At 43.4% G+C, this 72,089-nt stretch overlaps 1 protein-coding gene across 2 annotated transcripts; it reads left to right on the top strand.

Moving 5' to 3' along the window:
- The first annotated feature begins 14,226 nt into the window (after positions 1-14,226).
- On the top strand, positions 14,227-65,439 carry LOC311226239 (G patch domain-containing protein 2-like). 2 transcript variants are annotated; one of them, XM_084311633.1, is made up of 10 exons: positions 14,227-14,280; positions 15,042-15,731; positions 37,862-37,923; positions 43,402-43,563; positions 44,030-44,109; positions 44,243-44,307; positions 44,439-44,478; positions 46,335-46,426; positions 54,533-54,615; positions 61,885-65,439. In XM_084311633.1, the coding sequence occupies exons 2-10, from the start codon at positions 15,046-15,048 to the stop codon at positions 62,061-62,063; spliced, it is 1,449 nt and encodes a 482-aa protein (XP_084167759.1). In that variant the 5' UTR covers positions 14,227-14,280; positions 15,042-15,045; the 3' UTR covers positions 62,064-65,439. The 2 variants fall into 2 exon arrangements, with proteins under 2 accessions (XP_084167759.1, XP_084167760.1); XM_084311634.1 differs by lacking the exons at positions 46,335-46,426; positions 54,533-54,615.
- Positions 65,440-72,089: the final 6,650 nt, after the last annotated feature.

Below are 72,089 nucleotides of genomic sequence, written 5' to 3'. Positions count from 1 at the left end.
GCTTTCATCAGATCACTCACCACAGTCCCTGGAGCATAACAATTTTAAAGGTAGTTTAAATTAATTTTGAGGGAAATATACAGTATAACCTAATAACCTTACATCTAATTGTTTGTAAAGTGATTGTGTGTTGAGTTCAGAAATCCAGGAGTGAAACGGTATACTAGAAACAACTAATGGTTTCAATAAAGGACAACACCTGAACTAAATAAGGACGTCGCCACTAAAATAAACAAGATTCCTCCAAATAGGACAGAGGAATTGACATTAGCACTGTCAAGTGCACATAAACCATTCATTATCTTCAAAGTGAAGTTTTTCAAACTGAAAGGTTTATGGAAATGTGACTATACTGTATACGGCATTGAGACCAGCATATACTAAAATCATTAAAAGATTAATGTGATGAAGTCACATTTTCTCCCATCCTCAACTCAACCCTAAATTGCATTATTTACAGTATTTTGTAGAAAGTAATGCCATGCAGTCCTTTTTTAATGATCTGAATCCTCCTATATTTCCTGATGAATAGATGGCTAAACTGGATGCTCTCACTGCCCTGCTGAATTGAAAGATGTTTAATTGTTTAAGTTTAAGTCTAATTTCAGTGCCCAAGTCAGTCCAGTCTGGGATAAATGTTATTCCACTTGAGCTGCGCACTGATCTTGTGGAACTTGATGGATTTTGTCATTCCCTAAACTGCTCACTGGGTATTGTAATATACAATAGAGATCAAAAACGTAATCTTGTGACCCTTAATTTATTAAGCGATACACATATCCTATGGAATGATCTAGTTACAGACCTTTGTCAATATTATAGTGATTTCAAACAGTTAGACATCACATGTTTGGTTACACTGACATCAAGCTGGCGTAATATTCTCTGCAACATCATAACAAGGATGTAATTGCAACCAGGCAGTAGAGCGCTGATGTGGACGTTAGTCAAACAGGTACAAATATTTGTTGTGTGGTAAATTCAGAATATTATACTATTATTTTGGAAAAAGAAAGAAGCTCCAACAATGAAGTTATGACTCAGTTATGACTTCACCTTGAGAGAATCCGGTTTATCCTCAATAACAAGTGAAAGAATTCAAGAAAGTTTATCAACCGAATCATAATTGCAGTTTTGAATGGGGGGGGGGGGTGAAGAAAGGTGTGAAGGGTTATGGGATATGGGTTATAGTCTAGATAATGTGTAAAAAATTCTTGTGGGTTTGTATGTAGGATTTTATGTTTTGTTGATATTATGTTTATACCTGAAAAGAAGCATGGCAATACCAAGTTGTGTATTCATAATAAAAACATTTGAAAGATGATCAGAAAAATCTGCTTGTGGTATTGAGCTAATGAATAATCTGCTAATTAATAATCAGTGGAACTAAATAGAAAATTAATGTATCCCTCTCACAATGCATTCCTCTAGCAAGGCACTGAATTTCCCAAGATTATTCATTAACAACATTTGCAAATCAAAATTCCTCACATTGATCTCAGTTCTCCATTTGCTGTGACTTAGCAACACAGTTTATTTTTTGCCCTGGCTGTGTGCAGTGGTCCTAGCCTCTCTAAGGCCATAAGAAAAAGTATGCTACTACCCCCCATATAAACCATTTTCCACAAAGCTAGGACATAGTATTTGATTGAAAAGACAGTTGTCCGAACCCATCCAAACCTGTTTTTTCAAGCTAAAGCTTGCTGGCTAGTAAGACACTGACCAACACCAGCTAGTAACTGCAAACATAACATTACTTTATTACTGTTTATTTGGTGAAAATAAACAAAGCCGACATTATTAACCTATTTGGAGAGGACAGAAACTGCTTGCTGCTGCTCCCATGCCAGAGGCATATTACTGCTTTTACGCCATCCTTACTACACCGTGTCAACATTAAAATGCTACTTTGATACTCTTGCACAGCACCCTGGCTGCATGCACACCTAGAGATGTAGGTAAAAAAAGAAACCCATTTTTAGTGTCATGTAACAGTTATCCTCTAATATCCTTAATACTGCTAATGGCAGCCTTGCACAATGTCTGCTCTAGATGCAAGAAAAAACAGCCTTTCAATGCTGTACGAGCAGATCGGAAATATGTTGGCTTTGAACTGTCAATAATTAACAGGATTTGTACTAGTCCCATATCATGTGTTCTAAATGGCCATGTCACCTGCTCATTTGAGACAAGGCTGTGTTTTGTTACCATGCCTATTTTCCCTATCCCCAGACACTCTCACAGGCTGTCACACAGCACCACAGCATATCATTTGTTGCTCTCTTTATGCTGATTACATCTTATTATATCTTTCAGGCCTCTTCATCTCTGGTCCTTATGAGCTTAATCATTTTTAAGAATTTGGATCGGTTTCAGAATACAAAATCTATTTCCTTTGCCACTTAACCATCAGTACCTTTACCTGGACTATACAGCTACTCTGAATCCTAATGGCTTTGCATGGAAAAGACACCTTCCCTTTATTGGGATGAGCATCTAGTTTTCCTATTATAACTGTATGGCTCTGTGGAATAAGGACCCCCCCCTCAATCTCCCAGTCATGTTCCAACCCCCCTCCCATTCACCTTTTGTCTCTCACCTGATACCATCCCCCCTCCTTTCTAACTCCCCCCTCCAGGCCCCCCTCCAATCCACTATAAATATCTAAGTCTTACTGGATTCTGGGAGCTCTCTGAGGATACGTCCGGCCAGTATCCATTTCGAGTCATCTGCCATAACTCTTAATTTACTTGTACCTGTTTTGGTATAAGAAACCTGTGATTAAGGTGGCTGGGTGGCGTAGCGGAGATTGCGCTTGTCACCAATGCAAGAGACTCCGGTATCGAATCCCAGTCTCACCATTGCCTTCGGCTTGGGCCGGCCTTCGTACTCGCTCATTTGGCAGAGTCAAAGGGTGGAAGTCGATGGGTGGGGATTGGACGTTGTGGACAGTGACCCCTACAGGTCAATTGGGAGATGCCTGCACAGCAGAGACAGGAAGTGGCGAGCGTAGTGTGAGCCTCCCATGCGTTACACCTCGCCAATGAGAGTCCGCGCTGGCAGGCGAAAAAGATGTGACAGGCTGCCTCCTCGTGTGCCGAACCAGTGGGGGGCATAGTCGAGCAACGTTCAAGACAGGGGAGGGGAGAATTGGATACACGAAATTGGGATGGGAGAAAAATTTAAAATAAGGATAAAAAGTGGATAAAAAAAAGAAACCTGTGATTAACCAAATCTATATTTGACTAAGTACATTCATTGATCCGGTTATATTCCTCTACAGCTCACTCCATATTACACTGTAGGCCTATACTGTATGTATCGAGAGGTAGAAAGATAAATGTAATCTCATTATATACACATAATATTGACTGTGTACAGTATATGACATTCTATAAGCCTACTGTGACAGACACACCTGGACTGCACCTTTTCTGTTGGACCAGTAATTACATAATTTTTATTTTTTTCTACTTTTTCTCCCCCCTTTTCCGTATTTTTCTCCCATCCCAATTTAGTCGTTATGCCAATTCCCTTCCTGGTCGTTGCTCGCTTTTGCCCCCTACTGTCGGCCTGGGGAGGGAGCAGACTACCACATGTCTTCCTCCGATACATGTGGAGTCAGCCTGCAGCTGCTTCTTTTTTTTTCCTTTTTTTTTTTATACTTTCTCTTTTTCCCCCTTTCTTTTTCTGTTTTTCTCCCATCCCAATGTTAGTCGTTATGCCAATTCCCAATCCCCTACCTGGTCGTTGCGTGCTCTGCCCCCTACCGTCGGTCTGGGAGGGCGGAGACTATCACATGCTTCCTCCGACACATGTGTAGCCAATCCCCACTTCTTTTCACCTGGCAGCGCGGACTCTCACTGGGGGAGTGTAACGTGTGGAGGACACTACCTCCCCCAGGATCCGACCTTGCTGTGCAGGCGCCCCGACCAATGTGTAGGAGTCGCTGTTTTACAACAACCAGGACCCACCCTCGCTGGGTTTTCCCACCCTCTAACACTGCCAATTGTGTTAGTATGGACGGTCGGCCAACCCGGAAGCACCACAGCTGGATTCGATCCCACTGTCTCTGTGGTGGTGGGCAGACGCTTAGACCGCTGCGCCACCTGGCCGCCCTAGCTGCTTCTTTTCACCTGACAGCGAGGACTCTCACCGGGGGAGTGTAATGCGTGGGAGGATCACACTATCTCCCCCAGATCCCTTCCCTGCTGAGCAGGCGCCCCGATCGACCAGTAGGAGTCGCTGTTTACAACGACCAGGATACATACCCCACCGGCTTCCCACCCGCTAACACTGCCAATTGTGTTAGTAGGGACGACTGACCAAGCCGGAGGTACCGCTGACAGCTGGATTCAATCCCAGAGTCTCTGCGGTGGTAGGCGAGCGCTTAGTCCACTGCGCTACCCAGCCGCACCTAATTACATTATTTTCATATTCCATTTTACAGTATGGTCGACATATTTGTAGATCTGCTGTCCACCTGCAGGTAGCCTATAGACCAGTGTTTACATTTGTTTGCAGATACTTTATGTTTGTTTATGTTTTGGCAAGTCTAGACTGGCTCTAGTACAGCCATCTGGCATGTGCATTTATATCATTATCTCTATCAGGCAGAAGCCTGGGGAGATCATATAATCGGTTGTGTCTGTCTGTCTTTCCATCAGCAACTACAGTACATATATCTCGCAAACTGCAAGGCTAATTGGTCTAGAATTTGTGGTGCACATTCATGACTGCAAGAAGAAGAATCCTATTGAATCCTGATCCGATTTCCACCAAACTCAACAAATATATTTCCCTTACCTTGTAATCAAATCAAATCAAATCAAATTTATTTATAAGGCTCGACAACACACGTTAATGTCCCCATGGGCCGTACAGGTCTTCTTTAAACAAGTCAAGAAGAAAACATAACAATAAATAAGTCAAGAACAGAACAAGAACACCATAAGGTCCAAAAAATTTAAGATAAATGCAAATAAATGAAAGAATGCAAGCACTCCCAGACATATCCCACGCGAAGGTAAGGAAAAACTCACTAAAACCTAACAATAGGGGAAAATGCTCCACAGGCAGTGTGGAGGAGAGAAACCTTAGAAGGGCCATTCAAGGGGGGATCTCCCTTCTTAGATGTCGGTGATAGTAGTGTTGCAGACTAGCAGTTGGTAAGCATGCACTCAAGTGTGTAGTGAAACAATAGTGTGTATTAGTGTAATACTGTGTAATAGTGCGATAGTGTAATTGTGTGATATTGTAATAGTGTGTAATAATGTAATAGTCTGCATTTTAAAATATTGAGAGAGAGAAGAAATGTGTGGCTGCCGTCTGATGGAGATTTTTTCTAGTTAAAATCTAGTTAAATCTATTTTTTTTATATATTATTATTATTATTATTCTGCCGATTTTTGTCCGACTACTCCTCCCAGAGCTTTTGCACCTCACATAAGTGTTTTTTGTTTCAGATATTTTTTTAATGAAAAATAAAAAATATCTGAAACAAAAAAAAGAAAATGACATGTAAAAAAAAAAAAAAAAAAAAAAGAAAAACGGTCGCTATGGTAACGTTGCCATGGTGACGATGTCATTTTCTTTTTTTGGTTTCAGATATATATATATTCATATGGTCGATGGTTGCTATGGTAACGGTCGCTATGGTCACTGTTGCCATGGTGACGGGTACCATAGTGACCGTCACCATGGCGACCATTACCAGAGCGACCGTTTTTTTATAAAGATATTTTTTCCATTTTACATGTTATTTTCTTCTTTTTTTCAGATATTCTTTTAAAATTTTCATATGGTCGATGGTCGCTATGGTAACGGTTACCATGGTGACGGTCGCTATGGTAATGGTGGCTATGGTCACTGTTGTCATGGTAACAGTACAGAGGTTGGTCTTTATTTTCAGATATTCTTTACATTTTACATAATAATATTTTTTTTGTTTCAGATATTTTTTCATATGGTCGATGGTCGCTATGGTAACGGCCACCATGGTAACGGTCACTATGGTAACGGTCGCTATGGTCACTTTTGCCATGGTAACAGTACAGAGGTTGGTCTTTATTAGTGTGGGTGACCTGCATGGCAAAGCCAGTCACACACACTTTTAACCCTTTCACTACCACACTACAGAAGGTTAACCTTTCACTACCACACTACAGACGGTTAATGTTACAAAGGGTCAGATTAAACCGAATATATATATTTACTGCTTGAGATCCCTTGGATAATATTTGTATATCGTTTGATATCCCTTGTATATTCTTTGTATATATACACGGAATATCCCTTTACCTGGGTACAAACCAGACCATAATATTCGTTCTCCTATTGGACAGCGACCCCTAGGCGCCAACGGTCATACCCCCAATGGCGAGTTCAAAGCCACAGCCAAGGCATGTCTCAACATGTCCAGGTTTGCGCAGTAATACGAGACAGAACTGAGGTTGGCACTAGATTATTCACCTTACGTATAAATACGGCGCAGGTGGAAACAGCAGCAGTTCGTTCATTACTAGTAAAGCCTTCACCACGAGTCAACGACCAAGTGAAGTGAGCAACTTTGCGTCTAAATAGAGCACTTATAACATGTGCGAATAGGATAGTAAAAGTGTCAGAGTTTAGTGAAATAACGTCAAGTTCGACCTAGTTAATGTGAAGTATAGTGCACAGGAGAATCTACACCGGCGAATGCAGAGCCTTTTTCGGCTGGATTATATTGCTTTGGTACTGTGGCTGCTGGAGCAGAGAACCGTCTACCCCACTGCTGTGTGGGATCTACCCTGTGAGGAGCACCATCGAGCCCGCCTCTAGGACCACAGAGGCTGGCTGGCTTTCGTCCATGCTGTCGAGCATACTTGGATTGTAGCTGTTGCTTTTGTCTGCCGATCAAGGGAGTAATGTACCGCCTCCCGTAGCTGGAGCTTCTTTATTCCGCGTTGATTCAGACTTTGCTCCCGAACATTCATCTACCCTGCCGGCTTACAACCGGAGGGAACCCCCCTAGTGTCTCCAGCTGACTACGAGTGTGCCTTATGTAATTCTTATGCTACAGGTGGCGTCAGTTATACCCATCTTACTATGCTCATGGACTTACGCTCTTGACCTACTTAAGTGTTATTCGCCTTACAAGCGCAAGTATAATTCTCATTCTGTAACCTACCGTTGCTGCTATAATAATAAATCCCTCCAAATAGAACTTTAGGTGTCATTGTTGTATTCTTGTGTGGGTGTTCACCAGATATACCGTGTACTGTATGGCCAGTAATTAAAGTACATAACTAAGTAGTGGTTTAATAATACCATACTCTCAATACAGTCAGGGAATTGTACCCCTCAGTTACAGTTAACCTTCTGCAGTGTGGTGGTGAAAGGGTTAACCTTCTGTAGTGTGGTTGTGAAAGGGTTAACCCTTTGTCGTGTGGCAGTGAAAAGGTTAACCTTCTGTATTGTCACAGTGAAAGGGTTAACCCTTTGGTAGTGTGGAAGTGAAAGAGTTCAAATCTATATTATTATTATTACGCCGATTTTTGTCCGACTACTCCCAGAGCTTTCGCACCACAGTCCACACACAAGTGTAAGGTATCAAAACGACCGATGGTCCAAGTCGAGTTGCTATAACTTTTTGGATAGATTCACCACAGGGTGAAAATCAACTCTAAATGGGCCATTTTCGTCCATAGGAATGAATAGCGGAATGTTCAAATAGAGTGTAGAAGCTGCATTTATTTGTTTTACCATCACCTTTTGTAAATCGCGACAGTGGTCTCAATTTTGAACATACTAGATATAAGAAATAACACATCAAAACGACGCCATGTCTGTGCCCTCGCTCATAAAAGAAAAATAAATGGAATTGGACATTTCTATCTCAATTTATGGCCATTTCTTTGACAGTCACGCTCCACATACACACTAATGGACTCTCCACTCTAGCTGAAATCTGTGATTTCACCGTTCCTTCGCTTGTCTTCCGATCGCCACACGGACCACAATTGTCGACGGACTTACACATTATCGCACATAACCCTTCATGAACTCCCTGAAGTACTCATATTAAAAAATCTAAGCTTCATCTCTTATCGTTTTGCTTTAATTATTGTGAGAGTGACAGAAGAGCCACCTCATTGAAATGCATGGGAGGATGTTGTGTCAGTTAGGATTTGAATCAATTAAGGCTTGCAGTGTGCAATGTACATAAACATTTTAAAACTTTCACTTAAAGGGACAGGCACATGAATGAGCCTCTTACACTTTTTTTTTGTTTTTGTATCTTTTGAACCGTTTGTCGTAGAGACTTGCGGGTTGCACCATTGTACTCAGTAGGGATGTCCTCTTTCATTGGTCTATGTTTGCCCCCCCCCCCCCCTGTGCTTAAGTCCTGCCCCTTTTGTATCTTTTGAACCGTTTGTCGTAGAGACTCGCGAGAGGGGTCGTCGTACTGGCCGGTGCACAGGCATCACCCACACTTTCACAGATTCCCCTGCAGAATTGTCAAGTTCTACCTTATTATAGTATTTTATAGTTATTTCCCCTGCTGTACTCATTCAAGTCAAGTGTCCAAGTTTTCTAGGTTGATACAACCTGTTTATCTCATACATTTTCATTTTTATATATATATATAACTTTTCTTTTATTTCCTATTTTTGCTTGTTTTTCTTTTCACATCCATCCCATGTGCATATTATAATGTCTTATATATATATAATTTTTTTTTATTAATAAACAGTTGTTCGCAAACAATATTACAGAGAGAATGGTTTGGAGATATGGGGTTTGGATGGGGTGGGTGCGGTGGATGTGGTGGGTGGGGCGGTGGGACGGTGGGGGGATGCTTTTCAATCAAGTCCTCGTGTCATTTGTTGTATCAGAGGCAAAGTCCTACTCAAGCGCTCTCTCGTTCTGGAAGAATCAATCATATTCACCACACACGTCACCGGGCCGTTTGTGCTGACACACCATGGAGGAGGTATCAAAAGAGGAGATAAAGGATCAAATGGCAGCACTCGGGCCGCAGCCCGCCCTGCGCCAAATTGACATGTCAAACCTACCTAGGTGGAGCGAGTTGACATCACAAACCGTGGCAACGATGCACTTGAAACAATGTACAGGAGAGTCTCCAGGTACACAGAGCAACAAACAGGCCCTCGCAATCGTTTGATTTGCTTTGACAGCAAAACAATGCTCGTGAGGATCCAGAACCAGCTTTTCCAGATAATTTTGCTAATAGCCTTAGTCATCTGGGGCCAGAACACCAGAGCTGTTGAATCCTAATGAGAGAACTCAGGCTTGGCTTTCTGTCAGTTGATCCCACTTCGGTCCTGAATTGCCGTTGGAATAGTTAAGACTTCAGACTTTAGACAGACTTAATCACAATTTCTTTTTAAATGGCTGGAAATTGCCTGGATGACCTCCTTTGATTAGAAAGGAGTTATTTTTTTTAACAACATCTTAGTTTGACTAGATAGTAGCATATGCAGTGGAGACACACAAGACATAAATAGAAAGGGTATAATGTGATAAAGCAGCAATTTGGGGGTATGTGACATGAAAAAGTCTGGGAAGAAATATACATTTACATTTTGTCATTTAGCTGACGCTTATCCAAAGCGACTAAACGTTTTATATAAAGTTTGTGCGCTGGATTCAAACCCTAAACATCACATGTAGGCCTTGCGGCCTGCTTAGACATCTATAGAACTGTAATGACATCCTGCTCTGAATTTATAACAATGAATAGTGCTGTATTGATGGCCTTTCCCTTCAAAGATAGGTCTATAGGGAAACACTAATATCAAGAGTACACTTTCCTTTTTCAACAAAAAAGCCATTAGGTTGTTTTGGTTGGAAAGGATCTTTTCAATACAAGGCTGTTTATTTTAATTTTTTTGTATTGATCTTTTTCCCCCTCCATTTTCCTCCGATTTTCTCCCATCCCAATGTTAGTCGTTATGCCAATTCCCAATCCCCTTCCTGGTCGCTGCGCACTTACCCCCCACAGTCGGTCTGGGAGAGTGGAGGCTATCACGTGCTTCCTCCGACACACGTCCAGCCAATCAACCGCTTCTTTCCACCTGGCAGCGCGGATTCTCATTGAGAGGGCGTAGCGTGTGGAAGGATCACACTATCCCACTCAAGTCCTATCCGCGCTTAGCAGGCGCCCCGACCGAACTGTAGGAGTCGCTGTTTACAACGACCCGGACGCGTATAGCTTATCCGCAACAGTAAGTTACTTCCGGGGTAGGCCTGATTGGCCCCGACAGGCACGTGACGCGCAACTTTCTCTGCCGCGCGGAGCGGCAGAGCTTGTGGAATTACGTAACCGTCCAAATCCGCTATGACTTTCATTCGGCGCTTCAGCTCACCTGGCATAGCAGCGGTCCGCGGTCCTGCGGTTCGTTGTTGACGCGAGTTCAAATCCCATGATTTTTTTTTTTTTAACGTGATTTTTTTTTTTGCATGTATTCTTTCGCCGGTTACGGTTAGGCATGGTTATGGTTAAGGTTAAGGTTAGGCATTGTTTCGGAGTTGGTTAAGGTTAGAACGGTTAAGTTTAGGCGCTGTTAAGGAGCTGGTTAAGGTTAGAGTTTGTGTTAGAGAATGGCAATATTCTTTCTATGGTTAAGGTTAGGCATGGTTAAGGTTAAGGTTAGGCATTGTTTCGGAGTTGGTTAAGGTTAGAACGGTTAAGTTTAGGCGCTGTTAAGGAGCTGGTTAAGGTTAGAGTTTGTGTTAGAGAATGGCAATAGACAGTCTATTTCCGCGCGACAGCTCTCAGCAGCCTCGTTGCGCGTCTTGAGTTTGCCGCGTCACGTGCCTGTCGGGGCCAATCAGGCCTACCCCGGAAGTAACTTACTGTTGCGGAACAGGTACACGCGACCCGGACCCACCCCGCCAGCTTCTCCCACCCTCTGATACAGCCAATTGTATCAGTGCAGACGGCCAGCCAAGCTGGTGACAACCCCGGAGCTGTGAGCTGGATTCGAACAGGCGAACCAAGCCCACAGCTCCGGGGCTGGTGACGAACGCAATCTCCGCTCGACCACCTAACCGCCTTAAGGCTGTTTCTATTCTAATGCGACAGGGGAATGAATTAAATATATATAAAGAAAAAGAAAATGAAAATCCCAAGAATTCAATTTTTTATTTTTTTTAATAAAGTTTCACAAGGTCGTTTGGAGAGTCACGTTAAAACAATACCCGAATACAGATTTGTTTCCTTGTTCTACAAGTCACAGCATCTTTAAATGATCATTATTCCCATACAAATAGACAGATCTATTTAACAAGCCCCTCTTTATCGCATAACACTTATTCTTTGGTGTGAGGCTCCCTGAAAGGCACTGGAATGTGTCTCCTTTCGCAGGGAAAGTGTCTCAGGGTTGATAAAGGCTCAGAGCAATAGATGAAGCAAGGCTGACATCTTCTTAAGAGATGATAGGAGAGCTAAATCAAATAGGATGGAGCAGTCACTCTTTTCACAGATAGGTGGCTCATTTCTGGTGGCTGAGAGTTTGCCTCCCTAGCGGCGCTCTGCCTGGGAAAGATAGCTCATTCAGACCCCATTCATTATTTCATTCCCTGCCCCTCCTTTTCAAATCTTTTTTTTTTGTGTTTTAATGAGTTGCCTATTTTTCTCAAGTATTGATGAGGATCTTGGAATTTAGATTTTGAGACAAAATGTTTAATCACAATTCCTTTTTCATTTGTGGAGAAGAGGCAAAAATCAATTATTTCTATTAGACAAAGCTGATTGCAAATGAATGGAAGTGGTAGCATTTTGAAACAAAGGCTCCATGGTGGCAAAGATAAGTGTCGTTCTTTGCCCCCTGAGGTGTGACATGTGGTTTAGCTTATTAAATAGCTTGCAAACATTTGTCCTGCCGTCCATGCAAAGGAATTGCAGGTCCACAAAACAAGAGAAAATGATTTACAGTAATGGTACTACTATTAAATAATGTGACAATAGCATTAATAAAATAAAATAAAATAAAATAAAATAAAATAAAATAAAATAAAATAAAATAAAATAAAATAAAATAAAATAAAATAAAATAAAATAAATTAAATTAAAATAAAATAAAATAAAACTAGTCATCAGAGAAGATGCACATGTTATGCATGTTATAGACAGTGTTACTCACAGGAGTACATGTAGTTCAATTGATCAACTCAACAATTGCTCCCTATCCTCTCCTTAAAACACATCCTCGGGCTGCCTCAGTAAGTGAGGATTGGCCTGCCCTAGTCCCTAAATCAAACACACCTACACTTTATTCTGTGTCAGTTCAGTAGTACTTCTGTGTAACAATATGAGATTCCAGACGCAGATTATGATAATTGTCCATGCTGTAGTTTGGATATAGTTGAACTACTTTTTTGAAAGTAGTTTTACTTTGACAACATCATTTAACTACAGGTGCAGCTCAATCAATTAGAATATCGTGGAACAGTCTATATTTAGCTGTATTGATGCAGTCATTTGTGCAAAAGGAGCCCCAATCAAGTACTGAGTGAACATACATGAACATACTTTTCAGAAGGCCAACATTTCTATATACAAAAGAAAAATACATCTATTTTTATTTTTTTATTGGTGATACAGAAGTTTGGGCTTTCATGAGCTGTAAGACATAATCATCCAAATTAAAACAAATAAAGGCTTGAAATATTTCACTTTGTGTGTAATGAATCTATAATCTACAAGAGTTTCGCTTTTTGAATTGAATTACTGAAATAAAATAACTTTTCCACGATATTCTAAAACTACATGTTTTAGTTCCCCCAAGACTGTACCTATGACTCTGCCTATTCCAGATATCACTGTATTAGATATTGTCATTTGAACCCTATCCTTGCATTTTTATCCCATATCTTGGCTTGGGGAGAGTGCTCTGCAATAACACTTCCTCAGTTGCAGGAAGTTTTATTATACACTATTTACTCTGAGACTTCATCAACCATGCACACACTCCATAGGATATTCAGCTTGGCACTTCTTGAAGAGCACTTTGCTATCATATCCCACACATTCTTTGCAAATCCCTTTGAAAATTATTTATATTTAAAAAAAATTTACTTCTCTTGCAGAGGGCTCATTGAAAAGAAGAATTACATGACAGATAAAACACTTTATCACCAGTGAAAGACTAGACAATGTACATTGAGAAATTGGGAAGATGGAAGAAACAATGAATATTAAGTGCCTTAGAATCTAAAGCTGCTGACTAAATTGAAACTGTATATCCTGGGGGGACAAGGTTTCCAAATTGCTAATTACTGTCTCTGAAAGGGGTCTGTTTCTGATATGTTTGCTTGTGAAAGGCTGCCGCTTAATGAAGCAGTGGCTGAAGTTTTATTTCCTTTTTTATTTTTTTTATTATTTTATTTTTTTAATTTATTATTATTCCCCTTCCCCGGCTTTCAGTGCTCTCCCCGGACTGCCTCCCAGGTCAGAACAATGGCAGGCCCAGGAGCCCAACTCTCCCACAGGCCCCCCGGTGAGAGGAGGCCGGGGGCTTGGTACTGAGGGATCCGCTCGGCATGCTGAAATATGGAGGGGACAGATAAGGTGGCAGCGGCACAGAGAGGCCCTCTCCCAAGGGCCCGAGGGGAAATGTGCAGTTATTAAGAGGAAGATGAGGGAGATTAAATGGCTTTTGTACTCTTTTTCACAGAATTCTTTATTTTTTATTTTTCATTATTTAGTCTGCCTTCATCGGAGCGATGAAAAGAACTTGTGGTAAATTACTTTCTGCTTCATTCAGCCACACGCTGGCTTTGAGACAGCCTTCCATTATTTAGAGTTGTGTCGCACATCACAAAACACGTATTAGGCCACTATTGTTTTAAAAGGTGTGGACGTGAGAGTATTATTATAAGCTACAACTAGGGCTGCTGTAATCACAATTGTAACATAAGCTATATTGTTTCAAGAAAATTAACACCATGTAGGTATGGTCCTTTATACCCTTAACAATATATATTAACAATATGTTTATTTATGGGTAGGCAGCATTTTAGATATTGATGCACACAAATACTATAGAAGCCATGATGTAGCAATACGTCTTATGATAGAATACCTTTGTGTTGGTAAGACAAATATCAGCAGTCTAGCAAGGTAGGTTCCCCATGGTCTTTCTGGCAGCAGGCTGCCACTTTGCTATAATAATGACAGCTGGGCGGATATGACGTCACTCGTTTGACAGTAGGGCGGAAGTGCGTGTCGTGTCACCCAGCTGTGAAAACAAAACAAGCAGGAGCTGCGGGCTGGTGAGTGAAACTAAACACAGTAACGCTCGACTGCTATCGGTTACTGTTTACATAACATTACGATAGCGCTTCTGTTTAGACACATGACTTCTATCGGACACCGTTTTCGTGTTAAATGTTGCAGTGCAGCAGCATACGAACACATACTGGATGACGTTGTGTTAGAAATGTGCTCACGGGCTGTGGATTTGGCCGTTCTCGTGCTGAGCTCACGTGTTAGCTGATGTTATGTAACAATCTGCACAAAGGATGCGGACAGCAGAAGACAAAAGTCCCAATCTGTCTGCTATCCTTTTATTGTATTGTCATTCTAAGTCTTAGATCACTTTTTCTTAGCGATCGTTAATTATTATGACTGGATATGTGTTTTGAGCTGCCGTGTGTTTCTGCACTGTTCACAAAACACAAACAAGCGACATGTATCGTTACATTTGGACGCCATTTTCATGAAATAACGGGAGCGTGGTAGCTACAGTATATCCATTTGCTCTTGTAACCTTATCATACACTCGGTGTTATCTATGTGCTGTGGTTTGCCCGCAGCCCCGCTCTCTTACACACAGAACGCTTGTGTCAGCAGCATTCACTACCGGTTATGTCATTGTTGTCCTGTGCCAAGCAAACCAATAACGTTACTTGAGTTATCCCATTTGGCCCTATGCTGTCTCTCTACATTGATGCACCCGCAACTAAATTGTTCAAGTAGTTATTCATGACAATAATAAATGGTTGTCTCCCCCCCCCCCCCCCCCCCCCCTCAGCAACATGATGGATGAGCTGGTGCAGGACCTGGTCTCTGCCCTGGAGCAGACTTCAGAGCAGGCCAAGCTGGGCGAACTGTGGGAGGAGATGGTCCTGAGTCCACTGCAGCAGCGCAGGCAGATCCGAAGACGCCGGGGCCGCAAGCGCCGCTGCGACTCCTCCCTGCACCCCCTGGAGCACGGTCGCTGCCTGAGTGAAGTGTCAGAGTCCAGCCTGGACGAGGCCGCCAAAGAGTGCAGGGAGAATGGTGCCCTGGCCCCCTCGACCACCACCGCCTCCGCCGCCAACTACAGTGACTCTGATGACATGATTGTGACCGGCCGCTGGCCCTCCTTCTCCGGCGGCTCCGTCAAGACCAGGCAGCACTCCTGGCCAGAGTCCGACTCCTTCACGGAGAACACGCCGGGAAGGCCTCTCAGGAGGAGGAGGAAGGTCAAGCGCATGACTGCGGACGTGACCGTCAGCCTGCAGCAGAAGTTGACAGTTTCTGGGGTGGATGGCGAGCGGTGCGGCGGCCACGGGTCTAAGAAGCAGCGCCTTTCCAGGCTGAAGAAGGGATCCTGTGGTTGGATGGGAGGAGACAGGCAGACTGGTGGAGCTGGCCTGATGGTGGAGGAGTGTTGGACGGATAGGATCTCACTGGAGGCCAAGGAGCAGAGGGATGCATCTGACGAGAACATGTCTGAAGGGTAATGTGTTACAGGCAAACATAATTCTTCATTTACAGTATGTTCCTGTTATTATTCAGTTAAGGCCTATGAGCAAAGAACCAGGCAGCATATGTTATATACCAACTAGTGTCGTCTTTGACTAAAGAAATTCTTAGTCGACTAATAGTGATAGGACATTGTCAACTATTCGATTAGTTGATTTAAATGACATCTGTCAAATTCAGTTTCTCACATGCAATCATGCAGAACCACCTCTTTAAATCTAATGCTCACCGGAGATGTGTGCTTATAGTGTATTGGAAAATAAATAATTCGGCATCGAAAAAAGTATAAAGAATCACTAACTGACTAACAAAGTTGTGGTCATGGTCGACTAAGACCAATTTGACTGATTAAAAAATAAAAAATCTAAACTAGACCCGATGTTGTGAGATCACTTGGTTGCGTCCTTAAATACAGCCCTCTCCCCTGGCACCTGATTGCTTGAATGGGTTGAACAGGTTGATCTGCACATTATGTTTCCTTGACTGAGGACAATTTTTTTTTTTTTTTTAAACAATGTAAAGTTACCCATAGCCTACTCTAGTCAGGCAGGCGCGGAACATTATCATAGGCTTTAGTTAAACATGCCTCACATGCACAACTAACCGAAGGATAGGCAATACCAGTGCAATATGCCAAAATATAATCTTACAATAAAAAAGGTTGCATATGCGACCGCCTTACTCGCAGTCTAAAGGCCTGAATTAAGGTCCTGAATAAATGCCACCTACTGAGAAAGTTCGTCTAGAGCAGAGCTTTTTGGGCCCAAGGCACACCAAAAGTCAATTTACAGTCACGGTAATCAATTATGCAAATGTCATGATATTGTCGTTAGACATATTTCCCCTATATGGTACACTGACAAATTATTAAATCTGACTGACTGCAATGACATCAGTAGTCAAAAATATGTTCACAAGTGTGCAACACATTATCATTCAGATTAAATGAGAAAGGAAAACATGATAATACGCCAATGTATATGATTTGGGGATGATATCAAGGCCTATGATTGATGAAGTAAGAACTAGGCTATGTCTTGTTGATGTGCAATCAGAAGTTTCAGAAACCTAGATAGAGAGAACAGTGCAATGTCAAGAACATAGCACAAGGGGCGGCCGGGTAGCGCAGCGGACTAAGCGTCTGTCTACCACCACAGAGCCAGTGGGATCGAATCCGGCTGTGGTGCCTCCGGCTTGGCCGACCGTCCATACTAACACAATTGGCAGTGTTAGCGTGTGGGAAGCCGGCGTGGGTGGGTCCTGGTCGTTGTAAACAGCGACTCCTACAGTTCGGTCGGGGCGCCTGCACAGCAAGGGAAGGGTCTAGGAGAGGTAGTGTGACCTTCCACACGTTACACTCTCCCAGTGAGAGTCCGCGCTGCCAGGTGAAAAGAAGCAGTGGGCTGGCTACACATGTGTCGGAGGAAGCATGTGATAGTCTCCGCCCTCCCAGACCGACGGTAGGGGGTAGAGGGCGCAACGACCAGGAAGGGGATTGGGAATTGGCATAACGACTAACATTGGGATGGGAGAAAAATGGAAAAAAGAAGGGGGGAAAAAGATAATAATAATAAAAAAAAAAGAACATGGCACAAGCTTCACTTCTATGGGGAATGTAGTATATCTGATTAACAAGTGCAGTATTTGTATTTATCTCTTATCTGCACTCTTATCTATACCAGCTGATGCATTATCTGGTTATATCAGGTCAGAAATAGTGGACTGGAGAAACGGAAATATCACAATTGATGTAACTGTCTCATTAACGTCACAACTTGAGTGAGTGAGAAAGGGAATTACCTGAATCTGCTGCGCAGCTGACTTGTGGAAGGGATACTTCGTTTTCAAGAGCCTCTTCAACTTACCCGGCAGCACTGTTGGCATCAGTTGGCATTAGCGAAGTTAGCCTTCCCCTGCAGAGTCGAGTTGAGGGCTATTGACATCTCCAGTCCAAGTAACCATACATAACATCATATTTTTTTTTCTGGACTGCCTTCCTTTTTGTTAGTTAGTTAGGGTGCAATAAATCTATCCGTTCTGGCATCACAAAATAATAGTATAATAATAAAAGTAATTCGTATGATTTTGCTAGCAGCTCGTTATGCGTGTCCTGACGTGATATGCAGTGAAATAATTATTCCCCACCCTATTACCAAAATTGACGTGAGAATGTGGATGTAGGATACATTATTTAAATAAAAAGATTTACAACTAGTTATGAATTTTGAGTGCAGACACAAATATTTATGCTGAATAGAAATGTATGTAATTTAGAAATTATTTTATGAAGCCATGTGAAAAGGTTAACTGGTTGTCCTAACATTCCACAACACACTTGATCTTGTGGCACGCCGGTTGAAAACCAGCCGGTGTCATTTTATTTCCAGAAGTCATAGAACTCTATTGTTTTTCAGTAACCATAAAACAAGTCACAGAGCTGTACTTTACTGAATTACTGTATGAAGTCGCATTAATGCATCACTAGCTGTCAAATGTGGTGCCAGCCTGTTACCAGCCTGCCAACCACCCCAGAACTGAGGCCTGTAGGACCACCGTTGCTGTTGCCATGTGCACTCTCATCTCCCCCATCCTCCACCCCCATCCCTGTCTGAAGCCAGCTGCAACCACCACTTGACAAATCTTTCAGTTTCTCCATCAGTAGCCTTGGCGCAGAGTGAATTTTAATTGTGTTGTCTCTGTTGGTGTGCTAGTATACACACAGTAAAACTTATATCTAAAAGTTTTAAGTGAAATATGAGTAACTCACTTTGTGAAGAGCACAGATCTATCATGACCATACAGACTGCAGAATTGTAGAATTTCAGAAGTACACAGCTAAAGAGGAACAGACAGAAGGGAGGGAGAGAGAGGCAGCAATAGAATGACAGAGAGCAATGGAGGGAGAGAGAGTGCGAGAGAGAGAGAAGATAGTTCATTTGTTACTGTGCTATTATACACATAGTAAAATGTGTATTTCAAAACCAATGTGTGAATGAGTAACTCACTTTTAGGAGCACACAGATTTACTGTGGACGGACAGACTGCAGAATAGAATCATGGAGCTAAAGAGAAAGACAGGCAGAAGGGAGAGAGAGATTATGTGATGTGAGAAAGAGACATGTTAATTGTATTGTCTATGGTAGTTTGCTAGTATACACATAGTAAAACTTATATATCAAAACCAACATTGGTGATTTTATGAATTAGGATATAAACCACCAAGTGGAGTGCTGCATTCCCATGGAATTCCCTGTGGAAATGGTTGATGCTGCGGCTGAGCAGCAGTGATCCAAACATTTAGGATTTTTATTTTTTTAAATACCTCTAATTTTGTCATGATGGTAATTTCTCAGTTTTAATTGGGTGTAAATTGGAGTTATGCTCCCATTCGCAGCATGGTCCCCCGAGAAGTTGTTGAAGACTTTAGTATAAATCTATGCATTTTTAATGCATTTTGAGAGCAACAATAATTACGTAGGAAATAATGTCAACATATGAAAATTGGACTAGAATCCAAAACTTCCAGCACAAGATAAGTCACGAATACGGCCCATTTATAAATGATAATTTTTTTGTTCAGTTTCTTATTGCATTGAAAACACTCTCACTGCACAACATCAGTTTCTTTCAGGTTGTGTTTGTTGTCACTCATTACTCAAGTTTATTCAAACAATAAGCCATACTCTAAAAGTTACACATGCACAACAAGCTGGAAGTATTTCCCTTGATTATGTCACAATTGGGACACAAGCAGTGAATTAGCTTTGATTAATCCATTAGTTGTGCTTTTTGGAGCCAGGAACACTGCATATGCAATGCACAACATATTATTATTATTATTATTATTATTATTATTATTATTATTATTATTATTATTATTATTATTATTATTATTATTATTATTATTATTATTATTATTATTATTATTATTATTATTATTTTTTTTTTTTTTTCTTTTTTTTTTTTCTTTTACTTTTGTGGGTGGGGTAGCAGGCAGGGGAAATAATTCACCCACCAAAAATGCTGTGTTCAACATAAGGGAAGAAAGAGGTGCTAGAAAATAAACAATTAACAATGAACATACAGTACTTACCCTATTGGAAAGATGGGACCCTAAGGAATCATTTGAGATGCAGCTCAACACAGAACTTTGCCTGTATAGAGGCTTGGGATATATTATATGTCTAATGATATCCAACACAGCAATATTTGTGTTGATAGGCTATCATTTTTTACAAAGATTTGGTGCAACATTTAAAAAAATTTTACCTCTCGAGAAATTATGAACATGGTCAAATATCCCTTCAAAATATCCATTAAAGGAACACGCCAACATTTTGGGAAATTAGCTTATCGTCTTCTCCAGAGTGAGACAAGAAGATAGATACCAGTTTCCTCTCTGTGTGTTCAGTAGAAAGCCAATGAATGGAAGCGGACAGTGCCGGACGGTTAGCCTAGGCATTGTCCAACTAACACCTCTCCCGAAGGCTAACCGGCACTCTCTGCTTCCATTCATTGGCTTTCTACTGAACGCACAGAGAGGAAACTGGTATCTATCTTTTTGTCTCTCTCTGGAGAAGACGGTAAGCAAATTTCCCAAAAATGTTGCCGTGTTCCATTCCCGGCCAGCCATTAGATGGGCCCCACTCTAGGAAGGCCACCTTTCCATTACAAACGTTCACTGTGCGTCACGTTGTTTGTAGAGCTAAATCTATATTTTATATTATAGCTATGGATCCAATGTCATTGTCAATTGACAGTATGAACCTTCCGTTCAATATGCCATAAAGAAATAATTTTCTCATCAATACGTTCCCGTTTTATACCGTGGTGAATATATGAGTGTTATATCCGAATGATCTGGGATAATTCCTGCAAAGCTATTTATAAGGCGCTAAGCTAATAACGTTAAATCGATTGGCGTTTCGTCCCTACACAAGCTAGAGTTAAAAATCCAAATGCATATGATCGGTATTATGTTCCATCATGAATGCATGAAAGGGGGGGGGGGGAGTCGTTTCTGATGATTGATTACCAATAACGGCATTCGATATTACCACAACATAGGCTGAGCAGGGGGATGGCTATTAAATCCTTGCACGATCAAGCTGAAATTGATGTCATATTGCTCTTACCTGTGGCTGGTTGGATTCCAAAAAGAATTTTCCAGTTATTTGATCGCCATCTGCTAGATCATATGTCCATTGGCTGATGCCATATTCCTTTACTGCATAATGAATTTGGCGTCGCAAAAAGTATTCCATGCGATCTGGTGAAGCCCTCGCTTCAGGCTAACAGAAAAGTCTCTGCGGAGTGTAAAAAATGTGACGCCAAGTCTGCAACAAGGATTACTGCATTCTCGAGACAGCGCCAATACCAGGATCTGGCCGGTACTGCACTTTCCAAGTCCCAATAATGCCTTTTCCAGCCAAAATACAGCTCTGACATTGAATAGGATATTAAAATCGAATAAAACTAGTTAAAAACGTATATATACGTGATTGGCCGTCAAGCGTTGGCTCCCTATCACGTATATATACGTGATTGTCCGGGAATGTGTTAAGACACCAAGACCTTGCACAACATCTTAGAAAAATGCATGCTGTGATTTGGTATCAAAAACCTTTGACATCTGGAGCTTTGCATTTATCAGCAATTGGATGGCGAGCACATCTGCTCTGAAGATGGGAAACCCCCCTTATTTTCAATATATCTAGAAAGCCATAATATGAATGGCCCATATCTCTATAATTGTGGCTGTAAAGTTTCAGTAGACTGTGATTATCCTAGAGCTCACAATAGGTCATTTTAAACAGTGAGGTCAAGCAAAAAAAAGAAAGAAAAAAAGGTCTATGGGGACTATCATCATCACACATCAATACAGTTGGGCTCATTTGATCCACAAGGGTCTCAGCTTTCCAGTCATACCCAATTTATGCAATTCCAAGACTGTTTAGGGATATAGTTGTACTACATGCAGAAAACTGCTGGTTTTGCCCCAAAACTGCATGCGATTACCATAAAGGGGGCATGTATGCAAGGGGGAGACTCTTGGGTATTAATTTATTTTTTGATCAACTTTTTCTCCCATTTTCTATTTTTCTGCCATCCCAATTTCGTATCGTCCAATTCTACCCTCTCCTGTCTCAAACGCTGTTAGGCCATGCCTCCCATAAGCCCGCTGCAATGTGGACTAAGCCTTACATCACGTGTCCCCTCCGGTACTCGAGGAAGCAGCAGTCGCATCTTTTCACCTGCACAGCGCGATCTCTCAGCGTCGGGGGGGGTCTGCGTTTGGAGGGCACGCCGCCCCTGTCGCTTCCTGATTCTGCTGCGCAGGCGCACCAACCGACCTGTAGGAGTCGCTGTCCACAACGTCCGATCCCCACCCATCAGCTTCCCACTCCCTAATACTGCCAATTGTATTAGTATGAACGACCAGCCAAGCTGATAGCAATGCGGAGAGCTGGGCTCGAACCCAGCGTCTCCTGCATTGGTGGTGAGCGCCTTGCCCACTGCACCACCTAGCCGCCCTACTCTTGGGTATTCATTGAATCCATTTGCATTCAGATGTCTTGAGGTAAGAGGTCAATGATCTCCTTTGAAAATGGCCATGCCATTTTTTCCCTCAACAAAATGTAACCCAAACTCTGAGCATTATTCAGCCCCCTTCCCGACAAGCTAATATTACAAGCTCGACACCAATAGATTCCTTTGGTTGTTTAGATTCCGCTGGGATTATGGGGCAAAGAAAATGAAAAGAGAAAAACACCAGAAAAAATACCAAGGACATGACCTTGGTGTCCTCAATGGTAGCAACAGCCCTGGTTCCCAGCCCTCAGCAACCTGGCCACATCATTGCTTTTCCTGCGTCAAGTCAACTGCACCCTTCAGTGTCAGGGCGCAGTTTGGAAACAAGACAGAAGAACCTGATGTATAATAGAATGCTTTGCACAGACCTTGCTAAGCCACCCTTTGTCAGTGATGGGCATGGTAGGCTACACCCAACTACACGCGGATGCTACGGTACATAGGATGGCAATGTGATCCAACAATATCAAAGCAGAGATCAGAACTAGACTTTTAGTCCAGTCAGACTACAACATCCAACGCTAGCCTACAAATCAAATCCAATCAAATAAAATGTATTTGTAAGGCCCGACAACACACGTTAATGTCCCCATGGGCTGGACACGTCTTCTTTAAACAAGTCAAGAAGAAACATCACAATAAATCAAGAACAAAACACTCCATGAAATCCAAAATAGAATGTAAAATAAATAAATGCAACACTCCCAGACATACCCCAGCGAAGGTAAGGAAAAACTCACAAAAAACCTAGCAATAGGAAAAAAGCACCACAGGCAATGTGGAGGGGAGAAACCTTAGAAGGGCCGTTCGAGGGGGGATCTCCCTTCTTAGATGTCGGTGATACTTTAGTGTTGCTATGGATGATCAATGGGTGGAGAATAAAACAGGCGAAATAGTTGGTATGTACAGTACACAAATATGTACATGCAATAGCATGTAGACAATGATGGTGTTCTATAACTTCTGGATATGAGCTATACTCTGGTGTTGGCTGGAAGGACCATACTTGTAAGTAGAAGAATTGCCTTGTAGATTTTTGTAGTCCATGCTCCACACACACACTCATCTCATCTAAACTCATCTCTGAAGTGGAGCCTTTTAAAGGAACACTCCACCATTTTGGGAAATACCCTTATTTTATGTATATCTTCCCCAGATTGATGCACATGGACGCGTGTATCCTTTCCGCAACGGAATTCGGTTTCCGGGTTCCTCTGATTGGCCGCGACCCCCACGTGACCCGCCCCCCTATCCACCACTCTGCCGTGCGCGGCAGAGCTCGCTTCCTCATTGTTTACATCAGGGTCCCCCATTTTCAATTCATATAGAACGACTACGCCGTAACAAATCATTAAAAAAATATACCGTTAACTGGAATATGTTGTGCCTTTACACATATGTTGGATTATGTAATTGGTTTGTCATGACAAACAAATAAAAAAATCGCGATTTACCCGCTGGCTACAACAACACTCAGTGACTGCATGTAGTCAGAGCCAGAGCTCAGCGATCACTGTGTGTTGTTGTAGCCAGCGGGTAAATCGCGATTTTTTTTTAATTTGTTTGTCATGACAAACCAATTACATAATACAACATATGTGTAAAGGCACAACATATTCCAGTTAACGGTATATTTTTTTTAATGATTTGTTATGACGTAGTCGTTCTATATGAATTGAAAATGGGGGACCCTGATGTAAACAAGACGAACGTCTTTCTCTGGTCTGCATCCCCTTAACAATTGTGTGTATTGAGCCGTACTGTATTGTACCCATTCTGCAATCTGTTAAATAAAGTTTTCATTCATTTATTCATTCAGTCAATACTTCCATGCGTATAAATTGAGGAAGCGAGCGCGAGCGAGTCCGCGGCTGCTCGCTCTGCCGCGCGTGCGGCAGCGGCAGATCGGTGGGGCTCGCTCTGCCGCGCGCGGCAGCGCCAGAGCGGTGGATAGGGGGGCGGGTCAAGTGGGGGTCGCGGCCAATCAGAGGAACCCGGAAACCGAATTCCGTTGCAGAAAGGATACACGCCACCTGGACCTCACATATTCTTGTCTGACTCTGGGGAAGATGGCAAATATATTTACTGAATTAATGAAAGTCACTGGACCCCTTCTAAATTGTGACTAATTAGGGGACACTCTTAAGTCTCTTACATTAAAAAGAAAAAGTTTGATGAAAGAGACTAAGCTTACCCCTGCCCACTGGTTGGGGTGCTTATTGTGCTTGACACTCAGGTATTTGAGAGTGAGTGTGATGATGAAGGGCAAGGCCTGTAAGCCTCTCGTTGTGTGGTGGTGACAGGTGGCAGATGGCTCTGGTGTGGCTCCTCAGCCGGGGCCCCAGGTATCCCACCTCATCCCTGGCCTCATCCCTGGCCTCATCCCTGGCCTCATCCCTGACCTCATCCCTGGCCTCATCCCTGGCCTCATCCCTGGCCTCATCCCTCTCCTCATCCCTCTCATCCCTGGCCTGCTGCACACAGTGCATGAGGAAACTAGTAGATGATTTACAAGACCTGGGCCCTCATTCATCAACGTGTTCTACGCACAGATCTGTGCTTACCCTGTGCGTACGATCATTTCTAAGCAAAGAGTGGGATTCATCAATTTCGATTTGAACTTGACTCCGTGCTTACGTCTACGCACAGGTCAGACCACACTTACCTGACGCCCAGTGGTAGAATATATTATTACAACAAGGAAATGAGCTTCTGTGCATAATAACACTGGCATGTTCTGTACGAACCGTAGTTCATTATAGTTCATTGTAAAATAGCAACAGTAGTGTAATTATGGTCAAAACCCTATAAATAGCATTTGGAATAATAGATCTTTCTCTCAGAATGAATGCAGCATGGTTTATATAGCGTTATTGGAATATACGGGGTGTAGGCTACTGACTGACTGCGCTCCGCGTAGCTTGATTGATTGATTGATTGAAAAGTTTATTAACAGATTGCAGAATGGGTACAGTACAGTACAGCTCAGTACATACAATTGTTAATTGGGGATGCAGACCAACGTTCGTCTTGTTTACATCAGGGTCCCCCATTTTCAATTCATCATAAATCATAAAGCTCAACTCGTTATTATTTTGCGCACAGACCGCCGAAACACGGGAACGTTTTGATTATATTTAAAAGGCTTTACGTTAAACGAAACAAGTGGAATTTCGAAGCTGTAAGCAGAATAAGTCATATGAATATAGTGTTCTTCCCCCTTTTTACTGTATAAGAAAGAATAGAAAACGCATTGCAATGACACCATGCAGATAGTGGACAGACTATGTATATGATGGGATTCAAGTTCGCGTTTTTGTTGCTCATAGGCATGCTGTCAGAGTATGATATCTTAATCAAACATTCTAGAACATTTGTCGTCACAGATCATGTCCTAATAGAACATAGGCTATGGCATGGATCGTGATATTGTGTGGACTGTAATTATTACTGTACCGGTACCACCCATTGTGACAACAGCCTTGTGAGTCCCGCACACAAACATGATGGAATTCAAGTTCATGTATTGAAAGGCATGCCTACATCATACATGCAGTGAGATTCATTGTTCTTGTATATGCTCTCTATTATTGTTTATATAGGCTACCCAATACTGACATCAAAATAGATTGTAGTATGCCTCTAGAAATCATATGCAGCAGGTAGAAAATTGACGGGATATCCATCGCGATTTGGAATAGAATTGAGGAGAACTTTAATCCCTGGGTATCAATCAAACAACACGGGAAAAGGCAGTCATATTCCAGCGCGGTCTTTATTAGCCGACAACAAAATAGATGCCTCTAAAAATCATATAGCCAATCGAACACAACTAATAAAGGCATTCATATTACAGCACGGTTATAATGACACACAACCAACGCCAAACAGTGGTCAACGAACGGTCTTTATTAGTATTCTGAGCTGTCCAGGCAGAATTGCAGCAATGGTCTTAGGGAGCCGTTGATATCTGACATCACCGTTTACAAGTCCGCCTTTTATTATTTATCCCATAATACGCGATAGTGTCTTCTTGGTTCGACAGCAGTGAACAATCTTCGTGGAGTTTCTCAGGGTTCCGCTCGGGTCAGTCCATTATTTCACATCCCATGGGGGGTGTTTCCTCATTTTCATGACCATATATGGATAATCATGCACGAGCATTGACGGTAGAACAAAGTGGTATTCATCAACACGGAGGGGCATAGAGCCTGCGTACGCACCGTGTGATGAATCCCGACTTCCCTGTGCGTACACTAGTTCTACATTCCGTGCTTACGTGTGGAAATAGAAATGTTCTACGCACACTATTGATGAATGAGGGCCAACTTGACGTATGCACAGATATGTGCTTAAGCCGTGCGTACGATCATTTCTAAGCAAAGTGTGGGATTTATCTATTTGAACTTGTGCTTGACTTTGTGCGTATATTTAAGCACAGGTCGGACCATGCGTAGTTGGCGCCCGGTGGTAGAATATTTTTACAACGCGAAAATAAGCACTGACTGCGCTCCGCGTAACTCAACTCGTTATTATTTTGCGCATATATTGCAGAAATACGGGAACGTTTTGATTATATTTAAAAGGCTTTGCCATTGTTAAACGTAATAAGTGGAACCCCGAAGCTGTAAGCAGAATACAAGTCATATGAACACCCACGATATAAACGCATTGCAACGAGAACAGACAGAGGTTATTTGTTGAGTGTATGTGTATACAAAACTCTTGCAATAAATGTGTCTTACATGAATGAAAAGCATACATGCTCTGGACACAGAGCATATATCGTGTGGGTGATATCATGACTTGTATTCTGTGTCAAAGCCTAAATCAAAACGTTCCCGTATTTCTGCAATCTATGCGCAAAATAATAACGAGTTGAGTTCTAACAAAGAACGTATTACATGCTGGTAGGCTGATAGAGTAAACTATGATATGAATATGATATGATCATATAAATACTGGTCCGTCCGCGAGGATATCGAGGACTCGGATAGCCATTAAGCCATTTGAGAATATAGGCGGCCTATAGCCTACATATTATTTAATGTTTTCATAAGCGTAAAGATACAACAGCTAGTTTAATGATCAAGTTAGTTTACTGTATGCAGGCTTCGCAGGGCTGTGTGTTATATATGCGCAAGTTACTGTTGCATAATAATGTAGGCTGGCTGCTATTATATGTAATTCATAGGCTACCTAATACCAACAACGAAATAGATTGTATCATATGCCTCTACACACATTATATTATACACATATTATATCTTGGTTCGGCAGCGCCTCTGTGAACAATCTCTCAGAGTTTGCTCCATCAATAAACGCGCATTTGGCCGGAGTCTCATTCAGGCCTAATTGTATTTAATTCAATTGTAATGTTATTACTTGGGTATCTAAAACATCACAATGTAGATCAGGGTTATCCACTGAAGCCATAATGACTCTGATCAGAACCACGGGCTCATGACGAGCGCACACAATAGGCATTGTAGAGCGCAGAGTTGGCGTGCTGAAATTGATTTAATTTCAGTCATTACAGTGCTTAATGTCGGGTCATCTCTTGTCATTTATTTCTGTCAATGTGCTGGTTCTGTAGCAGGACTGGGTCAGTCAACATCCTTGGCTCCCGGCGCACCGAAGATTATACGTTCAAGTTGTTGGTCGGACCTTGGTGATCAATCTCGCTCTCAGTGAAGTCTCTCAGAGTTCGCTTGGGTTAGTCCACTTTTCCACATTTCATGGGGGTGTTCCATTACCGTATATGGTTAATCGGGGCGGTTCTGGTATGCAAATACGTGAAAGTGTGCACGAGCCTCGGCGTAGGACCAAGGTGATATTTATCATGACAGGTGTGCGTAGGACCTGTGTACGCACGTGTGATGAATCCCGTTTTTTTTGTGCGTGCACACATTCTAAATTCTGTGCTTAAGTATGGAAATAGAACATTTTCTACGTCACGTTGATGAATGAGGGCCCTGGATCAGGGAGAAGAAGCCTTAGCGTGGGGACGGCTGTAGGAAAATACCTGTTGAAACATAGGCATGCACAGTCATTTATTTATACTATACAGTGCCTGGATAATTCCAAGAGCATTCATAAATAGTTTGATGCGTTTTCCCCCTCATATAGCACTATTGAATGTAATAATTTACAGTTAGAACAGCTGTTTTGTCAACAACATTTCTATCAAACCATGGAATGTTATACCTCGTTTTGAACAGAAGGAGTTTCACACACACACACACACACACACACGCACACGCACACGCACACACACACACACACACACACACACACACACACGCACACACACACAGAGAGGTTTACTTTACGATGGCAGATGAAAGAAGAATCATATGAAGAAGAATGTAACAGTAACATTCAGCTAGCAGCTTGATAGATTTTCTTCTATGAGAAAACTTCTATGGAAAACAAAATAACTTTAACAATCCCCAAATGTATGTTAACATTACTGTCAATTGTTGACTGGCATTTACAGCTTTGCTAGTTTTAAAGGTACCCTATTGTAAAAATGTCATTTTCCTGTGTTATATTGTTTTTATACAATGAGCATCTTAATTATGTACAGTATAAAGTTTCTGCAGTACAGCTGTGACAAGAACCCTCCCTATTGAAACAAGGTTCAAAATTGCAGCCATAATGGACATAGATAATAACGACCATGTATGACCATGTATTTCCTATGACTATGTATTTCTGTTTTCAAAATGGTGGCTCACTCATAAACATTTTCTTTTTCCAGCTAAACGGTTCACTAAAATACTGGACTCATTAGAGCAGCTTTTGCTTTTTTACCACTGCTCCAGTGCCAATTCCAGATGCTTGGGGCTAGATCCACAAAGAATGGATTGCACGGTGCAAGTTGCAAGTCATTATGAATTGAAAATGGGGGACCCTGATGTAAACAAGACGAAAGTCTTTCTCTGGTCTGCATCCCCTTAACAATTGTGTGTATTCAGCCGTACTGTATTGTACCCATTCTGCAATCTGTTAACACTTTCAGTGCCGGGCCGTGTTTTCCTTTTTACCCCGTTGAATGCCACCATCCACGGCCAATGTTAACGTTAATATCGCCTAATCTATGTTTTAAATTATGGCTATGTGTCTAGTCTGCCCGTCGCTTATTAAAGACTCATTTTCCAGTCAACATTGGCAAGGCAGATTGTATTTTTATCGCTTCATTTCCGTTTGATAGCATTTGGAAAATCACCCGTTTTCCGGGGAAAAACAACCTATGCCTATGATAATCGCCTTTTACTGGAATATTCCAGAACGTTGTGATTTGTCTGCCTATTTATGAATCGTTTTCAAATAAACGCTAGATGATCGATAGTTTATGTGTGCGCACCCACGCTCGTGCCGTGCGCTGATAATCGCTGCTCTTATTTCCTCATGGCTTTTACAGTCAAAACAGCCATATCACATATCACATAAACGCTTATATATCAGTGAAAACGAGTCTGATTATCCTAACACTGATAACATAGATTCCTTACCTGAGGTCAGATGGTATCCAAATGGTTTATTCCAATTTCCGATCGCCATTCGAAACAATCGATAAATGTATTGATCCATCGTGTGTACAGTATAACACATGATCTGCGCGGCTCAGAGGCTCCAGAATGAACTCTGGTAGACCCCGGCTGCATCAGTGAGAAGTAAAATGTGGAGTCAGAAATCCGTTCTCCCATTCACTTTCATTGAGTCCATTCCAAAAGGGTGATTTACCATCTGGGAGACGATAGGGGGCGCTTTTTTCACATCTGAGCGCCGGTGGTCCCTGGATCTCCAACAGTAGGCTCGCGTGATGCAATATGATTTCAGATCGCTAATAAAAAAAAATAAATAAAAAATACCCGAGAATACTCGGGGCGTGGCATTCAACGGTCGGGTCGTAAACCCGAGAAAAGCCGTGAGTGGCACTCAAAGTGTTAATAACATTTTCATTCAATCAATCAATCTGCACGGTGATTGATTGAATGGAAATTTTATTAACAGATTGCAGAATGGGTACAATACAGTACGGCTCAATACACACAATTGTTAAGGGGATGCAGACCAGAGAAAGACTTTCCTCTTGTTTACATCAGGGTCCCCCATTTTCAATTCATAATGAATTGTAAGTAAGGGTGCAACTAGCACCGTGCAATCCATTCTTTATTTTATCTAATTTGATTCTTAAAATCCCAAGATCGATCTCGTAATGGCTTATTTCAGTGGATGTTTGAAGGTTTTCTCTAAACAGTGGTCCTCATTCTCTAACGGACATACGTGAAAGTTACCAAGGAATTCCTTTGTAACTCGATTTACAAACTTATTCAGCATTCTTGAACAGCTTCGTATTGTAAATTCATTGTAGGATTTATGTAGGGTTTACGAACTCGAAAAGGCAGTCTTAAATCGGACGTAAGTCGGTCAGACCGGTGTGCGCCCGTGTTTTCAACAGCTGTCTATAAATAAATAAATAAATAAATAAATAAGAACTGAACCCAATCACGTGGATGTAGCTATAGTGGACTAGACTATTAATATTCCATATACCATCTTGTTCTCCATGATATTATTTATTGTTGGTTTTATTTGTATTTATTTTACATTGCTTATTATTAGGGCTGTCAGTTTATCACGTTAATTAGATTAATTAATTACACAGCAAATTATCGCAATATGAAAATTAACTAAAAATTAATTAAATTAAATTTAAAAAAAGTTTAATTTTATATTTTATCATTCATTCCATAAGAACATAGAATACACATTTACAGAATTATTTTTAATATGGTCCATTTGCATGTTCTTGGTATCTGATTCTAGGGACATCTATGGATCTCGGGGAATGTATCCCCAGTGTCAGAAATACTGTGTCTGTTACTAGGCTTGAGTAAATTGTAATGAACCAAATGAGAATTATCAATTCAATTTTTTTTTATCTTTGACTGTGAATAACACCATGCTAAAATTGACCAGACCTGAAAAATCTAAGCAAATTAATAAATGGAAGATGATTAAACAGAAGGTTTTGTAGATACAGTACTGAATTCTGCCATCCGGACACATGCCATTTGAAATATGATTATAGAATATAGAATATCAGGCCTAAAATGGTTATGCGATTACCGTAATTCCTCTAATAGTAACCCCGGCTTGTATTTGTTTCAACTGTAGCGGGTACCAGGCTTGTATTAGGAGGAGGCCTGTATAAGAGGGAGGCCTATATTTCAAATTTTCAAACGGATCATAATGAATAAATCAACATTTTGTGTCAGTTTGAACCCAGTAAAATGTACTGGGTTCATTTATTGAAACCAAGTACTGTATGAAATAGTAAACAGTGCAATTACAGGTGGTCACTGGTCATTTCAACGTTTTCAAAGTGAAATCAAGTAACTAGCTCAGTATGCAGCTCAGTATATTAGTAACCCGGCTTGTATTAGGAGGCCGGCTTATAATTGCTTAGCTCAAGAGCGCACCCGGCCATTAATAGAGACCCGGCTTGTATTTGAGACCCGGTTACTATTAGAGGAATTACGGTAATTAGATTAACACATTGTGTGCTAGCCGGATATGACGATTTATCGCTTGGATGCCAGCACGTTAATCAATGGGAGGACGAGCACATTTGCGAGCGATTAAACTATATCTTAAATTATGGCTGTGTCTAATACACTTGTCGCTTATCAATGACTTGCTTGCAGTCAACATGTACGAAACGGATTGTTTTTTCATCAGTACATTTCCGTTTTATACCGTTTTGAATACGAGTATAGTTTTGGAGATTTCTAAAAAAAAAAAAAAGATTCCGCGATAATAGCCATTTACTGGAATACACAAAACACGTTGTCATTTTCCGGCTGATTATTATTATTATTTTTTAAGATTTATTTTTTGGCGTTTTATCGCTTTATTTCTACTGGGCAGTCCAGTAGAGAGAGACAGAGGAGGAATGGGAGACAGAGTGGGGGGGAAGACATTCGGCAAATAACGACGGGTTCGGGAATCGAACCCGGGTCGGCCGTGTCGCGGCTGAGCGCTATGTGGTTCGCCACTGGGGCACCCCTTTCCGGCTGATTTATGAATCGTTTTCAAATAAACGCTAGATTATCGAGAGTATTTGTGTTCTTATGCACGATACAAAAGCGGGCTGAAAAATCATTTATTCGTGCCGTGCTCAGCGCTTGAGTTAGTGACATTGCTGTCATAGAGGCATCCAAAACCTCGGTAGTGTGGGTCAGTGGTCAAACCTTTTCAGTCAGCCCCCCCCCCCCCCCAACCCCCCTACTGGTCTCTTCTTTTGAACATTAAACTTGAGGATGTGCATGTATTAAGTCTCATAGTTTTACACTTTTTACACATTTTATTCAGAAAACTTTCTCACGCAGGCCCCCCAAGGCGGGTGCGCCCCACAGTTTGAAAACCACTGGTGTACTGTATGTCCTTAGCTAACTGTCAACCTATCCTTGAAGTCTGTCAAAATACACATCGTTTTTGGTGTTACAGACACGCAGACACACGCGCAACTCCAATACCCCCAATACCCTCCTTGTGCTTGGCTACACAAAGAAACAAGCCATGAAAAAGAATATTCAGGTCCATTTCTTTCTGTAAAATGAATCCATTCCATGTGTCAAAATAAGCCTGCATTTGATTTACAAGTCTGGAGCAAAATAAATGTTAACCTTGTCATTGTTTACGGAGACAGATTTAATTGCCAGACTGAAAGTTCAGCTTGAAAGGCCCTAAAATTCCTTTTTTACCCTTTTATGCGGAAAGTTGCAAAGGCAGCCAGTAATATAAAAGTCAGGGGCATAACTACTATGAGACAGAAGCAATTAAACAAGGCGACATTTAAGATGATCTACACCGCCTGTCTTCATCTAGCCAGTTGTCAATATTCACCATGTCCGCCGTATAAAACACAGAAATGTATCACAATCACGCCGCATTCCACTTTAAAGTATTAAAGTGACATTAAAAATGAATGACGCGGTTCCGTCGTCCCCGTCTCCTATGTCTGAGATGATCACCGGGGGAGGGATCCTTGATTCGTTCGCCTCGAGGCATCAGTCTTCTCATTATTATCCTTTGGATAAATATTGTCACAAATAAATAAGTGACTTGCTGTGGTATTGATTGGTTTTGAAATGAATTCCTTTTTTCTGGGGGGCTGGATAATTAAGGCTCTGCCTGTCCCAGTATCCCAGAGTGTAACCCTCTCTTGTGTGCGTTTTATTCAGCAGCCATAAATGCTGCTTTGACTGACCGCTATCCTGTCTCTATGTCTACTACAACAGTGTTAACCGCCTGTAGTGTGGTAGTGAAAGGTTAACCTTCTGTAGTGTGGTAGTGAAAGGGTTAACACTTTGTCATGTGGCAGTGAAAGGGTTATCCTTCTGTAGTGTCGCAGTGAAAGGGCTAACCCTTTGGTAGAGTGGTAGTGAACAGGTTAATGAATGAATATTAAAGAAAAGGAGTGTGTGAACCAAACGGCCAGTGGTCCACATCTATATTGTTTCTGGTATAATGGAGAGAAATATTTTGTGGCAGCGTATCGTGATTAAATAGAGCAATGCGATGCTGGGATCCTGTGGAGGATTTGCTGTGGCGAACCTGGTTGGTCTCTTTCCCCTGCCGCGTCTCTCCTGCTGCCACGCGTCTCCTCTGGGTATTCCCCTTGATGATCTCATTATCTGTTGGCTCACATAAAAAGAAAAAAAAGAAAAGTGAGAAGAAGAGGTCTGTGGTAACCAATGATGGGGAGACAGAGGGCTTTACATCTTGTGGTTTAATTTGTGCTGACCTCCCTGGCCCCTTAACGGTACTTGTTTTTTTACTTTATGGAAAAATCAATAGCCGTTCTGACAGAAAACAGCTCCGGAGAAGAAAATAAATGGGAACACCGCGGCACGCTGTCAATCATTTCTCACTTACACAACGCCACGTGCCTGATTGCCGGCCGCTCGCTAGACGGCCACACTGTGCTGAGGGCTCAACAATCTAACGGTTAAGTCCTGGTGGAGCCAAAGGATATGGAGAAATGGCAGCGATGATGAGGGGTTGACAGTGTGGTACAACAACAGTGGTGTTTAGTCGTGGAGAGTATATGGTCCGTTGAACGTCGAGACACGGCCAGCTGCTGCTGTTGAAACGTCTTTTAACCCTCCAGATTTCTTCGGTCTCTCCGTTCATTCCATTAACCTTTTTCGCATGATGCGTCTGGTCTTTTCTTTTTTTTCCTTTTTTTTTAAATGTCCCTTCTTCCCTCAAGGTCACTCCTCGTATGTGTGCGCACGCCGAGCTGAGCTTGCCTTTAGCCACCCAAGTGCACAGGGAGCAGATGTTGGCGGCTCCAGCTGGGCTCCCCATCCTTCATTAGACCTGCCCTGGCCTGCTGGCAGGAAGGGCCACCTGGTGCCCAGGCTGGCCAGCGGAGCAGGCCTCACCTGTGGGTAGAGACACTCTCTCCCAGGCCCAGCCTCTGTCTCCAGCTGTGTGGCATCGCTGGTGATGTTTTCACCATTGGACAACCTTGCCACAATTTTTTTTATAAATAATGCGTTATTTTATCACACCCAGCTCCACCGCTCTGTAATTTGTATTTGGGGAAAAACCTCCTATGAGGAGTTTTTTGGTAAAGCCATGCTCCATTTTGGTGAAGTTCATTTTCATAAATCTCTGCGACTAATCCAATTACGGCAGCTCAGGGAGGGTGGGATAACCTTCTAATCAGACGCCCATGGAAGAGGGCATGGATTTGGGTTGGGGCGGCGTGTTTGAAGAGCCCACAGATCCATTGTTATCAGCGCTTTGCCCCCCCCCCCCCCCCCCCCCCCCCCCCCCTCCGTCTTCGCCTCTTCTTTATTCCTGTGCAGAATGAGCCCAGGCTCAATAAATGGTGGCTGGCCCGTAATCTCTGTGCAAACTGGTCTGCCGCTCCCAGGAGCCGGGGATTATATCCTAATGATTAGTGCTCATCTGGATACTGTGTTTTTGCCTCACCTCCCCGGCTTGAATGGAGACAATGGCGGCCGTGTAGGGAATCGATTAGTTCAGCCATAACACAGTGGAATGCAGTTTCTGTCCTTGTCTTTGTTCCACCGTGGGCACATGGCATATTAGTTGATTACGACTGTTTGTACCAATTGGGTAAATAAGTTGTCTTTATTTTTCTGCTGGTGTTGTTGTTGTTTTCTGCTGGGCATTTTGGCGCTGCCGTAGCTCTTGATTAGCCCTAAACAAACAGGGCAACGATACGCTTTTACTTGTAAGGCTGTGTGAAACAAAACCCCAAGTTCAACTAAAATGTTTGTCAACTTTTCCTGACAAAGGTCACTGTAGAAGAGAGGGGAGGTGTTTCTTTTGGTCTCTAGAAAAATGGGTGTCTCAATTATTCATGGCATTAATTAGGCAGTACTTAATGGAAACGCTTTCACATCGGCCCTCGGCTGCTCCCAGCGACATCACATTACACCTTTAATACGGATAAATACTTAATGGGCTCCTCTAATTAATTGTTTATACCTGTGATTCTTTTTCAAACTTTGCACAGAATCCCTCCTATAAGAAGCAAACCCATTTTTCAACGTGGCAAATGGAGGAAGACAGCATGCTGCCGAAAGCAGTTTATCATCACGGCTTCTGTTAATATCACCTCATATTTCAAAATACATCAACGCCTCGTCAGAAAATGGCATTGAGGGAACGGTTAGCTTCTATTGCAGTGATATAACCTACACACTTGAATCTTTTTTTAAAGAGAAGGGAAAGCATTGAGGCCACAGTTAGCTTCTGTTACCATGCTATTACCTACACACTTGAATCTTTTTTTAAAAGACAATAGTAAACATTGAGGGCACAGTTAGCTTCTGTTACCATGCTATAACCTGCACACTTTTCTTTTTTAAAAGGGTATAGAAAGACGTGGAAAGTAGCAGAAAATGTAAAAGAGTAGTTAGTGTTTATTATAGAGCTTGTGGCTCTGCCCTCTACTACTGTAAGTACATTGGGCAGAGATCTGGGCTTCCAGATGCTGGCCCGTGTGTCCAGAGGTGGGGGACAGCTGAGTAGGGGCCCTAGGAAGCAAGAGTCTGGAGAGAGGGCTGTGGGGGGTGGCGGTAGAGGAATGGCCCAGGACTGCTTGGCCAGGCTAGACATCTTCCAGATTCCCTGGAGAGACCTGGTCCCTCTCACATCTGCTTCATGGGTGTGTGTGTATGTGGGGAGATGATGCAGGAGTCAGGACCATCTGTCCAGAAAGAAACGCAGCCTGGACGGCCGCTCGTCTGATCCTGCCATCACCGGCACGCCTCTGCAATATGGCAAAGTACCATATCAGCGCATATCTGACCCCGGCAGACACTCTCCCCGGTAACCAAGGTCAGCGCTGATCACCACAAAGAGAAAATGCAAGGCAATCAAGAACATCAGCCTCCCCCACTCCCATTGGAGAATAGGCTCCTAAAAGGACATAGAATGGACGTTAGCATTGTTTCAGCTAGTTGACATTCTATGAGGGAATTTAGGAAATCTGGAGTACAACACCCTTCCCCTCCCACCTTATGAAAGGGTTGAAGTCTCAAGATCTACTGGAAGATTAATTAAACCACAACATTTATTTTTAAAGAACGTAGAAATATAGATCAAATAACATTCCTTCTATTTTAACCAAACGGAGAGCAGCACTGCAAATTTTTTTGTATTTTTGTCCAAAAGACGAAATGGGCTGTTGAAACCCCCCTCCTCCTCCTCCTCCTCCTCCGTGACCTTGGGAGTGTCTGAAGCCCTCTGGTCCAAGGTGGCCGAGGTGTGACAGAGGGCCGTCTGGGTGAGCGGCGGAGGGGGGGTGGGGGGGCACAGAGGGTGTGGAGGGCCTGCCCGGGGCTGTGTGGAGAAGGCCAGGCACGGAGCAGCACAGGCAGGAACAGCAGCCCACACACACACAGCAGATGCCGGCCAGTTGTTGTGTGGAGGCACGTCTGCCGCTCTCTCTCTCTGCATGGGGGTACACCCAGAGGGAGGGAGGGGTGGGCAGGGGAATGTGGCGCTCTCCTGTCATCCTCCACAACGCAGCCCAGATTAGATTGGAGCTGACAGCGGAGGATATTCAATTAGATTGTGCATGTCACTCAGTGGCTTCGATCAGAGTCCTTCCTCGTGCCTTTGTGTTTGCTATCGCGACCGGGGGAGAGTGGAGCAGCGCTCTTGTCTTTTTGTGTCATTTCCATTTATGTCGACCTCTAGCTCCGGTCTTATGCATTATTGAATGTTACATGTTAAATGTTAACATTTCTGGGACCTGTAAATCTTAAATTTTTTATTTACAATGTTCACTTTTCAAACGTTGCCTGACCCAACAACCACCAATTTAGAAATTATAAATCAAAATGGGATTTTTCAACCTCTACAGAGTCCAAAGAGCATGGTGTAGTTGTTCATTATTACAGGAACGATTTTCTGACGATGATTCAAACGTGATGTTTTCCTTCTTTTTTGCAGTGAAACTAGCAGTATATGCAGCAGTGATCCTGGCCTTTTCACCAACGATGAGGGGAGACAAGGTACCAGTGCATCACAGTTTCTCCCGTTTACATGATATTGTAATTCCATACAAATGGCAAATGAACACAGCTGAATGATTTGGTGTTTGCCATGTTCTGATCAGAGAGGATCTACAGCAGGGGTGCCCAACCTTTTTTGAACCAAGATCTACTTTTTAATTTGCCACCTAGCCGAGAGCTACCAGCCCAAATTGTACTTACTCTCGGCTAGTATTAGTAATAATAGTATTAGTAATACCCATTCAATATGCACATGACATGTCATGTGCATATTGAATGGGTATATGATATTTTATATATCATTGTAACGGTGTAGTGTAGGAATTACAAGAATGACAAGACTAACTTCTCACGTTGGGCATGCAGGCAGCATGACCCATTTATTTCACACTCTGCAATCTGCATACAACACACACACTCAATTCAATGGGCATGAGAAAACATATGTTTACATTGCCAAAGCAAAAGAGGAACAATACAATCAAAACAAAAAGTACAAGTACATGTACAAGTAAAAGGGAATAGGAATGATGTGTAAACACTAAACAGTCAATTAAATTCAAAGAAAACATGTTTACATTGCCAAAGCAAAAGTGGAATACAATCAAAAAACAATTCCACAAAAAGGTCTGTCAACAGTCACTGATAGTTCTCCTTTATCTTTTTCTATCTATCATCCCTTGTGTTGCCCTGGCTTTAATCTCAATGTCAGTTTGAAGTGTGGGGATCTTGTTCTCCACAGCAAGGCTGTCCAGATTAAACAGTGTGGCTTTGGATGTGATGTCATCCACATCTACAGTTCCAAATGGAAAACACATGTAGCTTGCAACAGGTTCAAGTGTTGAAAAGTCTGTGAAGCGCTTATCAAACTCTGACAAGATGCTTTGAACTTGCTCCTCATCATGTGTGCACTCAAACTGTGCTGTGTCCTCACCCTGATGTTGAAGTTCTGCTTGCATGTGAGGAAAGTTGCGCAGGTCACTTTCCCTGCAGCTCTAAATTCAGGTTATTCAGCATGCCAGTGACATCGGTTATGATGAATGCCAAATTCAAAAGCCAGTTGTTGTCCTCTAGATGTGTATATTCTGCATCTTTAGCAAGCTTGAGAAACTCTTTAATTTCAGGCAGCAACTCGCTGAATCTCTCCAGAAATGTACCTTTGCTCAGCCACCTTACATCTGTGTGCAGCAGCAGGTCGGTGTGCTCTGCCCCCGTCTCCTCCATATGTGCACGAAATAGCCTCCTCTGTAGGCTCCTTGCCCTGACAGAGCACACAATCTTCATAGCGATATCCATAACTTCCTTCATATTATGCAGTGGTAATTAAGGAAGTACGGGAAAGCGTTGCTTTTTTTGCACAGTCCGACAACCATTATTACAGCCAACCATGGCTGGTGCACCATCGTTGTAATAGAGATGAGTTTATGGAGGGGCAGTTTGCTCTGCTTAGCGAACTCCATGAAGGCTTGAAAGATGTCTTCACCTTTAGTGTGTCCTTTAAGAAGCAATATGGTGAGCAGCTCTTCTTTTGCGCTCATGTCGGCCATTCTAATGTAAATACATAGCTGGGCCACATCTCGTTGCATCGTTGTATAATGCCGCTCCAAATTACCCTTTTTCGGCACGGACACGGTTTGTTTGCAAATCAGACAGACTGATTTTGCATTGAAATAAACTAAAAAGTAAGCCTCCTCCCACTCTTCATGGAAATGATATTTTTTTGGTCTTTTGGCTGCTCCGGTTCTGCTGGTGGTGGTCTTGCTTGCGGCGCTGACGCTGGTGTTTTCCGGTAGCTCGGCGCCGAGTCCTGCCAAGCACACACACCAAAATAATCTCACGGTCTACTTGAAATCAGCCCGCGATCTACCGGTCGATCGCGGTCGACTGGTATGGGCACCACTGATCTACAGCTTCTAGACAGCCTGAGCATTCTAGCTTGAGGACAGAGCGATGCCTGTTCTTCAGAATTGTGCAGTATAGACTGTATGCCTGAGTATAGACTGTATACCTCAGTATAGAGTAGACCTGGGCATTGTACGGATACGGCCCGCGGGATTATTCTGACCGGCCCGCGAAAGATTACATGATAATTACAATTTTTTTTATTTTTTTTTTTAACTTTTTTCTTCATGTCAACGTTCACACGCACAATATACGCTTACCTAGGATTTGACTTGATTCAACAACAAAGCAGTCGGGGCAAGCCGAAAACGGTCGAAAGTGTGGTTATTTGAAGTTTGGATATTTTTTTTTACAACTGAGGTAGGCAACTGAGGTAGGTAGATTACATTTTTAGAGTCTAAAGTACAGAAAAAAGGTACCGTTGGGTACCGGTATCGATTCACAGGTACCGGTACCGTATCGGTTCAAATGTGAACGGTACCCATCCCTACTGAACACACAACTGCAGGGCAAGGGCATTTTTGCTCATGAAATGCATAGCCATGTGAAAGCCTTTATGACAAAGTTGCAATTAATTTCAAGGCAACTAGGCAGCAACAATCTCAAACACATGAAAACCCTGAAAGAAGTCAAACCATCAGCTGATCACCGGCACAGGTACTCATCCATGTTGGGAGCACTGCATGATGAATTTTCAAGGCATTTTCAAGATTTTAAAAAGGTTGAGGATGAAATGCAGCTGGTTTCCTCTCCCTTTACCTGCAGTGTTGATAGTTGTTCAGCTTGAACTCATTGACCTGCAGTCTGATTCACTACTGAAAGAGCACTTTAAGTCAGCATCACTGCTATCTACTCTGCTCTCAAGGAGGAGAACTTTCCAAACATGAGGAGACATGCTCAGAAGATGTTGGTTCTCGTTGGATCCACCTACATATGTGAACAGACATTCTCAGTCATGACGTTTACCAAGTCCAGGTACAGATCCTCTCTCACTGATGAACATCTGGCAGCTGTGCTTCGCATCTCCACCTCAGACATGCAACCTGACTTTGATGGACTTGTTAAAGCTCAACAGAGACTGGATTTCTCACACTGAATGAAAAAAAAACCCTGAAGAACACTAAAATGTGGAAATATAACAAGTGAAATGGGACACTTGATATTTTTTTTTCTTTTGTTTGCACAGTTCTGAAAACATTAAATGTTTAATATAGGCATGTAAAGTAAAAAAGGCTACAAAACTGGGACACTTTTCTTTACACAGTTCAGTGACATGTCTTGTTTATTTTGGCTATAAGATGATGTGATGTCTTTAGAAAGCTAAGAAAATCCTTGTTTCAATAGTATATGAAACTCAAAATTCCCTTTGTTATTAATGTTTCACATTTTGTTTATCATTTTGGAAATAAATTCTATTTGAATAAATGATATTTTTTAAAGCTAACCTCGCCATTTACTGCTTTTTATATAGAAATAAAATGTATATTATGCATAATTGAGTTTGGAATTTTGGCCCGGCCCTTCAACATATTTTCAGTTGCTCATTCGGCCCCCTGGGAAAAATAATTGCCCACCCCTGTTATAGAGACTGTATACCTCAGCATAGACTGTATACCTCAGTATAGAGACTGTATACCTCAGCATAGACTGTATACCTCAGTATAGACTGTATACCTCAGTATAGACTGTATACCTCAGCATAGAGACTGTATATCTCAGCATAGAGACTGTATACCTCAGCATAGACTGTATACCTCAGCATAGACTGTATACCTCAGTATAGACTGTATACCTCAGTATAGACTGTATACCTCAGTATAGACTGTATACCTCAGTATAGACTGTATACCTCAGTATAGAGACTGTATACCTCAGCATAGACTGTATACCTCAGCATAGACTGTATACCTCAGTATAGACTGTATACCTCAGCATAGACTGTATACCTCAGCATAGACTGTATACCTCAGTATAGACTGTATACCTCAGTATAGAGACTGTATACCTCAGCATAGACTGTATACCTCAGTATAGACTGTATACCTCAGCATAGACTGTATACCTCAGCATAGACTGTATACCTCAGTATAGACTGTATACCTCAGCATAGACTGTATACCTCAGCATAGACTGTATACCTCAGTATAGACTGTATACCTCAGTATAGAGACTGTATACCTCAGTATAGACTGTATACCTCAGTATAGAGACTGTATACCTCAGTATAGAGACTGTATACCTCAGTATAGACTGTATACCTCAGTATAGAGACTGTATACCTCAGTATAGACTGTATACCTCAGTATAGAGACTAGAGCCATATGAAATCCGCGATCACGGAATCGCGGACGGAATTGCGGAATTGAGCAATACAAATGGAATCAACTGTAAAAAAGAAGAAAAAAAATTATAATGTGTTTTTTTTTTTTTTTTTTTTTTATGTTGTGGGACTTGTACAGCACTTTGTTCAACTTTGTCAGTGCTGTAAAGTTTAAACCTTTTTAAATCTTAGACAAACAAAACACTTTGCTTTCATGAAATATTGTAAGCCATCATTTGAGGCTTTATAAAAGCAGCACAATGAACACAAATCTGTCGGTGCCGAGTCCGACCTCATCTTAAATAACAAACAGCATTGCTTGTTGTAGTTAACAAAGAGATGCAGAGTTGATTTTGCAAAAAAATATATATATATATCATTTATATTTTTATATTTTTTAATAATCAAAATTTATTTTCATATTCGAATCCCATGCCCATCGAACGAAGCTTCGAAGTATTTAAGACAGCCCTATTAAATGGACTGTTATATCTTATTAAATTGTGGACATTTATTCATTCCCACTTATTAGACACTATTTCTGATGGTAAAATGAGCGTACAAAGCAAAATACAGAATTCTGAAATATTAAAACGGAAAAAACGGAATTTGGGAAAAAATTTTATGGAATTTGGAAAAAAATAAAACTGATTTCATATGGCTCTAATAGAGACTGTATACCTCAGTATAGACTGTATACCTCAGCATAGACTGTATACCTCAGTATAGAGACTGTATACCTCAGCATAGACTGTATACCTCAGTATAGACTGTATACCTCAGCATAGACTGTATACCTCAGCATAGACTGTATACCTCAGCATAGACTATACCTCAGCATAGACTGTATACCTCAGCATAGACTATACCTCAGCATAGACTGTATACCTCTATTTTCAGGCCAACACTGGGGTGATGGAAGGAGGTTTGGATACAATGGGCTGGTTGCTGGGCACCCAGGCGACTCTAATAAGACGTTGTCATGTCGTGTTAATGAGCGCTGAAGCCTTTGCTAATCTCATTAGCCGTGGTGGGGCCGGGCGGCCTCTGATTTAACAGTTGTCACTACACCTTGACTGTGAGAGGCATGGTTCCTGCATGCTCTCTGCTGACTGACAGGTCTGAGAGCGTCTGGGGACGACAGCGGCCGGCTCTCCGCTCCCATCTGCAAAGTGGGTGGTTTAGGTACACGGGATAGAAACGTGCAACTTGAAGTGCTAAACGATGTGCCTCTTCTTGTCTCTCCCTGTGTGCAGGTGATGATGAACAGAGTGACTGGTTTCTGGAGGGGGAGTGTGGAGTAGGGAAGGGTCTCCCCAGCAGCCTGCTCTCTAGCTGGGAGTCAGACAGTCAGCCCGCTCTGGAGGACAAACGGCTCTCGCCCACATTCCTACAACCCGCTAGGCCCACTCAGAGAGGTGATGAGGGGCAGTACTTAAATCTTTGTTATGTAAGATCTCATTGTCAATAGGGCTGGGTATCGACGCGTGATATGTTTATGGTATTGATCAAATTGCTTCAATACTATCAAGTATCGAAATATTATGCTGTGGAATTGAATGACATTGTGTCATACGATACCAAATCTCGATACCAAGAGATATAACATTTCTTCTGCTCAACCACAATCCAAAGTCATCCAAAATGTAACAACGCTTCCGATTGCACATACAACGCACATAACTCAGCAAAGTAAGTTATTGGTGGGGGGGGGGGGGTATAATTTTGGTGTTTTTATTGAATCCCAGGTATATTGGCACCGATATCAAACATTTTCAAACACTACCCAGCCCTATTTACGTACAACATCTCAGATAAAGCGGTGATAATGTTTTTTGATAGTTAAATAACATCAGGAGGTACATGTGTGATGTGTTACTGCAGGGTACCACGCCCGCCTGAACCGCCTGCCTGGTGTCGCTGCTCGGTGCATCAGGAAGGGCAGGAGGAGGCTCCCCGGCAAGGTGAGTCCAAACCAGAGTTCTTGGTCGACGACGTGCATTTTATCTGTGGATTGATAGATATCGAACACACTACACTGCATTCAGGTTCTACTACGTCTCATGTTATCTTAACTTTGATTTGTGTGTTTTACAGGAGAGCGGCATGCCAGTGTTTGTGGAGAGAATGAAACACTTCTCTCAGGATCCGTACCAGAGAGAGTAAGAGATGTTTTACAATAGAATGGCTCCGTGTTTAGCTTCAGTGCACCCTCCTCAAGCATCCAATCAGTCACTGTGATTTCCACCTGCATTTTACATTCAGTAATTAAACCTTTATCTCCCCCCTGTAGTCTTTGGCTGCCTCCTATTGGAAAACGAGACAGAAGCCAGGTATTTTGCAATGCCATTGCTTTTCACTATTTCCTAGCCAGGGTTTCCATTAACAAAAGACTAGAATTTAAATTGGCCGTTAAATATAAATCTTTACATTTAAAAAAATATATATATATTTTTTTAATATTATTAGTAGTATTATTGGCTGTTAAAGGTGCTATAGATAAAATCTTTAGAGTAATAATTATAAATAAAAAAAACATCCACAGAGATTTTAGAAAGGTGCAGAAAGTATTGCTCCCCCCCCCTAAAATATTGATGAATACATTTATCATTTAACACATTGGGCGCCATCCATCAATATACCCAGTCTACCACTGTTGAAAGCCTATGGAGATGTTTACCTTCTTTGCAGGGCTATAACTTTTTAAATTGTATTGCTATATTGACATTACTATGGCCCATTCAACATCGATTATCTATCGTTCAGGATGTGGGAACGTTCTATTTTTTCATTCATACATTGTTGTGTTAATACCGTCTACAATATAAGTATGTTTTTAGACAGTATAGCAGTAATTCCAAAAACGAGAGTTATAGGCCCTGATGCATATGATAGATTATCGATTGGCGTTTCTTTCCTATACACGCTATATTAAAAAATTCAAATGTATATGATCGGTATACATTATGCTTCATCATGCGTGAAGGAAAGGGGGGGGGGGGGTCGTTTATAATTCCTTGATAGTCCGTAACGGCTTTATTTAGTATGGGTTGATATATTGATCAGATGGTTTGCAGTGAAATGAATAAACAATCGGGCTGGAAATAACGTTACTGTCCTCTTACCGTTCGCCGATGAGACTGGAGGAAAAAGATCCCAATTATTTGACGCCGATCTCCTACATCCAGTTCCGGTTTGTATGGCGCAATAAACGCCAAAATCACATCGATTATTAAGTTTAGAAAGCGATCCAAATGCACTATAGTGTTTGTCTGGAGCCACGTAACACGATATCACTGCCGGAGGGATCTCCTTGACGCTCTGATCGGCACTTCCGGTTTTGGCGAGAGTGTAACTCGCCCGACCATCCACCAGGCGGCGGTATTGAGGCGTTGCAATCTCATACAGGGTCCCGCTGGAGTCCGGAGGTTGGCTGGATGAATTATGAATGCCATGGCAAAAAAATGAAATATTGATCCCAAAAACGGTGTAAGTCGTTCTTGGCGTTCAACGCATGGCGGGCAAAAACGGCGTAACTCGTTCTTGGCGCAGGATGTGTTAAAGAATGTTTTGCGCGTCCAAAATTAATGTTATTGTTTACATGTTGCAGGCATGTATCCCCTCCCTACTTCCCATTTCCCCACGTGGAATGCACCTGATTGGATAAATTACGTGCTGGTGCTCTAGTATGACCTCTAGTGGCTGAATGTTATCTATAGCACCTTTAAAAGTAACACAACATTAACAGTAGTAACACAAGTTACACAACAGTAGTTAAGTAACACAACATTGCAATACGAAAATGTACAGCAATCATATTTCAAGTGTTTTATGAGCAGTGAACATGTGTTAGTGCGTGGCTGACTGAATGCATAGAATGGCCTCCTGTTGCGGTAGGCTACAATAATGGCGAAACAGACGTCCATTACAAAATTATTTAAAACCCCCACTACTAACATCAACAATGAGGAGGAGACCTGTGAAGAGGAACAATTCACATTTACATTTGTCCGGTAAATTTGAATTTTATCGGCTGACAAAAAAATAAAGGCTAGCGGAAACCCTGCTCCTAGTTATTTCTTCTTTTTTCCCTCTTTATTTCTTGTTTTATTACCACATTATGTTCACTTTCTACTTCCAAATTGGTGAGTCTCACAATCTAAGCATTACCTCTACTTGTCAATTCCAGTTTAACCCCATGTGTCCATTACCCGTGTATCCTATTGACATGGTACCAGAGAGTTCCCATCGTAGATGCTCCTCCTCAATCTGCAAAAACAGGTAGGGGCACTGCAGGAAAATGAAACCAGTCTCTCAGGGGGCCATTCGACTCACTTTCCCCCTTAAAGTTCAATATATTGATAGATAAATTCATCGTCAAGTTACTTAAAGGAATCCGTTCGAGAGCAGAGGTTGCTTTTAACCAATCTATCCTATTTTAGTTTTTATACCTCAGAGACTGTGTGTGTGTGTGTGTGTGTGTGTGTGTGTGTGCGTGTGAATAGATGGATTGAGTTTGTGCTCCTAAACTCCTCAGAGAAGCTGTGTATTGTATTCTTTTGAGTGTAATGTAGAAGGATATTTTAAAGCCCGCCTCCAGTGACCTCATCATCCCATATAAGTGCTTTGAAATGGTACGGAATGTTGCAGTTTTTATTGGTTTGTTGCCAATTGACAGACAAACCAAACTTTCTAAACAAAGCCATGTGATCACACAGGGAAGCCTTTTATTGGACATAATTTTTAATCCTAACAAACACATGTGCATAATAATAACAACTTACCAGCAGCAGCGAAAGATAATAACGTATGATCATGAAAAATCACATATTTGGGAATATATGTGAAAATGTCAACAAAAGCCATCCAATCAGCTTCATTAACTCATTGGGTGCCACCCCCTTTCCCCATCTGTACTCAATGGCGCCAGCGTTATTGACTATTTTAGCGATGTTTGCAGACCATCATGTGTTCTGTATTATAGCTATGGAGACAATAGTATGGCTCATTTGACAGGCATTGTTCATAGTCCATCACTGACTAATCAGTTAATTTCTACATACTGTAGTTTGTGCGGTATTACACGCTAAACATCGCCCCTTTCCAAAATAATCCAGTCTTTTTTCATAGATTGCGAGATATGACGCGTTATATGAAATATGCCCAAATCGTTCTGGTTGATCGCCTGAAACCCCAAATACTTCCAAATCAAAGGTATATACCATGTACATATGTGTCTTCACAAAATCATCAAGGGGGGGGGGGGGTCGTTTTAACTAGAAACTGATCGTGTTTGTCGAGCATGTTTTACGTCCGGTAAAAACACGACACTGATCGGTACAGAAGCATGTTTTATGTAAAAAAAATACCAGCAGGTTACCTAAGATAGACCTTACCTCAGTCAGAAAGTACTCTAAAATGAATAAATGCCAGTCAATCCCATGGCAATTGCAATTACTCGTGTATATTGGGCATGGATACCATACGGGAAAGAATAGCTCCAAAGGCACCAAATCTTCCACCGATTGCTATGTTGTGATCCACTCATAGGTGGAAAAACCCGGAGTGGATCACAAGACGAGTGGTATCCCCAGTTCCCAGTTCAAAAGGTAGGCGATACTGCCACCTGGTGAGATTTGATCGTCATTGCAATTCCAATGTAGGCAGATGAGCCAGGGAGTGTATAGCACGGGGATCAAAGGAAAAATATCAAAGGATAAAAACCTGAGAATTCTCGGGTTTTGGCACTCAACGGTTGGCGAGATAACCCGACTTATCTCGGGTATGGCACCCAATGAGTTAAATGCACAATATTTTGTGTCTTCTGCTTTTGGTCCGATTGCTTTCACACCTCAAATAAACTGCTCCAAGGCGGACTATGGTGCGTTTCTTTTGGCGCGGACCTGAGTTTGAGGAACTGCACCACGGGGGTAAACACGCCAGGGTTCGATTAAACCGTGATGTGATTATAATAGACTAATGTTAATGTATAGTGACGTGCATGGGGGCCGACTGCCTGCAGACAGGCCCTCAGAATGTTAATTTGGGATAAATATATAATAATGGGTTTCTTTATTTATTTTCGTTATATTGTGCTTGTGCTGCATGATGAGTCCAATCTAATTGTTCTATTCATGCAAATATTTGAAGCATTTTTTTGTAAGGTGACTAACCTCTCAAGCACTCATTGCTTTGTTCACTCACACTGAAATAACTTCATCTATCAGTAGTGCCGAATTTCTCAATTCTCTGCTTGAAATTATTAATCAAAATGTCCAATCTAACGAATTTCGTTTGCTCATAATAGCCTACTGCTGAATAACATGGACAAATAAATTATTTTGTGCAGACCGTGCATGGTGCAAAATCACTGCAAATCCGCCCCTCAATTAATATTGCCGCGAGTGGGCATAATCCCACAGGACAATGCATTGGGAACTTGTGTCCCACAACGACATCTACCCCGTGAATATTATTATGTGGATCGGAATACGGGCACGTGCGTGGGAGCTTGCGCGAAATCTGCGAGGTTTTTCCCACGTCACGGCCCAACCTTTTTCCGACGTTTTCGCTGATGGAAGTGCATTGGGAAGTCGTGCCCCCCTCCGAGATCTACCACCGGGAGAAATCTTGCGTCGATCAGATCTGCACACAGGCGTGCGTGGGAGCTTGTGAAAAATCACCCACATTTCCCCATGTCGCTCACGTCACCACCAGATCTCTGAAGACGTTAGGAGTGTCGCTTTAACTGCGGGGTGCAATTTGCGCTGGCCGTTGTGAATTGGGAGTGTTTTTGGATGAGGCTCATTTGCATAGAAAGGGAAACATGTTCCGCCCATATTACCTCATTTAAATACGCGCAAATAGCACCGGACGCAATGCTGATGGACCACAGTTACCACTTCATTTCACCTGTTGCGCCTCCTCTGTGAATAGCAAACTGTGTTTCAGAGCTATTTGCGCCGGCATAGCGTCAGAAAAAGCCGTGCAATCCCTTCGTGAATTCGCCCCTCAGTGTTCACATTTTGCCCTTAAAACCATTATTTGCTATCTTTGCCAAGGAGGTTATGTTTGTCTGTGAACAACATATCTCAAAGTTATTGCCGAATAGACATCAAATTCTGACCTTTCCTCTAGCACCAAAGTCAGGCCAAACTTTCAATATTTGAACGTGTGTATCTCCTGACCAGTTCATTGTACAAACACAACATTTGCTGTGAACATTCATGACCTCTAGAAGAAGAAACCTATTGATTTTGGTGACCCCATGACCTTTCCCCTAACACCACCTTCAGATCAAACGTCCAGCTTTCATATGAGATTTTCATATATCCTGACCCATTAGTCACAAGAATTATTTCACAAAACTCAAAACATGAACTCTTGTTTGTCTTGCTTGTCCGATCATGATGACATGAATGTAGTATCCCTTTGTGATATCCTACTGATGGTTTCACTGAGTTCGTATCACCATTGTTGGCCCATGGAACATGGCGCTACTGCCCGAGTCTGTTGGGACTGGCAATATAGACAACTTTTGTTTCTGTCATCTACTGTACCATGCGAAAATAACCTCAAAGTAGGGAGATTGTCACGGAATGTCACGCCTTGGTGGAGGTCTGCACTCTACAGAGTGCATTCTTCTAGTTTTCAAAGTGTTGGAAATAATTCAAAATGTTGATGAGGAAGTCACGTCACAGGTACTTCAATCTTTGATGTGGACTTTCTTTGTGCGGCTGTGCTGCAAACAAAGAATGAAACGTACACACCCTGCTCCTTTACATGCATGGCACCCCTGACCTGGAACTGTACAGAGAGCTGTAGTCAGATGCAACACTTTTAACGGTAACGCACCATTTCTCATGGTTAACCTTCCAAAATAGAGAGATGTTATGTGTGGCGTCTGTAAATTCTGATTTCAAATCCCAGCATTTGTGGAAACCTAGAACAACATGAAAAGGTTTATCCAGAAGATGTTTTGTCAGGGCGTCTAGGTAGTGTAGAGGTAAAATCGCTCGTCTAGAGACTCAGGTTCAATTCCCTGTAGCGGTGGCTTGGTCAGGTTTTCTAAGGAACACAATTGGCAATGTTCGTGGGTGGGAAACCGGTTCGGTTTGAGTCCTAGTTGTTACAATAGTGACTCCTACTGGTCGGTCGGGCATCTGTTCAGTGGGGAGGGGATCTTGAGGAGATCACGTTACCCTCTCCCAGTGAAACTCCTAGCTGTCAGGTGAAAAGAAGCGGCTGGCGACTCCACATGTATCGGACGGGACACACCCTCCCCAGACCGGCATAGGGTATTGCAACGACCAGGACCGTGATACACACAAGGAATTGGCATAACAACTAAAAGCCTCCAAGCCATCCCTGGAACTGTTGGATCTGCACGGAGGACTGTTGAGAAGTTGAGCAGAGCCCCTTGGCCTCCAGACTGTGGGAGGCTTCATTGCATTGTTTCCACTCTGCCTATTTATAGTGCATTCTTAATTTCTTTTCTTTTTTCAAGCGTTCTCCTTCTCTCTCTTGGGCTATTTCACAGAGCCCTCTGCCATTCCTTGATGGGGGGGGGGGGGCAAAACACGACTGCTATGAAGAGTCCCCCCCCAACTTCTTAGGGCTGCCTTTTTCTAAACTAGCTCCTTTCTTCTCCACCTGAAAGGTTCCTTCAGATTCCAGTTTGAGGCATTGTGAATACTAATTTCTCTCTATTAAAAAGCCCTCATATCCCTGCCTTGCTCTCATTTGAATGGCGGACTCAGGGGAGGCCTCTTAATTCCTTTATAGCGCGACTCAAGACCCTTCACTTCAAAAAGTATAAATCATACTCCCAAATGAACGAGGGGAGGGGGGAGGGGGGAGGGGGGGTGGGGGGGTTGACGAGGTGCTTCTGATGTGTCCCGTCGGACGGCACCAGCTGAATCCATCTCCCCAAAGCTGCACAAATCTACTCTCCAGCGAGATGGCTTCTCTGTCCTTACACACCAGCCCTGCACACACACACACACACTACTCTTCTCTCCCAGGATCAACTCTGAAACACACACACACACACACACACACACACACACACACACACACACACACACACGTGCCTACCTCTGTTATAAACAGTTATAATAACGTAGTTTATAACCACAGTTATAGATTGTACGAGCATGATAGCGACAGATAAAAAAGAGAGACACGGTGTAATTGTTTATACCCTGTTTTTTTTTATACCAAGTTTCAAAAAGCGTCCCAATTGATTTAACTACTGTATATTTTCATTCCTTTTTGAACAACTTATTAACATCGATTTTTACCTATTGACCATTAACACAGTGGCCATGTGTATGTCATGCTCAGGTTGGGATTCCCAAGGAAAATGACATAAGAGCAAAATGGCCTCCGTGTGAATATTATGATCAATACATCAGACTTTTATTTTATTTTCCAAACACCCTTGAGAGCAAAGTGTGTGTGTTTTTTTTTATTCTTAGTGTAAAGCATCAACATTAATCTTGTATCTTTGGGGCCAGGTTTGAAATAATACTGTATTAATAAAAGCTGTCTCCTCCTGTTTGGTGGGACTGCAACAATCAGAGATTGGATGTTTAGTGATAAAGGCTGTATCGGGGTTGTGATGCTATTTATCCTCGTACTGGTGTGTGAATAATAGGCACAATGCTTTCTGGGATTTGGACTGTAATGCTGGGGCTGCTGGCGGCCATGTTAAGATGCATAACCGGCTCCCACCTGAGCCTTTTATCTATTGACTTATTTACTCCTAAATGACATTTGCACCGTGAGATAAATCATAGTCTTACACCTCTCTCCTCCCCAGTTTTCATTTTAATTGTGAGATCTCGGTGTCAGCAGTTAGTATATTGGTGTGAGTGGCCTATTGATTATTGATTTGCAGCTATTGATCATGTTCCCAGGAGACCCTAATCCTTTCTGATTCATTTGAATACCTCTATTCATCTTGAGATCCTGCTCACACCTGAAGCTCCATGTACTCTAATGAAAATAGATGGCCATTTTGTAGCTGCTGCTTCTCGCTCTTCTTTGGATTTATTATTTTTAATTGATATATCTGCTTTTGGATGTGGACGCCTGGATTACAATTGACCCTGTGTCAGTGCTGTCTTACGCCGCACCCTAAGGGACCACACTGCATTTAGAAGTGTCTTTTGTATGACTCATATGACCTGGAAAAAAATCTATCTCTCGCAGACGTCTTCTTCAATGTCCTTGTGTCTTTGATAGAATGTAGTCGTTGTTGGCCATCTTTATTGGATGTACTGTAGCAAGTTTTATTTATGTTTTATCTTTTGCACAATGCCACTTTATGATTAAATATATATATTTTTTAAGAATGTCTTTTTTTTATCCTCGGTTTCAAGACTTGGGAGGAGGAAAACAACAACTGTCCAGCAGCTGTGGTGACCGGTTAAGACGATGAAATACCAGACGTTAAAATAAATCTTAATGGTGTTATGCGTTTTTACTAGCCCCTTTACACTTTAAACTGCGCCAACCAACACACACACGCTAATAAAAAGCCGTTGAGTGCACTCTGAAATGAATGGTGGTGTTTTGGCTTGCTTAATGAGCCAGCTGATGGTATTCTAATGTTTGATTAGCATGGTGCGGAGCGTCTCAGTGGGGTCCTGGGGGCCCCCGGGGTGGGTTCTGCCATCCCTCTGCCTCTCAGCCCTGCAGCATTCGGCAGCAGGGGGACGGCCCACACCCGCACATGGCCTCTCGTCCCTCCAGGCTGCGAGGGGGGCCCCGAGAGCGCCCGGGTCTCGGTGTAATGAGGGGAGAGATGGAGGGATGGACCTCCGCGCATTAACACCAAATGCATCAGGGTATTACTTTTAATACCGCAGGCGCGCCTCGTGAAATAATGCCACGTTTAAGTGTGGATCGATTTTGGAATTAAAAAGTTAGTTTGCAAAGATTTACTGTGGGGAGTTCAGTGTCTGAGCTCTTTATCAGTGGCGCAAATGGCTGGTTATGTGCTGTCCGACAGAGGTACGATTGAGGGATCGATAGGCGCTTGATTTACTAACTGGAGTACAGGTAATCAATAAGTATAAAAGTAAATGAAATATGCATTACTGGGATTTTATTAGAGAGAGGTAGCAGGGAGAGAATAACGGTCAAGCCATTTATTTTTATATCTATTGATTATACAACATAGAGACTTCGCTCAAAGCGTGCCCCCCGCGCGGCTCCCGGCACCCCACGCCTGCACACCCGTCATGTGATTTATGGGCGCTGGGGTCACGGAACACGTAGCCTGTTAAAAGGCTGGCCTGACAGGGCCCTATCTTTGCACGTGCCTGTTGGGGTGGTGGGGTTTATGTAGCCCAGGATGAGCCGTCCTGGTTAACGAGGAGCTCTTCTATTACGGGCTGCTCTGTTGTTTTGCAGTGTGTCAAGAATCTTTCTTTTTTTACAGGTTACCTTTTTACTGGGCTTTTCAACTAGCACACCATATAGTTCATTTAAAGATTGTCACTCGGGATGTGGTCTAGGTGTGTGCATGCGTGTGTGTGTACTGTATGTGAGGCGACGCGGGAAGAAGTTAACGCCTGATTTTCCTCTGTACTATTTATCATGTGGCTTATTCACACACTTATTTGGTTTATTCAAACTATCATTCTCTCTCTCACTCTCTCTTTTTACTCTGACAAACACACACACACACACACCACGCACAGATAACAAAGTCAACCCATCACATTGGCTGCTCATACCGCCAGTGATGTCGAGGACCTTGACCTTAACTTTACATCTGGGTAATCAGGGCTGTGAGGGGCTGTGGGGGGGATCCTGACACATGACACAGGAGGCACACAGCAGGTGTAATCTGTTTACGTGAACCGAGACACATAGTCCTCATGCCTCTTTATATGCCAGGGCCGTTTTTTGCTATATGCAGACTACATGGTTGCGTAGGGCCCTGAAGCCACCAGGGGTGCCCCTGTGTGCCCTCTTGTTTTTCTTTTTGTGTGCCTAGAAAGCAGCATATGGCTTTGTCAGGAAATATAACAAACATACAAGAAACGATGAATAAAATAGATGCTACTGTAGCTAGTTAACTTGTCTTTAGATAGGGGGGCCCCTAAACAGGTTTTTGTATAGGGCCCCAAAAGATCGAGAACCGGCCCTGCCTGTTTTGTCTTAGTGTTTGATCACACAACTTACCTGTTGGAGATTCCTACTTTAAATACACAAAACAAATGTTTACATGAAATAATCAAACTGGCAAAAATGTGCACCTTTTCATCTTATAGATAATTTGGCACCGTATGTCTGAATGTCCTGGTTTTGTAGATTGGGGGGGTAAGTCATCTTGATTTTCTGTGATTAACATTTGCTCTGTCTTCCTTCTAGGCAGACTAATGTCCATTTAGGGCTATTGTGCACAGGCGATATTAAGAGAAGAAGGAAGACTTCTGCTTTGCCCAACACATCAGGTAATGTCCCCCAAAAGACAAAACTGCTGCTTACAGGACACAGACGCCCAAATTAACCAAGGGACATTTTTAGCTGCGGACAAGCAGCTAGTATAAGCAAAGTCAGTCGATCTATCTGTCTGTCTTTTATCAGTCTGTCTTTCCCCCAAAATTTTAAAACCTTTTCTTGCCATGATATGGTACGTGCCAGAGACATGGAATTTGCAGCGATGAAAGACATTCCACATTGGTATGCCAAGGCATCGCAACAAATACCACACCAATCTGGCCCATGGTGGCGCTATAATAAACAGTCAAACAGAACTTTGAAAAGCTATAACCTCATATGATACCAGTATCTTCGTGCTAGCTTAAAAATAAATGAAATTTTTAAAGACTGCTAATCAAACAGCGGGATATCGGTAACGTAAACGACAATAATATTATCGGTGATAATATCACCTCTAGAGTCTATAGTATGACTGCCAATAAAAATGCATCCTAAACAGGAAGGGATGTGTTACTCATGAACTCTTTTTCCTATTTGCACCAAACTTGACACCCATGTTGCAAGCCTCACAAGAAATATCACACCAATCGGCCAGATGGTGGCGCTATGAACACATTCCTAAATGTACAACGTAACCATAACTTTTACACCATATGTCCGATTGACACTACGCTTAGTACACATTTCCAGCAGTCCTTGGTCTACAATTTTGCCACTAGTTAACTGCATAAAGATAATGCCTACATTGCTCAGGATGATTTTATTTTGTCCTTGTTTTCCAGATGTGAAAATCTGTTTGGCTTTTTATTCCACGTACAGTATTTAACCTTACCCCCAGATTTCTGTCTATTACCATTCCTAGCAGTACAATATGCAGAATGTGTTTTTAGGTCCGGTATATCATACGATAGCGTGTCAGCTTGTTAACGGCAGAGGGAAGGCTTCGGTCAGACTCTGTTAGCTGTGTTTATATTGGGAGCCCCGTGCTTCCGTGCAGAGAAGAGAATAGAAGTGTGATGGGCGGAGTGCCGGGCCCTCGTCCCGAGGTTGTCTCCCGCAGCAGCTGCGCGGTCCGTTTGGGCCAGCAGAGCTGCCTTTTTTCATTAGGCTGATGGCTCCAGGCCTGGTGTCTTTGCAGGATTGAAATCTGAATTGGTTTGTCCACCTCTTCTCCCGCGTCCCCTCTCTCCCCGCTCCGCTCTCGCAGCCGCTGTTTGTCATTTAAATAACAAATGCTGCCGGCTCCCTGATTTAGTGAGGGGCGCGGGCCTCTGATGTATATTAATATTACCGCACAGTGCACTGTACCGGGGTCCCATCATTCATTTGGATAAAAGAGGTGGAATTTAAAAACAGCCAATGCTTTACTGGGGGATACAGATTGCATCCATTTATTGCACTGAGTGATGGAATGGCCGGCAACTCTGTCCTTCACCTCTCCGGCGCGGAGCCACTTCTCATAAAACTAAAAAAAGATTCACCCCTGCCCCCTAAAGACCCCTCATATTCACCACACGGAGGGAAGGGGCGGTGGGGCATCCCTCAGTTTCTCCTCTGGAGAAGACTCTGGTCCACGGTTGGCAGCTGGAGGAGCCAGATAGGGTTCATACACAAGCGCGTGCACGTGTGTGTGTGTGTGTGTGTGTGTATGTGATCTACAAAATATCCAACAAAATGTGATTTACTTAATTTCTCTCTAGTAGATTATATAAAGTGAGGTCCTCAATCTATGTCGAACACAAAGATGGAAAGGAAAAACAAGCGAATTATAATTTTATTATAAAAAATCATGTAAATGTGAATTTGAATTAAAGTGGAGATTTTCAGCACACAGTTTGAGATAATTGAAATATTTTTCTTAAAGGTTCCAGTTTAGCACCCCCCCCCTCCCCCTCCCCTCCCGTCTTCCCGCTCAGAGTGTTTTTCCTGCTTCCAGTGTCTGGTGCCCCCTTGTCCACAGTGATTTATCATGCAGCCCATGTCGTCCAATGTCAGTTTTTGCGGTTGCAACTGCTCTGTATAAATCTTTACCTTGGCGCCCCGCTCCACCATGCCTCTCCTTGGTAATATCACTGCTTGCCAGGAGACTCGCATTCACACTGACAAGCCACCACAGTTTATGTGTACAGATTTTCAATGTTCTCTTTCGCCTCCCAGAAAAGCCATAATCATAAATGTTTTAAACCCATAATAAGTGTAGCCTTTCCCTCTGAGTCGCGTCATTTGAATGGACTCGTTCTTGTGTAAACGTGGACGGGGCGTGTTTCCCGCGTATACAGGGATGGTGCGGCTCTTTTGGGTTTTGCTCTCGGCGAAACAACACAGGCCCCCCCCACGTGTTGTTTTTGGGTCGGCCAGAGGAAGGGACTAGTCGCAGGGTTCGCACAAGGTCCTTGAAGAGCTTGAATTTTTATGAAAAAATGTCAAGGCCTGGAATTCCTTAAACAGCCCATTTTTTTACAAGATGCTTAAAAAGTCATTGAAATTCAAATCAACCATTCGCATTGAAAGTTTTGTTCATCCATGATAAAATTGTTCTGAATCAAGAAATACGTTTTTTTCATCTAAAGTGTAACTAATTGTCAGAAATTGGTTTTAAGCCATACAAATTGTATCCTTTTAAATGCCCTTTTAAAATGAAAAATAGTGCTTGGGAAAGTACTTGAAAGTCCTTGAATTTCAGTTTGCAATGTCTGTGGGAACCCTGTAGTCGTCGTACGCGTTAGTGGTTCATTTGAAGCTCTGTAATCAGGAGTGAAAATGGTCTGTGGCTGGAGGTGTCTCGCAGGATTCCGTGGGGGATTTGCTGAAGCAGGTACCCAGCTGTTGCTTTGTCTCCATTCTTTACCCTCTTAGCACTTCGCGTGCAGTGTTGGAGCCGGCTGTGAAAGAAAAAAAAACAAAAACGTATGAAGACAGGTATCTGATTGGATTATATGACTGTTCCACTTCTCAGCCTTAAATTGGCCGTTCTCTACCTCTTCTCACCTACTACAGAGATGGACAACAACTTCTTACTAGATATAGAACAAAGCATGTGAATACGAGGGGGTGTTTGTTTCATGCCGTTGGTGTAGAAAAGTATTAAAGTAAGGTTTGAAGTCGTCACTGGAGTTGGATTCATTAGGGACTTGTCCGTATTTTGTGAGATTGGTATAATGTTAACTATTCTGTAATGAGCAGATGATGAGTGGAGAATATATCACAAGGTAATGTGGGTTTTGGGTTTTTGAGACCACTGACCTGTACTGTAAAATACATTTGCGAGAGAATTCTTTGCAAGGCAGAGATGAATCCATAAGTGTAAAGACCCTGATGGATTCTAATATCCTTGGCTCGACTAATTAATTATTGGAATGTTGCTCCTCCCCCACTGTCTCCCATGATGCTCTTCATCTTCCTCTCTGGAAAGGGATGATGGTAATAAACTCAAACTCATGCCCATTCAGTGGCACATTGCAGAGGGAGCTTGGATTACTGTACTGAGTAAATAGAGGTATGGTACTGAGTAAATAGAAGTATGGTACTGAGTAAATGGAAGTATGGTACTGAGTAAATAGAGGTACTTTACTGAGTAAATAGAAGTATGGTACTGAGTAAATAGAAGTATGGTACTGAGTACATAGAAGTACTTTACTGAGTAAATAGAAGTACTTTACTGAGTAAATAGAAGTACTGTACTGAGTAAATAGAGGTACGATACTGAGTAAATAGAAGTATGATACTGAGTAAATAGAAGTACTGTACTGAGTAAATGGAAGTATGGTACTGAGTAAATAGAAGTACTCTACTGAGTAAATAGAGGTACGATACTGAGTAAATAGAAGTGTGATACTGAGTAAATAGAAGTACTTTACTGAGTAAATAGAAGTACTGTACGGAGTAAATAGAAGTACTGTACTAAGTGAAAGAATAGCCCTGTTTTTCAAGGTGTACATAATGTAAATATCTGTAGAGGACAGCATCTACTCAGACGGATCTATAGATCTTAAAAGTAGCTGGCAGCCAGTGTGTGTGTTTGCACGGTAGACAGTGGGGGAGCAGCAGGCAGGGTGTTTAGAGATGGGGCCAAGGCTGGTCGGCTAGAGAGGGGAGTTAATATCAACAGAGGAGCCGTTGCTATGGGGAAGAGATAGAGAAAAGGGTGTTAAAGTGTGTCAGAGGTGACAAGAGCGTCATTGCCATGGCGTCGTGTCACTTAGTAACGAGAGAAGGGGCGTGGCTACGGGGATGGCCACCGGTTGCTAGGGGAAAGATGTTATTAGCTGTGAGTTCTGGTTAGACTAAGAAACGAAGCGTAGACACACACAGACCGAGAGACCCAGAGAGACCCACCCTCCGGTTGCCACGAGCTAGCTTCGGCTAACAGGGAAGGCTTTTGGATAACACTAGGCCGCGACAACCACCGGGCTGATGGAGAGAGAGAGATCATTAGAATAATGAATTCAATAGCAGTCAAAGACTTTTCAGAACAGTTTCCATCTTGTACAGAGTATGTTTATGGAAATAAACGTCAACATCCAGGAGAGGTATCCTGTTTTCCAGTGTGTCGTTAATTCTTTGGAGACGAATGTATCAATGGGGGAAGATATCGTGTATCAGCTAGTACGATGAGAAAGAGATAAACGCAACGCAGAAACTTCACGGAGCCACAGGTGACGAGGTGATTACTGGCTGAGGACCCGATTATCTTACATAAGTAAATAGAAGTACTTTACTGAGTAAATAGAAGTACTGTACTGAGTAAATAGAAGTATGGTACTGAGTAAATAGAAGTACTGTACTGAGTAAATAGAAGGATGGTACTGAGTAAATAGAAGTATGATACTGATTAAATAGGACATTTAGTCTGCAGGCTGTTTTTAGCTGTTGATTAATATACTCCGACTGGTTATTGAATGTTACCCCCTATGTCTTGGAATGTACCACAACCAAGTGCCCATGTAGGGCCCAGCCGTCATCTGGCTGCCCGTGCCCCTCTCTGCCTCTCCCTGCTTGCCTCTGTCTCTCCATGTGTCTCCTTGCCTGAGCAGGACGGTTGGGTGACAGATCACCTGCGTCGGAGGCCCTGCGTGTTCCTGCCCGGCGGTCCGGCCCCCTCTCATTAATGCCCAGGCTGGTGCGAGGGCCGTGTGGCAGCACAAGACAAATAACGCCACCACTCAGCCATCACTTCTGCTGACAGAAATGCAGCCCACTGCACTATTTCGCCCTCTCCGGCTCCACTCCACTCTTTCTCTCGTGTCCTTCAAAAACCCGCACAACCACCTCCTCTCTCTCTCTCTCTCTCTCTCTCTCTCCCTCTCTCTCCCCAACCTGCCCCTCTGCCCGCGACTGCTCCACCAAAGTGTCATGGTGGCATTGCCGCCACTGTAGGCTGAACATTCGCACATGATTTGGGAGAGATTCATTGTATTCTGCCACATTACTTTTAGATCACAGATATCAGAGTGCCTTTTGGGACCAGGGGTTTTCTGCCTTGTTTTTAAAACGGGCTTCATCATCCGCTGTTTACATTTAGCTGCTGTTCATATTACTATGCTAATTCCTTTTTACTATATCATTTAGACCACTGTAATTTAGGGTGCTACTATATCAACTCAGCTGCTCATGTGCTGTGTGCCAGTGTTCCAGCCCTTTCACAAGCGGTTTGATTTGAATGTCCTAGTTTTTTCCAATTGTGAAATGTGCATGTGTGCTTGCGCGTGTGTGTGCATGAACTTGTGTGCGTGCAATGCATGCCTGTGTATGTAATGTGTGTGTGTGTGTGTGTAATGTGTGTGCGTGCGTGCGTATGTAATGTGTGTGTGTGTGTGTAATGTGTGTGCCACGTGCCTGTGTGTGTGTGCCCGTGTGTGTAAGAGAGAGTGAGAGAAACACAAAGGGTAATCATTAAAGAGCCATTCAGCCCTGTTCATTTAAGTGTGGGAATCAGCAGGACCATTACTGTCAATGTATAATTAGCTGATTAATAAACAGGGTGGGGGAGCTCCAGGAAGGCCTGTAATGATTGTTTTTAGAGAGCAGCACATGAGAGCTTATTAAGATGGTAAGTTGGTTGCATTCAGCCACCCATTATCAGCCTCAATAAACGCACAAGAGAACTGTATAATTCTCCCATTGACACAAAATCTTTGCTTTATAGCGCCTTTATTGATCCGGATGTAATCTCCTTTGAACATAGGTGTAGGTATTTTGGCAACACAAAACAAGTCAAATGTACTGGTATAATTTGAGAGATTATTCTCCATTTGAAATGTCTAAATCCTTCATGTTTTGATGACTACCACTGCCAGTCATTCTAGTGTCTTTGTTATAAAGAAGAAAGCCCTGAATTCTCTGCCCGTCTCGATTGCAAGGCTTCTGAGTGTTCTCTGCCCCGTCTCGACCGCGAGGCTTCTGAGTGTTTGGGGCTGAGCCTCGGCAACAGTTAGTCATCATTCCCTCAAGAAATATTAATCAATTATCTTGCCCGCCGGATCAGTTCGGGGACAAGTCATCTGGAAAGAGGCACAAGCAGATATAATGGGAAGGAGCAAAAGCACATGCCAGTGAATGCTGTAATGCCTAATCCTTTGAGACAGCACAGAGGCACAATGTCACTTCTGCTCCCCATGTCCTCTGTTCTGCCACTGCCTTGTGAATGTCTTGTGTGACCGTCCGCCACTAACTTTTCACTAACCCCCTCCAGGATAGATTTATTTACCAACGGATGCGGGGGAAAGTAGAAAAAGCAGAACAGATTTTTATTGAGTGCAATTGTTTTTAGAGTCCATCCCGCCTTCCTGTGGAAAATTGGCCCCAAGCTCTGTTTCAGAACCCCCCCCCCCGACTCAGAGAGAGAGAGAGAGAGGAGCATGATCAAGAGAATGAAGATCTTTTAGACGGGGGGGAAAGTATTCCGCGAGATTACTGTGATGAAGTCACAAACACAGCCTCTCATACTGTAGCTGGAGGGGGAGGTTGAGCCGTAGGAGCAGCACAGATTGGCCCTTTAATAACCATGTCCACAAGGCCAAATTGGATTGAGCTCACTTGACCAAAACCTCATTAAGACTTAGTCTATTAGAGCAGGATTGCTCCAAAGGTTTATTTCAATATACATAAAATTAGAAGCTGTCTACTGTACGAGTCGTGGACCAACATCGAGTTAGATTTTTAAGCAGGGAGGTTTTTCCGTCGTCTATTAAGATGGCCTGTCAAAATGGACGCGATGTCTTTCACCAAAGTGTTATTTGGTGATGTTGCTGTTCAACACATGATGTTTGTTTCCTCTCCAGCTTGCTTCCCCTTTCATAAGGACGACCTGGGAGAAGAGGCAAGAGGAGCCTGTATCACCATAACGCCAGAGGCTGTGGCGTCGAGAGCAGCGTTTCCACGGCCTCGTGCTTCTGAGCTGCCAGATCTCGCCCTGCCTGAGAGTTTATTCAACCCCCCAGGAGACGAGGCGGAGGGGTAGGAACAGCCGCGGAAGAAGGCACTGTAGCCGTAGGAAGAACTGTTTTCACCAGACAAAGACTGAACACCTCCTCCTGACTGAAACATATTGTTACTCTCCAAATCAGCATTTTTGACACTACATCAAGTCTTTCCAGTTAGTATTAAAAGGATGAGAAAATGTTAATGCAATCAAGCCTGGTTAATCACTCCTTAGCCAGCCATGTCCTCGAGGAGGAAGGCAGCTTCAAGAGCCTCCTCGTTTTCCGCGACTCAAGACTCTGCACCAGGCAGCTCCTCCCCCCCCCCCCCCCCCCCCCCCCCCCCTCTCTCTACATACCGTCTCCAGACCACCTGCCCCCTCACAGCCCCGACAATTATGTCCTCTTTAGTAGCCCGGCGTTCGTCAGCGGGGACACTGGAATGATGGTCAGGGGTTGAGTGGCTGGGGGGGTGGTCGTCCTCCTCTGTCGCTCCACGCCTGCCAGGGAGGGACCAACAAGCCTGCGTGTAGCTGCGCATTGCTAGCTTACAGATAGGAGCGCGTCAGAAAGTTCAGGCTACCTCATGCTGCTACAAGGTTCACAGAGGCGACCGCCGGTAGAGCCACACAAAGAACAGGCTTCCTATTAGCATGGATTTTAAACGCTGCACTCGCTACAAAGGTGCTCATTAACACAACACAGAGGCGCTGTGGTCTCGGGGCTCCGCGGGACGCCTCTGTTCTCCCCGGGCTCAGCTTCCATATTCACGCTTTTCCCTCAACACCGTTAAGGTTCAAGGCCAGCTGCAAATCTGTTTTAAAAAGGCTGTTTTAGGCGCGGCAGTGGGATGGCTGTTATTGTAACTGAGCTTAGCATGGAGTGGGACACGGTTGAAAGCAGGCTTATGAGCGAGTAGTGAGAGGAGACTTGAGTCATTCCCAGAAATGTCAACACCATGCCACTACAGTAATATATGACGGAACATTCCCTGAACAATTTAGTGAACAACACCGGAGGAGGATAAGCAGAACAATGCGTTTTATATATCGGAATCAATCGTTGCCATCGCCTGAACTGCATCAGTGATGCTTTTCAGGGAAATTAAGTGTCATTTTCAGCTATTTGTCTTTTTAGACTCTTCAAAGCCGTTGTTAATAAGGAACACTTACCAATAGTTAACACCCATGCTGCGCCATATCAGATTAGTGAATTAATGTGACTTATAGTTCTACAATCGTCCTTTTGTGAAGGCTTTATGTGATCCTGTTGGCAGCGGATGACATTTATAAATGCTGTGTGTGCAACACTCATCTAAATGGATGCGTCTCACAAGATCCTGCCACGGGAATCAGTCAAAGTGTCGAGGCAGGGACCATCCCACCCCCTGGCTGCTGCCGCTCCAGCCTGACCAGGGGGGCTTCTCGGAGCCCTGCCGTGCTGGGACCCTCTCTGGGTAGCACCACGCAGGGACCGTAGACCTGATATATACACTAGGAATAACTCAGACTGATGCCCATGATGAGAAAAACACACAAGTGGCAGATTCATCAGAGACGACTCCGAGGCTTCTCTAAGACAGATCCTCTCTAGTGTGGCTGACAAGTATCGGACCCGTGTAGTCTTTTGAGGAGAGCTTGTCGCTGCTGCCGCCGCCTTATCCGTCAGTCTGTGTTTTGGTGCCAAGGAATTGACAGGGAGGAAGTGGGATCAGTTGAGATCAAGTTTCATCAATGGCAGAAGGGGCGGTGGGGGGGAGGGGAGAAACAACGCTTCAATGGTAATTAGCGGTCACCATGGTGACGTCTCCAGCCAAACCATATGCCCCAAAATGAATTTCCAATGGCCAGGATGTAGGGGTTTAGGGGGAATGGTTTCCGTGCAGCCAGTCAATTGCCCTGTTACAGTTAAGGAATCCAGCGGGCCGGTACCACTCATATTTCATCCCAGGTAAAGATTACCTGTCAGCCCCACGGGAGATGTATTGATCTGTTTTCCTTTTTCCGCCAGCAATCACCTGACAAAGGCACCTAGGAGGCGAGTGAATGAGTGATGCCCGGTCTGTCTCCTCCAGCGGGTGTGGGGGAGGGTGGGCGGTGTGGGGGGGGGGGGGGCTCCCGGTGTCCACTGATGGGTGGAGAGGAGATGAGAGGAAAGGGGCTAGATAATGTAGTCATAAACTCTGTTTGAACCTGGTCTCTATGCAAGTAGGGCAGGCTCCTCTTCCCTCCAGGTCACCGGTCACTGGGGAATTTTTTTTTAAGTCCCCTAGTTTTTACTTTTATTTTTTTTTATGTCGATGTGATTTTGCTCCGCCTTGTAGCAAGCGATGGTAGAAACGCGTGGGAAAAGAGTTTTCTCGGGTCCCAACTGACGAATGCATGTTACAGGTCTTGAGGGTCCAAATCGACGTCCAAATTTCAAGAAGTGGCCTGGTTTGATTTGGGCACTCGCTGTCCATGCAAACCAGCCCAAGTGGGACTTTCAGTGTGCTGGTACCACTGCGCCAGGACGGTCCTTGTATAGTACAGTGTCTCTACTATCTTTCTTGGCAGCTGATTGAATTTATATATTTGCCTTGATATATGGAATGTCAGAATGTTGATATTGTCGTTATTGTTATTCATTCGAACAAAAGTTATAAACTATTGCACTGTATTACATAAATATATGTATTGTATGTATGATGTGATGCTTAATTGTAGGCCTGTACATGGTAAGATAAAGAATTTGTGGATATTGAAATCATGATGTAATTTCCACGATAGCTATGTAGTACAGTAGATAGGTCTATCTATTTTATTTTTTACTATGATTTTTTAAATTTCATTACAAGGATTTAAAGCTATCTCCCCCACATCCAGGCTCTTAGGCAGCTAACTCGTTTGATATGTAGCACAAATAGCATCTTATCTGGTAGGCTGGTATCTTTATATTTAATAGCTGTGAAGGCATGCCTAATTGCTTTGCAAATGATCTAAAGAGGATTACTCCGTCTTTAGATAGCCCGTACGCTGTCACTAGATGTTAGATAGACATTAACAATAGTTAAATTCAATCAAACCTCGGGGTGGATTTATGTGGTGGCTGTGCTTTCCATGACCGAGACCCCAGAGACTGTGTAAGATTCCGATGTTGCCACCAGGTGGATGTGCCCCAGGCTCAGACGCTGTATAAAGTACAGGAACCGGTTTGATTGAATCTGAACTTTCTTTTTGTTTTTGTACAGAAAACTGACTTCATAATCGACTGAAATGTTTTAACAAGAGTATGTAATGTGTTGTCTGTATGGTAGGCTCTACCTGTGTATGTATCTTCTTACCTGTGTGTCACAAGTACTTCAAGTAATGCCTATGCCTTTCAAATGCATATTATTTTATTCTGAGTTTGTGTTCAATAAACAAGTCTCAATACTTATGATGACTGAAAATTATTTTTTTCTAGAAATCAGAGCTGGATATTTAATTGACTAACCTGATAAAATAAAAATAAATGCCTATATATATATATATATATATATATATAATTCATATTTGTATGTCAAAATGTTCCCAAAGGGGTTGTTTATCACATGTTATATATTTGCAAATGCAACAGAATTACACAGTGGAAACCCACGAGGTTTGACCATGGTTCCATTGAACATGAATGGACCAGTGGCTGTGGTGTGTGACAGAGGAAATACTCCCTAGGCCTGTGGAGATTATCAATAGATCCCCCGCTGTTAATCTTGTGGCTGGATGCTGTGGACGTCGGGTGTAGTCACTTTGCCACGTGTTGAGAGTTGGAGCAATTCTCTGCACTCACCGGTGGTCCACGGTTACAAATCACATCATCAGCTGTCTGGGAACCCTCAGCCACCTCTTCTCCAACAGATTGATGGTGAAATGGAGGAAAAATCAATGGCTTCCTCTCGTCAGAAAGAGCCAGCTCTGTCATGGTTAGGAGTTTGATGTCCCCCCCCCTGCTCTTGAGTTTTCACTGCTCTCTCTCTCTCTCTTTCTCTGTATCTCTCCCCCCTCTTTCTTTCTGTCTCACTCTGCTCTGAGGAATTGAAAGTATAATTTGCTCAATTCCTTGTTGACTTTTTCCTCATGGGCTCTCGTCTGCCGTATTGTCGGTGCGTACATAGTGATAGTATTTTATCCAACAGCCCATGGTACATAGTGATAGTATTGTATCCAACAGCCCATGGTACATAGTGATGGTATTTTATCCAACAGCCCATGGTACATAGTGATAGTATTTTATCCAACAGCCCATGGTACATAGTGATGGTATTGTATCCAACAGCCCATGGTACATAGTGATAGTATTTTATCCAACAGCCCATGGTACATAGTGATGGTATTGTATCCAACAGCCCATGGTACATAGTGATAGTATTTTATCCAACAGCCCATGGTACATAGTGATGGTACATAGTGACGGCCACCTCCCCACCCCACCTTATCCTGTGGAACAGCGCCTCACTTCTGTTCCATTACTCCTGTCATTGTTATTATGTCATTTTTCTAACAAGGCAGTCACGTACATAGTGATAGTATTGTATCCAACAGCCCATGGTACACATAGTGATAGTACTCCTGTACCACTAGAGGCAGGTAGGAGGCCCCTGAAAATGATCACAGTGAATACAGGAAAAGTTGTCGGTTCTCCTAGTGAATGGTAAATGGTGGTTATGCTCCAAGCCGACATGGCAACTACCTTTAGAGGTGACCCTTTGACTAACAGCAGTCAGTTTCCATGTACTAGTCACCTGCTCACCAACAGCTTCCATCAGTCCATCCTTATCACCGCTGTGCCACTGGGAACGAGAGGCTCCTATTCTCCCTGGTCGGTGTGAAATGAACAAGCACCAAGTGGGTCTTTTTCATTCGTGCGGCGCAACCATTCCCACTAATGGGAAATTCAAATACCACATATCAGCTGAATACAATATTCACTTAGAGACTGATAACACTCCAGCTGATGTATCTTGTGTATCCTGCTTAGAGTAACGGAGGCTCAGTGTTTCTCCCTCTCCCTCTGAGTGTAACTGGATCCTGCCACCAGAGCTGAATCTGAACCTGTAGTGTATCAATCCCACGGCTGAGGACTGTGACTGGCCCTATTCGTTCATACTGGGGTTTGTGTGTGTGAGTGTGTGTGTGCATGTGGGTCATTTTGTGTTTGTGTGTGTGTGTGTGTGTGTGTGAGAGAGAGAGGGAGAGAGAGAGACTGCAGATCCCGGGGCGTCTGTGCTCACCCTGCACCTGCTTCTCCCTGTGTCTTCTACCAGCACCATTCCTTTTCATTTCGGCTGGCATTCTAATCAGAGCGTTACGAGCTCCAGCGGATGAAGTACGCAGAAAGTTGTGTTTCCTGACAGCCAATAAAAACCTTATAATCTCCCAGATTCAAGTGGCCCCATTTAAAAAAAAAAAAAGATACTAACTAGCGCCATCACTCAGCCCCTCCCCACCCCACTTCCTTTTTTCTTTAATGCCTTTTTTTTATTTAATATATAGCCCATGAAAAATGAGAGACTCCCGCTTCGCCGTGTAGATATTTTGTTGCTGATGATGCGAGACGAATTTCCATCACAGCTTTGTTTCCAGCGGGTGAGCGGATAATCTTTTACAGTGCGGTGGAGGGAGGGCACCGTGCCCATCAATCTCCCGGGCTTATAGCCGCCGCATGGTCGCATTACCCCGACCAGAACGCCCGCGCAGTGCCACGCCAGCAGCCCGCTCAGGGTCAGGGGCCGCCAGGGGACGTGCCCGCGCAGGGAGCCATCTGGGGCCCCTCTGATGGGACCTGGCCCCAGAGAGCGGCCACCTCCCCACCCCACCTCATCCTGTGGAACAGCGCCTCACTTCTGTTCCATTACTCCTGTCATTGTTATTATGTCATTTTTCTAACAAGGCAGTCACGTCTGAGAGGGCAGTAATGCTTTCCCGCTGACAGCCCTGTGAAACTATGTTCGCGGCGAGCCGAGCCTCAGCTGCTTCCTATTGCAGACGCACAAAGCACGGCTTTTGCTCCAGAGGTTTCACCCCTCTGCGCTTCTCAACCATGCACACTCTGTGTTGTAAAGCAAGAAAGAGGTCCCGCTATGAGTGGTGGCATCTTGCCCGGGGTGGCCTCTGGAGCCGGGCCCCCCGTGGCCCCCGCGCTGGTACGGTGCCTAGCAGGCGCCACGGCGTGCGCCGCTCTCCTCTCCTCCGCACCCCACTGCCCCCGACTCTCGCCTTGCCGCACAGCTCCCCCAACCCCCCCCCCCCTCTCCCCCGTGGAGACGCCGCCGCTCTGATTGACAATAATGGGAACTGGCAGGATCGATGGGAGACAAGAGAGGGGCGCGTGTGTGAGATTCTCTCCCGGAGCTCCCAGTCACAGACCAAGGGGCTCTGGCACCGCTCACCTGTCATCCCTCCAGTGCCGGGATTAGGGCCCATGACAGCAGGAGCAGCCCGGGGAGAGACGGCGCGCTCGTCATCGTCACTGACAGCCTGGAAACGGAGCCTCTCCTGAACACTTACTGTATGTAGACATCTTGTTACCTGACTGTACCCACCCGCTGCAGCCACTCCATGGGATTTGTATGAGGAGCCGTGTACAAGATAGTCACTGGTTCTGCTGTGTGTCTAGTCTAGTGACATGCAGTCTTACTTTACTAGGTATTAGATACAATTACCCAGCACAGGGAAACGTGTAGTAGAATGACGTGGCGGTATGGATTTCTGCCCACCATGAGAGAATGCTTTCAAACAGTATCTAATTTCAAGGATAAAAATATCTCTTCACCTTGTGCCTGTGCATGGAGAAATGTGTGCATGTGTGTGTGTGTGTGTGTGTGCCTGCATGTGTGTGTGTGTATGTGTGTGTCTGCATGTGTGTGTGTGTGGCAGCGGCGGATCGAGGGCAGATGTCATGATAGGGGTGGAGTGGGAGGGGAGGAGCGGAGGGGTGGGGGGGCTCCATTCTCTAATTGATCGGCAAAAGATGCACATGAAGAAGACGTTAAAGCGAAATGAAGTCATAACAGTGAATTGAGACATTTATTAGGTCAGACGAAAGGCCCTCAGAAACGTTGAGATTGTTTATTGATTTTTGTGTTTTGGCTGGCTGCGCAGGAGTAATCGCTCGCGCTGCTGCCACAGAGGCTACGTACGGCCAGTGCTGGGGTGCTGCCAGACACTCAGGTGGTCCCACTGACTTCCTCCTAAAGTAGACCTCCCCTTTAACCAGCAGAACATGAAGCCATCATTATGTCTTGCGCTCTACCATTTTTACGAGAGAGCTCACTTGATGCCCTGTCAAGCCAGACCATAACGCCACGCTGTTGACTCATGGCGTAAGATGATTATTATTTTTTTCCTTCTTTTTAAGACATGTGTTGTGTAGCACTGGGAGGTGGAGAAGGTGGTCTGTTCTGCGTGTGCTAGACTGACAGAGTGCTGCTAGTTTGTCCCCTGAGGGGATTCACACAAAGAACTGTGACAGACTGCGTTTTCCTGCTCTGGTTGTTACAAACAGGTTTCATGTTATTTTTGTCTTTCTCTGTGTGTGTGTGTGTGTGTGTGTGTGTGTGTGTGTGTGTGTGTGGTGTGTGTGTGTGTGTGTGTGTGTGTGTGTGTGTGTGTGTGCACATGCGTGCGTGCACATGCGTGCGTGTGTGCATCTGGATCTAGATATGTTTTTCTCTCCTAGAAAATGACATTATTCACTATTGTAGTATTACTAAATTGAAGTGTGTAATGAAAAGGCCGCATGAGCGCAGCTGCATGGGATTGGTATTTAATTGATTTCTAGCCTAGCAACAGAAAGCAATAAATCCTCCTTTTTAAATACACTTTTAGTTGAGTATTTTATCAAATCATATTCTCAGCAGATTCCTTAGTACCAATGATCACTGAGCGGATCTCTTTAAATTGTTGAAAATAAAATGTCTTCACCACCCCGTCACCCCTCCCTGACTGTCCTGCTGCGTGCACGTGTGTGTGTGTGTGTGTGTGTGTGTGTGTGTGTGCGTGTGTGTGTGTGTGTGTGTGTGTGTGTGCGCGCGTGTGTGTGGAGGGGTGCCGGTGCAGTGTTAGGCAGAGTTCAACCATACTGGTGACATCAATCTGCCTGTTCTTTATTAGGCTGGGCAGTGAGCTGTAACTGCCTGCATTGTCCACAGATGGACTGGGGCCCAGAGCACACGGGACCCTGGTCAGCCACCCTGACAACACAATCAATAACCACACTCTCATTACAGGGGCCCAGCCTGCTTCCCCCTGCCTTCCTGCCCCACGGAGCCTACCTCTGCGTCTCCACCTTTACCTCCACGTCCTCCCTCGTTCCGTCTCCCTCAATCTCTCTATTTTTCTCCTCCTATCTCTCCTGCTACCTCTTTTCCCCTTCCTCTCCATGTATCACTTTTATGTTTTTGTGATGTATCATTTCTCTGTCCGACATAGTCTCTCATTAGATCATAACCTGAAACAGGGAGGGCTGATGGGAAGGGGGGGGGGGGGGGGGGGGGTTGGGGGGGGTCATTGCACCTTCCTACCGGTCTGTCTCGGCAGTGTCTTTCCCGCGTCGCTGCGGCAGTACTCGGCGGTCAGGTTGGACCGCGGCGAGCCGACAGTGATCCAGCGCGGAGCCCCGAGGCCTATAAATGGTAATGCCCTCCACTTGCCTTCCTCATAAAGCATAATAAAAGGAGGTTATAAATCCTCCCAATTAGCTGTGTCCATCAGTCGCCTTAATTGGAGTGTCGTGACTGGCTAGGGGATGACCTTGTGCGCCAGAGAGCCAAGACAGACGAGGGCTTCCGGGGGAAGGGGGATCTATATGTTGGACGAGGAGGGCTACTTTAAATCAACTGCATCCAGCAGCCCTTTAAGAGGCCATCCGTATGGACGTACTGTTCTCAAACACGCTTTGAATGTGCTCCTGGCTCGCCGTCAGCCCTAGCAGCATGGAGCCTGCATGTTAATGGCGCTCTATCTCTAGAGGGCCTGGGAATTATGGGAACAATATGGCCGATACATTACTGTACATGCACAAAACGGAATTCGCCTTTGATCAGCGAGCGCAGGTGTTCTGGGTTCAGTGGGTTCCGCTCATCCTGTGGCGCAGCGATTGTTCCCCCCCACCCCCCTCTCAGTGCAGCAGTAAATCTACACTCTGTGTGCTCCTGTGGGGCTCGGCCACCACACACCGACCCCTCTCAACACCTCAGTCAAGCGCTCTCTGTGGCCACTCAAACCTGAGACCTGCAGCTTCCGCTCTCACTCCTAACATCCACTATCCAATGACACCGCTCTCTCCGAGAGGAAACACAGTCTGCTGAGAGCACCGTGTGCAGCCATTGATGTGTCCTCACACTGTGCTTTCTCTCTCTCTCTCTCTCTCTCTCTCTCTCTCTCTCTCTCTCTCTTCTCTCTCTCTCTCTCTTTCTCTCCCTCTCTCAGTCTCTCTCCTCTCTGAGCCATCTCTCCACATTGGGATTAGGCGGCCAGGTCCAGTTAACCAGCCAGTTGTCGAAGGAGAATCCCCCCCAAAGGCAGACTGAGAGTCGCAGACAGTTGTTTCCTTTCTGTCTTACTGTCCGGAGATAATTCAGTCATCAGACTTTGAACTGCAGATAGGAGAGGAAGAGGATGATCCCTGGGGTTGGGGGGGGGGGGGGGGGGGAGGGGGGGGGGGGGCAGGAAGGGACAGGTGTATCACAACCGGAGCACCCAGAGGAGCAGAGAAACCACTTAGATTGGATCATACCGTCTTCTTGTTGTGCAGTTTCCAAGTCATTCTTGCCTTGATACAAAAATCAAGGCGCCCTTCTTTTTGTAATCTTTTACCATTACAGAAAACTTTTGAAGTTATTTTCAGCCGATTCACCACTGCCACTGGCTTCCATTATATCTGAAAATGTCTCTTAACACTTTGGCTGCCATGGGTTAAATTCATTATCAACCGTAGGTTGCCGGCTCTATTTGTCTATAGAGAAAGTCCCCTTCTTTGCAGGGCTATAACTTTTTTAATTCTATTGCTACATTGCCATTATTAGGGCCCATTCAAAGTCCTATATGTAT

Source organism: Notolepis coatsorum (assembly GCF_963971535.1).
Source record: "Notolepis coatsorum genome assembly, chromosome: 3".
Lineage (NCBI taxonomy): Eukaryota > Metazoa > Chordata > Actinopteri > Aulopiformes > Paralepididae > Notolepis > Notolepis coatsorum.
The sequence above is the reverse complement of the archived record's forward strand: the minus strand, read 5'-3'. Positions and strand labels throughout refer to the sequence as shown.

Coding starts and splice junctions, on each gene's coding strand:
- LOC311226239 (XM_084311633.1), top strand. CDS start 15,046: ATGATGGATGAGCTGGTGCAGGACCTGGTCTCTGCCCTGGAGCAGACT. Junction 37,924..43,401: donor CAACGATGAGGGGAGACAAG/GTACCAGTGCAT, acceptor CCCTGTGTGCAG/GTGATGATGAACAGAGTGAC. Junction 44,479..46,334: donor GAAAACGAGACAGAAGCCAG/GTATTTTGCAAT, acceptor TGTCAATTCCAG/TTTAACCCCATGTGTCCATT.